At 40.3% G+C, this 66,250-nt stretch overlaps 4 protein-coding genes and 1 non-coding gene across 12 annotated transcripts; 2 read left to right on the top strand and 3 right to left on the bottom strand.

The window, feature by feature from the left end:
- Nucleotides 1-10,685: 10,685 nt before the first annotated feature.
- Nucleotides 10,686-11,326, bottom strand: LOC122640728 (pathogenesis-related genes transcriptional activator PTI5-like). Its single transcript, XM_043833972.1, has one exon. It carries the CDS (start codon nt 11,324-11,326, stop codon nt 10,703-10,705), a length of 624 nt encoding a protein of 207 aa, XP_043689907.1. The 3' UTR covers nt 10,686-10,702.
- An 8,555-nt stretch (nt 11,327-19,881) lies between these two features.
- On the top strand, nt 19,882-19,954 carry TRNAE-CUC. The gene has a single exon. It is a non-coding gene; the product is annotated as a tRNA-Glu (tRNA).
- Nucleotides 19,955-20,062: 108 nt separating this feature from the next.
- LOC122638557 (negative regulator of systemic acquired resistance SNI1) lies at nt 20,063-43,711 on the top strand. Of its 5 annotated transcripts, XR_006329479.1 has the most exons (16): nt 20,063-20,204; nt 20,303-20,369; nt 20,833-20,926; nt 21,018-21,101; nt 21,244-21,333; nt 22,384-22,455; nt 22,728-22,809; nt 22,934-22,983; nt 23,137-23,352; nt 23,439-23,509; nt 23,595-23,664; nt 25,894-25,959; nt 26,723-26,875; nt 38,433-38,560; nt 42,552-42,679; nt 43,670-43,711. XR_006329479.1 is itself a non-coding variant. In XM_043831402.1 (15 exons), the coding sequence occupies exons 1-15, from the start codon at nt 20,105-20,107 to the stop codon at nt 42,622-42,624; spliced, it is 1,416 nt and encodes a 471-aa protein (XP_043687337.1). In that variant the 5' UTR covers nt 20,063-20,104; the 3' UTR covers nt 42,625-42,839. The 5 variants fall into 5 exon arrangements, 4 of the variants coding, with proteins under 4 accessions (XP_043687337.1, XP_043687338.1, XP_043687339.1 ...); XM_043831402.1 differs by lacking the exon at nt 43,670-43,711 and having other exon boundaries at nt 42,552-42,839; XM_043831403.1 differs by lacking the exons at nt 26,723-26,875; nt 43,670-43,711 and having other exon boundaries at nt 42,552-42,839.
- A 2,259-nt stretch (nt 43,712-45,970) lies between these two features.
- Nucleotides 45,971-54,830, bottom strand: LOC122639355 (D-aminoacyl-tRNA deacylase). 4 transcript variants are annotated; one of them, XM_043832181.1, is made up of 9 exons: nt 54,824-54,830; nt 48,794-48,849; nt 48,581-48,684; nt 48,403-48,469; nt 48,011-48,041; nt 47,712-47,852; nt 46,415-46,440; nt 46,274-46,332; nt 45,971-46,156 (listed from the first exon to the last, which is right to left on the bottom strand). In XM_043832181.1, the coding sequence occupies exons 2-9, from the start codon at nt 48,833-48,835 to the stop codon at nt 46,129-46,131; spliced, it is 498 nt and encodes a 165-aa protein (XP_043688116.1). In that variant the 5' UTR covers nt 48,836-48,849; nt 54,824-54,830; the 3' UTR covers nt 45,971-46,128. The 4 variants fall into 4 exon arrangements, with proteins under 4 accessions (XP_043688116.1, XP_043688118.1, XP_043688117.1 ...); XM_043832183.1 differs by having other exon boundaries at nt 48,581-48,672; XM_043832182.1 differs by lacking the exon at nt 54,824-54,830 and having other exon boundaries at nt 48,581-48,672; nt 48,794-48,917.
- Nucleotides 54,831-57,345: 2,515 nt separating this feature from the next.
- On the bottom strand, nt 57,346-58,841 carry LOC122640611 (peroxidase 19). Its single transcript, XM_043833827.1, has 3 exons — nt 58,512-58,841; nt 58,007-58,207; nt 57,346-57,927 (listed from the first exon to the last, which is right to left on the bottom strand). Exons 1-3 carry the CDS (start codon nt 58,806-58,808, stop codon nt 57,349-57,351), a joined length of 1,077 nt encoding a protein of 358 aa, XP_043689762.1. The 5' UTR covers nt 58,809-58,841; the 3' UTR covers nt 57,346-57,348.
- Nucleotides 58,842-66,250: the final 7,409 nt, after the last annotated feature.

Here is a 66,250-nt window from a genome sequence, read left to right as displayed (position 1 = left end):
CTCCTGCTCCGCTTCCCACTGTTGCTCCCCTAGGGCCTTCTACTCTATCCCCCTCTAAGGGGAAGGGGGTGAGTTCTTCTTCGGTCGGCATGGGTATCAATCCGCCCGTCACTTCGTCGCTGGTGTTTTCCTTGGACCTTGAGGAGGTTGCGACACTGTCTGGGCAAGGCGTGCCCCGGGAGTGGTTGGATAAGGGGAGGCTCCCTGCTATGAGTTTAGCCCTACAGGGGCTTAGTGACACGTGTCTGGCACAGACCCTCTATCATGACATGGCCTCTGTGAGTTATTCTTCTCATTCTCTTTACGTCATTGCCTCTCTTGTACTTGGGGTGTTTACTGTCTGCTATGTTGGTGATAGGTCCAGCACCGTGTTACTGAGGCGGTGCTTCGACTGGAGGGTCATGCCTTTTGTGAGATCCAGATAAAACGTGCACTGCGGAACGTGGAGAGGGAGCTTCAGGGGCATACGGCTGCCCGCGAGAGGGCTAAGGCATGCCAGTAGAGTGTGTCGGAGGAGCTCGAGGTGGCGTCTGGGAAGCTTGTGGTGGTGTCCGAGGAGCTCCGAGTGGCAGCTGCTGCGGCAGTCGAGAGTTCGACTAGAGTCAGTGCCCTGGAGGAGGAGGTCCTTGTGTTGAGGGAGAGTCATGAGGTTGAGCTGTCAGTGGCTGGGGAGCGAGCTGTGGCTAGGTTCCGGGGGTCTCGGGCGATGATAGACTTGTTCCACGAGAGTACCCAGGACGTATATGAGGGGGGTGTCCATGATTTGGCGACTCGTGTTTTGAAGGAGACCCCTGGCTACGATTTCTCAAGATTCTCTGAGTTTGTCTCGGTGCTGTCTGTGATGACTCACACTCCCACTGGGGATGATGCTGCTGTGCCTAAAGCGAGTGCTGTCTTGCTTGAGGAGACTGTGGCCTTGCTTGAGGAGAGCGTGGCCGTGCCTGGGGAGAGTATGGCTTATCTTCCTGAGGACGACATGATGTCCCCCACAGGGTCCGACGTGACTCCTCCCGTCGACGCCCCATGATTTTATATGTATTTGTGAACAGTGAACCTTTGAGATTTTGAACTTGGCTGTACTTGTGATTCCCGTCGTTTGTAGTAGATTTGTTTTCCTTCTACTTGCCTTCTTGCTACGTAGGATCTTGATGGTCTTCGGTCCTACCGTACTGGTTGTCAGATCTTGGTGCTCGTTGGGCCTGGGTGGCCTTATGCCATGGTGGCCTACGGGCCTTGGTAGTCAGCGGTCTTGAGTGGCTTTATGCCTTGGTGGTCATCGGACCTTGGTGGCATTACATCTTTGTTGTCAGCGAACCTTAGTGGCATTACGCCTTGGTGGCCTACGGGCCTTAGTGGCATTACGCCTTGGTGGTCAACGGACCTTGGTGGCATTATGCCTTGGTGGCCTACGGGCCTTGGTGGCATTACGCCTTGGTGGTCAGCGGACCTTGGTGGCTTTACGCCTTGGTGGTCAGCGGACCCCGGTGGCACTATGCCTTGGTGGTCAGCGGACCTTGGTGGCATTATGCCTTGGTGGTCAGCGGACCTCGGTGGCATTACGCCTTGGTGGTCAACGGACCTCAGTGGCATTACGCCTTGGTGGTTAGCAAACCTTGGTGGCCTTACGCCTTGGTGGTCAGCGGACCTTGGTGGCCTACCGGCCTTAGTGGCATTACGCCTTGGTGGTCAGCGGACCTCGGTGGCATTACGCCTTGGTGGCCTACGGGCCTTAGCGATCATCGGACTTGGGTGGTCTTACACCTCGGTGGTCATCAGACCTTGATGGTAGTCGGCCAACAAGCAGGAGTAGACAAGTGTATCCCAATTTCCCAACATAAATTTCAAATAAAATTTTCAAATAACTCTTGAAAATCCAAATCTACTGTGTATCATGGCTGACTGCCAACTCTGCTACTGCTACTTGGTTGACTGGTGACTCTGCTACTCCTACTGCTGCTAGTGTTTCTCTTACTGGTAATACTTCTTTAGGTGTTCTGAGTTCCAAGTGCGCTCTACCTTCTTGCCCCCCTGAGTCTTCAAGCGGTAGGTCCCTGGACGTATCTGCTTGGAGACTATGTATGGTCCTTCCCAGTTGGCTGATAGCTTTCTTTCTTTCCTTGGCTAGGAAGCACTGGCCCTTCTTAGAACCAGGTCTCCCTGGTGGAACAACCTCTCTCTTACCCTGATGTTGTAGTATTTGGCGGTTCGTTGTTGGTAGGCTACATTCCTTAGGAGTGCTTTCTCTCGGACTTCATCGATGAAGTCTTAGGTGCGCTCGTTGAAGTGTAGGACTCAATGGGACATAGCGAGGACTTCGACTGGTGCCAATGCCTTTGTGCCATATGCCAAGTGGAATGGGCTCTCCCCTATGGGTATCCTGACTGTGGTCCAGTACGCCCCCAGTACACTTGGTAGTTCCTCGACCCACTTCCCCTTAGCGCCCTCTAGCCTCTTCTTGACCCCTTCTAGTAATGTTCTATTGGTCACCTCCACCTGACCATTGGCCTGTGGGTAAGGTACCGAGACAGGCCGATAGTCGATGTTGTAGCTCTGACAGAATACCCTAAACTTGGGGTTATCGAACTGTTTGCCATAGTCTAATAATAGGATTTGTGGCACGCCGAATCTATAGATGACTTCATCGCGGACGAATTTCTCCATTTCACTCTCCGTTATCTTGGCCAAGGGCTTAGCCTCAATCCACTTGATGAAGTAGTCAATGGCGACGACCAAGTACTTCCTATTTCCTGATGATGCCGTGAAGTCGCCTAGGATGTCCATCCCCCACATGGCAAAGGGTATGGGGTTGAGGATTGATGTCAGTTTGGTGGCGGGTAGATGGGGTACTGGGGTGAACAACTGATACTGCTCCCACTTCCTAACATACTGTATGGCCTCCTCTTGCATTCGTGGCCAATAGAGTCCCTGGCGGAGGACCTTGTAGGCTAGGGCTCGTCCTCCTATATGGCTGCTGCATATCCCCTCGTGGACTTCTGCCAGGGCGTACTCGGTTCCCTTGGGTCCCAGGCACCGGAGTAGTGGTGCTGTGATGCCCCGCTTGTATAGCACCTCATCTAGGACAGTGTAATTTGCAGCTCTCATCCTTATTTTCCTTGCCTCGATCTTGTCTTCTGGTAAGACATCGTTCTGCAAGTAGTTGAGTATAGGGTCCATCCAGCTGGGCCCTTCTTCGATGGCATTGACCTGCTTCTCTTGGTACGATGGTTCATGAAGTACTTCAATGTACACCGCCCCTGCCAGGTTCCGGAATTCATCATTGGCTAGCCTGGATAGAGCATCAGCAGCGGTGTTCTCGATCCTACGAACGCGAACCATCTCGAACTTCACGAACCCCTCGATCAATGACCGGGCATGTGCTAGGTATGCAGCCATTCGCTCATCCTTTGCCTCATATTCTCCATTCACCTGGTTCACTACGAGCTGGGAGTCACTCCAGATGGATAGGTGTGTTACTTGGATGGCCTTGGCCACCCGGAGCCCAGCCAGTGGTGCTTCGTACTCTACTTCATTGTTGGATGCCAGGAAGATGAATCGAAGTGCATACTGGATCCAGAATCCCTCGGGGCTGGTGACTATGAGGCCTGCCCCACTTCCTATTGCATTACTGGAACCATCCACGAACATCGTCTACGATCTGCGGTCCTGTTCCTCTGGTTCAATCTTAGATAGGGTGCACTTGGCCACGAAGTCTGCCAGAGCTTGACCTTTGATGGTTGTCCGGGGTTGGAACCTGATGTCGTGTTCACTCAGCTCTACTGCCCAGGCCACCAATCGCCCAAAGACGTCTGGCTTATGTAGCACCTTCTTCAGAGGTAAGTCGGTGAGGACCCTGATGGTATGGGCTTGGAAGTATGGTCGTAGCTTCTTGGCTGCTACCACTAGTGCGTAGGCTACCTTCTCGATCCTGGTGTACCTGGTCTCTGCGTCAATCAGAACATGGCTAACATAGTAGATAGGTCTTTGGACCTTGCCTTCCTCTTTCAGGAGTACGGTGCTTACGGCGACCGGGGTGGCGACTAGGTAGACCTGTAGGTCGTCATTGGGTTCTGGCCGCCCTAGCAGTGGTGGGCTCTCCAGGTACTCCTTCAGTTGTTCGAATGCCTTCTGGCACTCCTCTATCCACGTGAAGTCCTTTGGACTTCTGAGGTTCTTCAATGTCTTAAAGAATGGCAGGCACTTATCGCCCGACCATGACACGAACCTCGAAAGGGCTACGACCCTTCCGTTCAATCTTTGCACCTCTCTGACTGTCCAAGGGGGTGCCATCTCCTGGATGGCCTTGATCTTGGACGGGTTGGCTTCTATTCCTCGTACTGAGACCATGAACCCCAGGAATTTTTCTGACGTTACCCCAAAGGCGCACTTTGCGGGGTTCAGCTTCATCTGGTTCCTTCTCAATACTGTGAAGGCTTCCTCTAGGTCGATGAGGTGCTGGTGGGCTTGGACGCTTTTCACGAGCATGTCGTCCACATACACCTCCATGTTGCACCCAATTTGTTCCTCGAACATCTTGTTGACCATCCTTGGTAAGTGACCCCTGCATTCTTTAGCCCGAACGGCATGACACGGTAGCAATAGTTCTCCTGGTCCATCCAGAATGCCTTGTAGGGCTTATCGTCCTCATGCATAAGGATCTGGTTCTACCCTGAGTAGGCGTCCATGAAGCTCAACATCTCATTGCCGGCGGTAGCATCGATCAGCAAGTCGATCCTGGGCAGGGGGTTCTCATCCTTCGGACATGCTTTGTTTAGGTCGGTGTAGTCGACGCACATCCTCCACTTTCCATTAAGCTTAGGTACCATGACCACGTTCGGGAGCCAGGTGGGAAACTTCTCTTTTCGGATGAACCCCGATTGGCTCAGTTTCTCTACCTCTTCTTTGATGGTTGCCTGTCGGTCGAGGGTGAAGTTACGCCTCTTCTGCTGGACGAGCTTCCTGGTTTGATCGATGTGCAATCGGTGCTCTACTATGGAGCGTGGTATGCCTGGCATGTCAGAGGTCGACCATGCGAAGACATCCATGTTGGTTTGGAGGAGGTGCCCAAGGTCGTTCTTCTGCTCATCGCTCAATAGTGAGCCTATCTGCACAACCTTGGAGGGGTCGTCCTTACTGAGTAGCCATGGGACGAGGTCGTCCACCGGTCTACCTCTCCTCTCTGTCAGTTCATCTCTCTGGTCGCTGACCAGGTTCTCTAGGCAGAGTGTCATTCCTCGGGTGTTGCCATTGTTCTTCTTTATGAAGGTCGCATAGCACTCCCTTGCTTTCTTCTGATCTCATCAGACCTCACCTACCCCATTATCTGTGGGAAACTTCATCTTCAGGTGGAGTGGTGATACGACTCCTCTGAGGGCTATCAGGGATGGTCGCCCTAGGAGGCCGTTGAATGACACCACGGACTTGACAACCATGAAGTTCACCATGATCATCACTTACTGCGGGTGTACTCCAAAGGTGACTGGTAACTCTATGGTGCCTCTGATGGAGGCAGTCGCGCCCGAGAATCCATGGAGGTAGGTAGGTTCCGGCTTAAGCTGATCGTCTCCAAACCCAAACTGTCGATAGGCGTCCAAGGAGAGCACGTCTACAGATGCCCCTGTGTCTATCAGTACCTTGTGTACAGGTCGGTTGGCTTCCTCCACTTGTACCACCAGGGCATCCTCATGTGGGAAGCTTAGTCCTTCCAGGTCTTCATCCAAGAAGGAGATCACCGTCTCGGTCTTAGCTATCTTGCTTGGCTTCTCACAAATCGGGCATGGGCTTTGGCCTTCCTGGTGGACTCCTGCCCCGGCCCTCCTAGTATGGTGAGGATGGGGGCTCCCTTGGTGCCACTAGGCTCTGCTACATCTCTCCGCTCTTCTGGGCGGTCCCGATCTGTTCTCCTTTCTTCTCTTCTGGGTTCTTCTCTGTCTTGGTCACGAGCCCTATCACCCTGACCCGAACGGCCATCATGCCTTCCTCTAATGTACTTATTAAAACTCCCTGCTTTCACAAGGCCTTCTATCTCCCTCTTGAGTTGGTAGCAGTCCTCTGTATCATGCCCATTCTCCTTGTGGAAGAGACAGTACTTGTTAGGGTTACGCTTCTCTGGTCTGGCTAACATGGGTCGTGGTCAACGGAGTAGGTCACGGTCTTGGATCTGCATGAGTATCTGGGACCTGGTGGTGTTCAGTGGTGTGAACTCAAGGCTGGCTGCTCTTTCACTCTTCTCTGGTTGACGATCTGTCCGCCTAGATGGGCGATCATCCTTCTCTTAGCGGCGCTGGGTCCTGGACCTCTTACTTTCTTTACGGTCATCTGGTGCTGACCTTTTGCTGTCTTGCAGCTTGGCCTCGATCACCTTCTTCCTGGCCTGCAGCACCTCGGGCATGTTGGCAAATTTGTTACACCGCTCCAGGAGCTCCTTCATGGTCCTGGTCTCGCGACATGCCAGGTCCTTGATCAGGTCCAAGTCCCTGATGCCCCCTGCCTAGGCAGCATGCTGGGTCTGGTCGTCCAAGTCTTGAACTTCCAAGGACTCTTTGGTGAACTTGCTGACATATTCCCTGAGAGATTCCCCAGGGTTCTGTACCACGTTCAGTAGATTGACGATGGTCTTCTTTTGTTTGACACTGCTCTAGAAGTGGGTGACGAATTGTTCACACAACTCTGCGAACGAACCTATGGACCTCGGTCGTAGCCTGGAGAACCATGAGGTAGCTGTACCCTTGAGGGATGCAGGGAATGCTCGACAGGAGATGACGCCCGATCCCCCGTATAGGGTCCTCATCCCATTGAAGTAGTTGATATGGTCGTTAAGGTTGATGGTACCACTGTAGAGCTCAATGGTAGGCAACCTGAACCTGGAGGGGAATGTGGCGGACATGATCTCCGTTGAGAACGGATGCTGACCTGATATGGAATGTGTCTCGCCCTTGGTCTACTTCTTCAACCCTTCCAGCTTCTCGTCCAGGTCGCGCAGTCTTCGATCTAGCTCCTCATCTTGTGTCTATCTTTCATGCCTGGTAGGATGTTCACTGCGACCTTGTTCCCGTCCTCTCCTTGAAGTTCCCTCCCGCCTTGAGTGCTGGCGGGATGGTGAGTGGTCGCGCCGTGACGAACCCTGGCGCGAAGGTGCGGGGCTCTCCTCCTTGTAGGTCCGGCTACGTGGTGGTATGGGACTTCCTCCCAGTCGACCTTCGAACACGGACTTCTGGATGGATCTCTCCGGGCTTGGCACCCTTGTCCGGGGTGTTGGTGTCCTCCCACGCTCTGACCTTACTGGGAGGTCTGCCGTTCTTCTGGGATGTTGGGATGGATCCCCCTGCTGGTGTACAAGACTTGCTCGTCCTGCAACTCTCCCCGATCTGTCACCCCTGGGAGAAGACCTCCTAGGGTTTGATTCTTGTCATGGTACGAACCGGTGTGGATTCCCACAGACGGCGCCAATCTGTTGCATCAAGAAATCGTCGAGCGGTCTTGCGAGTGCCGTCACCTGCAAAAGGACCAAGGGGTCACCAGAGAGAACCGGTGTGGTTCCGGCCTAGGGCTCTCCGATGCCAAAGTGAGATCTCCTGAGCAAACAGATGAATAGAGATTATTCAAGATGGGTTGAGGGTGTGAGATACCTCTTCTTTTATAGCAGTGCATGGCGGAGTGGAGAGTCCCTAGTTGATATGGAGTCTTCTTCGTAGATGGAAGAGTGAACCACAGAGTGGATAGAGTCCCTGAGTAGCAGGGCTCCTCCCTGGTTGGTTGTCTTCCCGTGAGACTTAGTGTCCCAGTAGGGTTGTCCTTCTTGACGGATAGATCCTTCTACGTGGTAGATAGGGTCCCGGTGCTTGAATCCATCTAGGTTACGCAAGTGGTAGGTGAGGGCCTGGAGCTTTCGTGGTGGTGTGTATCTTGTTGGCGACGTGGTGGTCATGTAGTCTAGCTCGTACTTGCACCCTGTCGAGGTCCCACCTCTTCAGTGGATAAGGCCTGAGGGGGAAGGATGTACAAGTCAACATTGGCCCAAGGGGGATGACGCCCAAGTGTGGGTGATGCCCTAGTGGGTGGCGCCCAAGTGTGGGTGACTCCCTAGTGGGTGGCGCCCAAGTGTGGGTGACCCCCCAGTGGATCTCATGCTGTCGGTGTCCGGGTGATCTCCCGCTGTTCCAGGACACGTGGTATCTTCTGATAGATTGGGATGATTTGTGGTTTATCAAAGACGATGGGGGTTCAGGCACGTGACAATTAACCAACCTGAAGTTCTTTCTTTTTTTTTTGGGTGATAAAACAAGAAAATATGTAATAAGATAATGAGATATATACAACCTGAAGTTCTTCTTACTCAGTAGACATGTAGAACGGTAGAAGTGATCATCCAAGATGGTACGGATATGTTAGAAAAAACTGGTCCCATTGTACCTTTCGGGAAAATGAAACTGTGTTATATGTGAGCCAACTCATTTATTAGACAGAGCAAGTCCAATCCAATTGTTACAATGAAGGAGGTTATCAAAAAAAAACTGTTACTTCTACCAAAAAAAAAAAACCTGTTACAGTGAAGGTGATCAATCTCTCTTTCTCCAACTGATACAATGAAAGTGAACTTCTACCAAAAAAAAATAAATGAAAAGTGAACTTTCTATTGTCTCTCCACGTGGGATTACAAAGTCCAAATTCAAAAGGTAACTAATACTTTAAGAATAAGGTTTTAGTCTGAATTTCAAAATGCATGAATTCAACCATTGCTCCATGGTCAATTTAAGTTACCTATATAATAGGCCATGGGCCATTATCTTTTTTCTTTTCTATTCACATGTAGGCCCAAGTTTTACTAATAAATTAACTTGTCTAATATGCCCCATTAGATATTTTCTTGTATTAATAATAATAATAATAATAATTAATTATTATTATGAAACAACAAATAAGATTTACATTGTGTGGCATATTTTTTTTTTCACAAAGCAAAAGTTCTTCTTTCTTAATTATAAAATGGGCAAGAGATCTTTGCTTGGTCGAATGGTTTCTACACAAGTGTCTAGGTCAATGGGGGAGCATGCATAGGTACCCATGGGGGTAGAGGCATCATTTCACGATGTTCTATGATAAGGCGTAGGAAATACCACCAAGTAGAGATCTTTTTCCCTTATAAAATACTTTAATTTGTTGCCCCAAATCTCTCTCCTCCTCTCACCATGGTTTTAGGTACCAGTATAGGATCGGCCATTTCAGCCGATTTGCATTGATATCAACCATGACCTATACCAATACCTAATTGATACAATTACATTTCCAACCGATTTGGATCATCAAATTTGTATCATATTAGTATCAACAACGACCAATACTGATACCAATAGCATGCACTAAAACCCTACCCTTCACATACTCTCACACTCACTTCTATCCGCCCTCTCTCTCTCCTCTGCTTTGTCTGACTTTCCCATCTTGCCTTTGTTAATTTCTTTTCTAAGCATTTTTTCCTTTGAGGAAAGAATTTTCTGTCTGAGAGTGTGGCCCCTGCACCAGCACAAGAGCCAGTGGGAGCATGTGAGGAAGCATCAATATGGATGGGGTTTTTGCCTTTAATGGGGGTGGGGTGGTCTTTTCGCCCCACCATGTATCAGGGTAGAGGAGTTGCACTCCCAAACCCAATCCCTTTTTCTATTAGCAAAACATTTGACAAAAGTAATCTTACATAACTTTAAAAATCCAAAAAATACATCAAAATAAAAATATATAAAAAAAAATATTTTAAGGCTCCTCTACATGTTCTTTGGTCAGGAAGTGGGAAATTTGGTGTGTTTGTTATGCATTTTTGGAATACATTCTAGATACACAAATCAAAGTCATTCGAACAACAACAAAAAATTAGAATGAAAGAAACCTGTCAACTATTATGAAAATATCAGGTGCTCTAAATATATACCACAAACTAAAAAAAGTACTACTACTACTACATGTATGTTTCTCTTCATGCATGTGGGCTCTGTGACTGAGCAGATAAACAACACATACATGTAATTAGTCCTCTCAAAACGTATTCTTATACTAGACAAAATGATACAGTAGGAAGTACGGGGCTTAGATCTCGTTCTAGCGCTCACGAGTTACAACTCTTGAATCCTTAAGATAACAAAAACCCTAATTTCAACAAGGAAGAAGAGCAAACAAAACAATTAGGTTATAAACTTATGGGAAAGGAGTTCGAGATTCCATGCATCATTCATTCAATAGGGGGTGTAGGGGTTTTATGGTCAATTTGAATGAGCATAAATCCCCATCTAATAATAATTAATGCAGGACATGCATGTGCTCGACCGTACATAAAAACTTCTGCCTAAACTTTAAGATACTTTGTTTCGTTTAAAACAACCCTTATATAAAAAGGTCGGATTACAAAGGAAAAAGATAACCTAAATAAAGCACAAAACGAACTAATATATATAGGAAACGAAGATTTGACCCTGCAACTTTTGGTATAGTATTGGATAGCCTGTAGGGCATTAGTGCATATTTTCAAAAAGGTATTATGGCTCTCGTAATTGCACCCAAGCCAAAAGTTATGGTTCTCGAAAGTTATGCTGACAAATTAATCCTTTCAACCTGATCGGATACGTGGACTTTTGCCTATCCAACCGATCCAGAAAATTTTAAAAAAAGTTCTCTACATCACAAAACGCCCTGAGAAATACTAATCTCTTATTTTTCATTATGTTGCAACATTACATGAACTAGAAGAAGAGGAAGAGGAAGGATAATCCATCTGAGACAACAAATCCTCCAAGTAATCTGCCCCCAAATCCTGCAACTCCACAACTGGAGAGTTTTCTGATTCAGATTGGTCATCCACCTTTGTGATCCCACTAGAACAACCAATTGAGCTCAACCCCACCTCCTTATTCATTCTATGGATGATAGAGTTGGAGTTGGGCTTCACTCCATGCACTACAGAGTTAGCTTCAGCCACAAGCTCAGCTGGGAAATTCAATAGTGCCTTAGCACCTCTCATCCTAAACGCAGCCCTATCATAAGCCAAGGCAGCAGCTTCTGCAGTATCAAACGTTCCAAGCCATAGACGAGCACCGTGTCGCGACGAATCACGGATTTCAGCGGCGTATTTCCCCCACGGACGGCGTCTTACACCTCTATAATGCTTCTTTCCAATGCGCCCGCTCGGTTCTAAGACGCCGGCACGGTTATGAACTGTGAGATCTCTGGAAGTCAGCTGTGGAGTAGTATTACTGATAGCCATAGCTTCGTTTAGGACTTCATAGAGAACCATGTCTAGTGAATCATTCTCATTAAGAGGTAACTGAGGATCACTTCCAGTCATGAAGATGGGAGAGTTTGTGGGCGAGAGGCTCTATTTGTATGGATCATCGACTGTGGGATTGGAAATTTCGGGGCAGGCAAAGCCCTAAGGTGTGTGGGGCTCATAATTTTACTGAAGAAAAACGAATTAGGTGAGAGTGAGACGAACAACTAAGGGAAAGGAAAAGGCTAATTAACCTTTCTTTGTTTGGAGGGTTGTGTGGACTGATGTAATTGCAACTTGCAATATACACTTAATTTTAAAATAAATTACAATTGTACCGTTGGCTTTTAATTAGGTGATCGTGTGATTTTTATTTATTTAGTTTGTGTTGTAAAAATTAGGGTTGCAACAAGGTCGGGTTGGGCCGGGCCTTTTAAAACCCCAGCCTAAACCTTGAGTTCCATTAGTTGGGTTCAGGTCTGGCCTAGACTCAGAGTCAGAAAAATCCAACCCTGACCCGCCCTCAAGGTCGGGCTGGGCTGACCTAGATTGGCCCTGACCATGGGGGGAAGGGAGATGCATGAGCTGGCCCCGTTGGAAAGAAGAAGAATGAATGAATAAGAAGACATGGTTGGGTTGGACCGGGTCAGACTCAGCCCTAGGCCTCAACCCTGGCCCGGCCTGGCCTGGCCTGGCCTTGACTCAAGGCCAGAAATTTCCAACACTAACTTGCTCTCAGGGCCAGGATATCTGAACCCAAGCCCTGTTCGGGCTTAGGGTGGGCTCGAGTTGTCAGGGACAAACTTGCACCCCTAGTAATAGGTACGGGTGTGAATTGCAAACCAAAATCGTTTATTGAAATTGAATTGAACCGTGTTAATCAAATTTGATAAACTATTTATTAAATGATTTGGTTTTGATTTTGAGAATTGAAACCGTGTAACTGTCGATTTTGAATTGATTAAATCAAAATGTAACTGAACCCAAAAAAAAAATAAAAAAAACAGGGTAATCTTTACATTCTATATACACTCTCTAATGTTTTGTAAATGATTTAAACCATATAAATTACTTTAAGTGAGAGTGTTTCCTCCAAGGACAGTGTAAGGAGAGATCTGCATGCTACACTAATGAGGGTCCAAAAATGGTATCATCCATGTGAGGAACACATGGGACCCACATGGGTCTCACATGGTCAGAATAGGGGAGAGAGTGGGATTGGGCTCCTCTCCCGTGCGGCACGGTGTGCAGTGCACATCGTGTGGTTGGGGAGTCCTTGATCCACATGCCAGCACATCGGGATGTGTGTTGGCGTGTGCATTGGAGCTCCCTAGCTTCACAAGTGCACTGGAGGGGAGCCGGATCCGAGAGTGTGTGTGTGTGTGTCAATGTATGCCCTATTATTTATTATGTAAAATGGTATAAAGGAATCTGTAGAAGGGCACTGCATGTTTCCTTTTCTTTTATTTTAAATTGTATTTATTTCTTAAGTCACAATTTGAGTCTAGAAACATCAGATTTCTTTATTAGGCTTCGAAAATAGGTTAATTCCCAATTGGGCTCAAATTTGTTAACTTAAATCAATGAAAAAAATAGAAACCAATAAAAATCATTTAAAAGCTGTTTAGCCGAAACCGTATACTAATTGATTTCAATTTGGAGTATTGGAACCGTTTCATAAATGGTTCAGTTTTGGTTTCTAATCTTAACACTTTGAACTGAATCAATTAACCAAACTTGAATTAATTTACAACCTTCTGGATTAGGGCACTCAAAATGATTGCCCAAATCATTAACAAGTAATGTTTGATATTATGGAAAACTATTGGACTAAAGCTTTCATTACCCACGGTGAAGATAGAATCTGATGGGGATACTCAAAAAGGGTACTTGATTCATTAACAATAAGGGACGAGAGTTACTGATAAGATATAACATGATGTGTTACTAGCCTAGGAGTCTCATCTTAGTGTTAGAACACGTGAATGAAGAGATTCTTTTTCCACCCGGCCTAGGTGAAAGAAAACTTTGGCCATGCTTATTATTATTATTATTGGCTAATGGACGCTTGATTTTTTATTTTCTTTTTTGTTTTTGATAAATTAACAAGCAACTAAACTGTAGATTATGATGTGTCACTTTCTTCTAGAATAGAAGACTGCACGAGACCAAAGAAGGGGGAGGGAGAGAAAGAAACAAAATTTGGTGTTGAAGTTATCTCATAAAGTTCGCTTTGAATATTTGACATGTTTGTAAGGAAGTCTACAAAAGAGTTATTATCTTATTTTGCTTCTTCATCTTTCTTGTTGAAGAAGGTATCTTTTACTTTTGACCATCTAGGCGTGTATAAGAGAGAGAGAGAGAGAGGGGTAACTTCAAGGTGGCATTGTATAGTACTGAACATTTGACATGTTTGTAAGAAAATCTACAAAAGAGTATCCTATTTTCCTGTCATCATCCTTCTTGTTGAAGAAGGCAACTTCATTAAGGTTCTCTGTTATGTTTGTTTAGAGGATTGGGGGTGGACAAATGCTAATGTGGCATTTTAAAATCTCACCACTTATTTTATCTGAAGTCCCATTAAATTTGGGAGACTTTGATTACTATTCATGAAAAAATAACTTTACCTCAACATTCTCATTCGAATGAAATCCCACCAACATGTGGGTCCCATCTTCTCAACAATCCCATATCACCTTCTCCTCTAAACAAACGGGATCTATAATAGATATGCTATGTGTTATGGATGAGAGAGAGAGAGAGAGAGTGTGTGTGTGTATACATACTTCAAAATATCAAATAGTGAGTGGAGAATGGATTGGTAGGTTGGTTAATTATTTGTCTAAAATACTTTTTATATGACAAAAAATCTGAAAATATCAATGAACAAATTCTTTAACTAAACTTAAATGATACCATGAGTTGCATTCTTTTAGATGATAAAATGACAAAATATTACTTTGACAAAAAAAAAAAAGAGAGACAGAATTTTACATTTTCTCTCAATTTACTTTCTTTCTTTTATTAAATAATGAATTATCTTTGAAATTTTCTTCAGAGGAACAATGAGTTTTGGAGTATTATACCATAGTAAAAGTCCAAAAAATAAATAAATAAATAAAGAAAAAAAGTTCTTGATGAGGAAGTTGATTGCCCATGCTCAGATACGTGCATGTTCTCATTGACCCTCGTGTGCATTCAGAGACTATAGTCCCTCCATAGAGAATACCAACCTAGCAACCCTTAAACAAATTTGAAATTTTATTACTCAAATTTAAAGTCCCTTGAAAAATCAACCCAAGCAGCAGTAATACTATTTGAGGGGCAGTCTATAAGGTGGCCACCTTCTAGTTGGATTCATGCTTGAAATGCCCGAAATGAATGCCATGCCACTAACCAACGGTACCCGATTCCACATATCGTAGTGGGTCCCACACAACAATTCCACTCACCATCTTATTTTTCAAAGTTTTTTAAAGGTTTTTTTGGCAAATTTCTCATTTTGTTTCTAATAATATTTTTACTAATCAATCCCTTAATGATATTATAATCTTTTGAAATGTCTGACCACTTTTAGCCAAAAAAAAAAAAAAAAAAAAACAGAAATGTCTGGCCACCAAGACCATGAAGGAGAAGTCGTACTTTTCGGCTCGCCATTAAACATTCTCCCTTTTGTCTTAATGCTGTTTCTTCTTCATCATCAGGGGAAAAAAAAGGTTTTTCCAAAGCATTGGATTTGATTATTAGAAGAAGAATAGATATTAAGTGAATCAAGACTTTAATTGTCATAGTGCATTCACAAGTTAAAAAATGGTTAAGAATCGGTATCGTATCATATTGACGAATTCATATTGATATATTGATATTTGATTAATACCAGATCGATAATATCATACTGGCAAAGGGTAAAAAAGTAAAAATTTGACACCATAGTGGTACCTTTGAATGTAAAACATCTGATATGGATTGATATAGGCTGCAACAAGGTCGGGTTGGGTCGGACTTTATAGAACCCTAGCCCAACTCTAAATCTCCTTAGCTGGGCCCAAGCCCGACCCAACTGTCAAAAAATCCAATCTTGACCCACCCTCAGGGTTGGGTCGGGTTGACCCTAGCTGATTGGCCCTGATCATGGGGAGGGAGAAGGAAATACATGGGTTGGAATGGGCCGGGAAGAAAGTTATTAATTTTAAGTAAAATAACACTGTAATAAAATGTATTATATCACTTATTATCTTCATATATAATATATTATATAACAAAATATGGATGATGTTTAAAGTATATAATATGTATATTATATGAATATATATTTTATAGTATAACTTAAAATAGGGTCGGGCCGGGCCGGGCTGAGCTAGGTTTCGCCCGAGGCCTCAACCCTAGCCCGACCCTACCCTGACTCAAGGCTAGAAATTTTCAGCCTTGACCCACCTCGGGGCCAAATATCTCAGCCCAAACCCTATTCGGGCTCAAGACAGACTAGGGTGGGTCAGGGCGACAGAACCAAACTTGCATCCTAAGATTGATACATATTAGATATGGTATTGGTTTGGAGCTGATCGATACCCACTCTAGTACCATGGACTAAAACCCTAGAGGACCCTCCCCTCCCCCACCTGGTGTAATTAGGATTTCCCATGAAGGAAGAAAGGGAAGAAAAGATTATAAATTGCTTTCACCGGAAGTAGACCATCACACCCTATATTTTTGGCCATAAAATTGCAGAATTTATATTTGTATGTCCATGCATCTAGTTATAGTCTTTCATTTTTTCTTCAATATCTTGTTTGCCACTTCTAACAAAATTCAGACAAGATTGAAATTTGACAAGTGAACAGAGAACTTGGATCCACCTATATATAAATCTTCAATCTTATTTGAATTGTCATTTTTTTGACTCATGTTATTTTACTTCCAATTGAGAGCATGTCGAGAGCCCACTTCTCGAAAAATATAAAAATCTTAGGACTAAGTTTTCCTCCATCCACGGTGAATGAGGATCCCATTCACCGCGGGGTAGGAGAAAACGCGAAAGAGTGTCGGGAGAATATTTTGGGACACATGAAAACCCAATAAGATTTTACGAATCCTAGGATGATGGGTGAATCGTCCTTCATAGGTAGAGGAAAACACTTTTTTCAATATCTAAACTTTTATTTTGTTGATAAATTAAAACATGACTTCACGTGCTTTGAAACTTGGAGAAAGGTGATAAGAAAGTTTGAATGTAAAACCATGAGGTTGATGCTTCTTTCCTTTTGGTGTTTGACGGATGAAACCCATAAAAGCTTCTTTCTTCGGATTTTTTTTTTTTTTTTTTTTTGTGGGATTAGTTTGAGTAGATGATGGATCATGACTACATGGCAAAGGCACACATGACACATGTGAGGCTTATTATGTGATTGGTTCCCATAAGTTGAAATCTCTTAGGATCCATAAATCATATTGACCTTCTACCAACAAAAAAAAAAAAAAAAAAATCATATTGACCCAATGACACTAACACACACATGTGATGGCAATTCTTTTGATTTCATATAGCTTGGTAGGAGTCTCTGCTAAAGATGTCTTCCTAGCCTATTATCTTTTAATTTGGGAAGTAGTTTTTCTGTTCAGGATGTGACAAACATCAGTACTTCCATCTATCTATCTCTCTCCTCCTCAAAACAAGGAGGCATAGGTGTCTTTTCGTATGGAAAGGAGAGAGATAGACTCATGGGAGTGCTGGCATTGATCACACTCCCGAGTTCTTTTTTTCTATCTTTTTATGTCAACAGTAGAAGGATATAAACAGATTTTGCCTAGAAATATCACACCGTTTATTTGTGGGGATGATACGTACTTTTTTGTTTATCTTACTTCTAAAACATAGATTCTTACTCTTTAAGGCAATTCTTGATTTTTTGAGAAAAGTGAGGTTCTTTTTAGTAAAGGCATTTCTCAATTATTTAAGTTGTATGGTTGAACCAAAGTAGTGAGGTATTGACAGAGTATGGATCTGGCATCCAAGGTGATCACGGAATATGAGACCCAAACCGCCAAGCTTCTTCTTTTGTTGTAAAGCGGCATCACAGTTCATTTTGAGAAAACCCGAAGGTGGAGGTGACCATGAAGCTTATCAGGCAAATTAGGAGGAGTTGCGAAGTAGTATGAGGCTATCTTTACGTTTGCTTTGCTATACTCAAGATCGATAAACATCCCCCGCCACCATTATAACCTCCTGAGGATTCAAAGACTTTTTATTGAATGCCAAATCATTCATGGCTCGCCAAAGACAAAACATAGAAAGGAAGTAGGAGAGTGGCAATTGCGCACGACCTTCTTTCTTATCATGAACAAATGAAGAGTCCTAGCCATCCATCCAACTTAAAAAAAAAACAAAATAGAGTCTTGAAATGGTGGTGGAGAATGATAGAATACTCCCAAACCAAACATAAAATATGAACTGCTGATTCACACTATGTTCAACATTTGCTGAGGCCCCGCCATCTGCACAAACACGCCACAAAAATAGGAGGGTGAATGTTCACGTATGTGAGCGTATGTGAACGACTCACAGCTGTTTAGATGGAACATTCCCACAAAATAGATTCCATCTAAACGATTGTGAGTCATTCACGTATGCTCACGTACGTGAACATTCCCTGCACTCTTTGGAAGAATATCTATGGACCAAATCCTCTTCCAAACAAACTCAAGAATGCTATCCAGCAATGAGTATGAGAATTTGAAGCCCTTGATGCTGCAATAACTTGACTTTGATTGATGAGCATGATAACATGTATGATTAGTTTGCACATTTTTACAGAATTTTTGGATGCATGTGCTATTTTCTATTTGCATATTTCCATTTTTTTCCCTTTATGACCATTATCATTAGAAAATTAATAAAAATTAGTGACTGATGTCTAGAAATTTAATAAAAATACTTTATTCTCTCTGTAATACCCCCTTCATGTTAGGATGCATGCCCCCAGTAGGTGAAGGTAGTAGAGGTTTCTTTTTACCTTATTTTTCCCTTAAGGACATTTTAGTAAATTAACCTTTCTAATTCCTAAAAGCGCAGTACAAATCCCCAAAAATTTGCATAATGTTTTTGATACATTCAACAATATATATTGGAAAGTTTTTCATGTACATACATATTCATTCAAAGCTTTTCTCCATAGATTGTATTTCATTACTCTTCAAGGGCGATTTGGTATTTTTTAGGTTTAGGTTGAATTTAATCTTGAAACGTTGCATCTTTTGACATACCAAAGCAAAATGGTTTTTTTTTGCGCCACTACGAGCTAAGCTAAAAATAAGTGTTTTAGAATATGCATAAGTGTTTTCAAATATTTTTGGATGAAAAGAGTTATTTTGGCAGTATAATTGTAATATTTTTACCACTCAGTGGCATTTCAATCATTTGGCCACACTTTGTCATTGCATCTCGTGAAATCATTTTCACTCATGCTTAGTGACATAACAAGACTAAGTTTAGGCATTCAAACTCTTTCCCAAGCATTTAGGGCATCTTAGGGTCTTTTTTACTACTTTCACCCTCTAGAGGCATTTTGATAATTTCACGCGTGATTTTTATCAAACTTTTACAAACATTTTTCTGATGTTCCTTGCATGTTTTAGCAACTCCTCACATCCAAATGAGTTTTTATGCATTTTTCTTGCATGTCGGTTTCTGTAGTGCAATTCCATTATTTTGTAAATAACAACGCTCAATTCCATTATGAGGTAGATTTTGTTGCACTGTTCATCATGCTAAACCTAGATTAGGTGTTGGACCGACTTCTCTTGATTGCATTATTGGGGCAAATATGGCCCCTAAATTTGTTGGTAGTTGTAGCTTCTCCCCTTTCCCCTCCCCACTCCCTAGTAATGGTAGATTTCTTGTAGTTCGTAGCTAAAGTCCCATTGGATAGATAGGTAGGATAGTCCAAAAAAAAACCTAGATTAGGTGTTTAATCTTTAAAGTTGACCTTAGGATTTTGAGCTTAGAGTTAAGGTAAAAATGCATTAACGATATCAACTAGAATTCATAATGTGCTTAAGTAACTAATCTAGGGTTAGTAAGTAGGATTAAGCCATTAATTCAAATTGGTTTAATCAAATTCATAAACCTTTACTAAGACAAGTTAAACAATCCAAATTAAATTAATTAGATGCATAACATATATAGGTGTAGGATGACAGGTTTCGATCGGGCATTATGGGGGTGCCTAAAGCCTAATACCTCTCCAAATGTAACTTGACACTTCTTAGTGATTTGGCCAAATCATAACCTTCCATTGGAGTGTATTTTCATTATCTAAGTATAATCATGGTTTTAGGTATTGGTATTGGTCTTGACCGAGATCGATACCTGGTCGATATTGCATCAATGGTGTTGGACCAGGGAAGGTAAACGGTAAAAAAAAAAAATTAAGCATCGATCTCTTGAGGGGGAAAATGGTCCAAATTCAACTTGAAATGGACGATTTGTATGCCGATAAATGTACCGAAACTATAAAGTAAATCCTTGAGTGCAGTAGAAGAGGTGAAAGAGAGATTTAAGAGTTGGGAAAAGCTTCTAGAATTTGGGTGCCTTAAATTTTAAATATTTACCTAAAAATTACTTATCTATCCGTAAATCCGTTGTAGTCTAGTTGGTTAGGATACTCGGCTCTCACCCGAGAGACCCGGGTTCAAGTCCCGGCAACGGAATTTTTTTATTATTTTTTTCCGCTACTGCCAAACTTTTGGAAAAATAAAAAAGGAAAATCTGGGAGATTGGCGGGAGAAAGCCCTTCTGTGAGTGCATGCGCAAACTCCCTGCAAAATTGTTTCGTCTTTGGGGTTGGAGAAAAGCTGAAAATGGAGAAACGTGGACCGACCAACAGAATAGTCGAAGACAACATCTTGGCGATCCTCGACGCTTCTGGATTGACCGACGCTCGAGATTATGACGACGACAGTACTGTTCACTCTCGTCTTATTCTTACTAGTTTTTTTTTTTTGGTACTGATCCTCATTGTTATTCTTATGCTTCACTTTACCCTAATGAGAACGCAGGATTAACTTTCCTTGAAGCACTCCGTGCTTCGTCAATCGTTGCAGAAAATATAACTGCTCCCTCCTGGTATTCAGTCTACCTTCTCTTTCTCTGCTCAAAAAATGGGGGCGGGGGGGGGGGGGGGAGTGAAGTTCTAATTTTTATTATTGATCTTGATTCTCTGGTTGTGGGGTTGTTTAAAAATTTAATTGCTGTTTCTTTTGATAGAAATTAGCTTTCTTAGATCAATCCATCGAAGCCTGCTGGCAATTATATTGTTGTTATTGAGTTCATTCCTTTTTTTGTTTGGAGGGGAATGATATTATTCGCTTCCATGTACCAAAAATGATCAACCGAGGATTTTTCTTTCTCCCCACCCCACAACCTACCTAAGTGTATTACTCCGTCTTCCTTTGCTTTTTTTACTGATTTACTTGTTCATAATTCATTTTTTTTCTCTTCTTTTCATTACTTTATGATACCTAATTCGATGATGACTGCTTTCTATACTCATTTACTGATAATGTTTTAACCAAATCTGGTGAAATAGCAAAATGTTTGAGGCAGTTTTTCAGATCTTGAGGGATCGAAGGTCCCTCGAACTGGCTGTGGCTAGTTACCAGCTCTTGTGTGAGTTAGACAAGGTAATTAATTGCCCACAATCTTATTTGACAGCATCTGAAGCTAACAAGATCAGATGTGTCTAACAGTCATTTCCTCTTTTTGTTGATGAAGCGCTTTCCTCGGGTCTACTTGTCCCATGTGGATAAATCTGAGTCATCCGATAGTGCACCATTGGAACTTTTTGAAGTTAAAGAGGTATCACTCCTGTTGTTTTCTTTATCCTGACTTTGTTCTGGCATTTCTGCTAGTAAATTATTCCTTAGCTTTCCAAGGATAATTTTGCATATTTTTCTTACTTAAATGTGACTTGTTATACTTCCACTTTGTTGCATGCTAGGCTTGGTCACCATTCGTTCTTGGTCTGGAAAGTTCCTACAGTGGGAGGGAAGTGACTGACAAGAACCTGGATGAACCAATGGATTCCTATGTGAGTTGAATTTTACTATTCTCTGTCTTTTGCAGTAGTTACGACTTATGAGCTGTCATTTTTTCCCCTTGGATAACTAAAACAAACTGATGAACATGATTAATTAAGAACTTGGCGTGCGTTGGTCTGAGGGGTTCTTTGGAAAGGATTTTGTCTAAGGCTGTCAAAGCATGAACCTGATGTCCAGTTGTTTGGGCCTCCTTGGTCAAATTATGGACATGCCTAGATGATTACTAGCTGACGTCGAAAAGATATTTGCATTCTCTTTAATTAGGGGTTGGTATCAAATGTTGACAGTGATGGGTCCACACTCTTTTTGTCACTTGTAGTACATTTCCTCTTTATGTATGTGTGTTCAACACATGCCCAAAGGCTTGAAGCTGTTTTAAAGTTGGAAATGGAATTTAAGGAAGAAGCAGAATAAGCCATCTTCCTTTTGATAAAAACGGGCCTTTTCAGATAGCTTGAATAGCCATGTGACCTTGTCCATTTAGTTGGAACAGAGCTAGTGAGTTGAGTTCTGTGAGTGAAGTAGACATCCAGAGCCCCATATTAGCTGTTTTTTTTCCCAAAAATTCAATTTAAAAAATCTTCAAAGGAAAATTAGAATGAACTAATGAAGTAGGTAAAACCGAAAGCTAGTCAACTATACTTATCTATAGGTACTGCCAACCTTTCACCCAAGTGTGTGACTTGTATTGTCTGCAATGAGCATTCAGAGACTGTTAAATCATGCGACAGAAATGTAAATTTGACTGATGTATGAATATTACTTTTTCAATGCCTCATCCTATGCTCATGTTTCATGTTGATAAACATAACCATGCAATTAATTCATTTATTATGGGCTGGAATTGTGTCATTCTGAGAATTAGTAGTAAATAAATTACCCGCTCGAGATCATGTTGCCTTTCCTTTCCCCCTGACCCCCTGTAGATTTCATTGATGTATATATGTACTTATTTCATTTCTCTGGGGGTTAATCTTTGTAGCTTTAAATATTGTAACTTTAACCTGTAATTTCATTAAAATTTAGACTGTCATTTTCAGCGGTTTCTTGTTCTGGTACAAGGCATTAAACAACTGGCTGATGGGATGAGTTTTCAAGTGTCAGACCCGAAGGTTAGATTTCGTTACAAATTTTGTTATCAGAAATTTATTAGATGTACTTGATGGCCTTGATAAAACTATATTTTCCGAGAAATTTTTATATGGCTTGTATTTTTTATGTGTGAAGGGGGGGCGGGGAGATGATGATGGTCTTTGTTTGTGTGTGTGTGACGGGGGACCCTTCATGGTCCTAATGGAAAAGAGCATTATCTCTAAGGATTTTGTGCTATCTTGGTTTACTAAATCAATCTCTTTGGCATGCTTTTTTCATCTTCTTCTTGCAGCCCATGGGCAATGTGTTGTTGTTCCAATATCTGGTCAGTGTTCTTGAAGGGGATTTCTTACCTCGTAATACTGTATATAAAGGTGCGATGGTTCAGATTTAATTATATTGTCCCTTATCCCCCTATCCCTGGAAAAAAAAATGAAAAAAAATACTTACGGGTAAATGATTAGCTAGACTAAAGCAGTTTTCTTTGGTGAATCACAGAAACCATGAACTGGGTCCTTCTCAGGGAGTCCTTGCTCAACATGCTTCTGGTATAATGATAAGCCTCATTTTTGTTTTATCATCGAGAGTTCCACTTAAGTACTGTGATGTGTCAACCATCCATCTATTGACTGCAATTTAGTTGTTTCTGTTCCCAGCTTTTTTTGGATCATAATTTTGTATGGCCATGATGGTGTTTGCAGGGTTCAAGAAGGATAAGCTACAAAAATTTAATAAAGGATTGCTTGTCTATCATATCTAAAGGATTCCACTCGCACGCTAAATGTAGCACTCATGAACTGGAACATACTGAAAAGTCTCCGACAACAATTGCTAACGAACATAATACTTCTCTGGCATTTGCTTTGGTTGAACTAGAAAAAGGAACTTGTATTGCTCTGCAGAAATTTTTGGTGCTGGTAAAGTTTATTGAGGGTCCTTCTTCTTTAAGGAATCTATGGAACTCTTTCCACTAGAATGACAACTTTATTTTGCACCTTTCTAGATTATGGAGCTTGATATGTCAAAGAAACAAGCAGATGTGCGTGGTGATACTTCCAGAGCTGATGGTGTGAGGTACATTAATCTTTTAAAAATGCATTTACTCATATTGTAATCAACTAATTAGTTAAGTATCACTTCTTTTTTGAGGGCCATGCAGAACCCCACTTGTAGAAATAATTCTGGACGAACTTACTTATGATGAAGATTTACTCTTGCAATTTTTCTCGGTAATTATCTGTTGCCCTCCTTTAATTGAAGTAATATCTGAACCTTTGGTGTACATCATATTATTTTTCCTCCTTTTCAATGTTCAGCTAATTTTTTATGGTTTCCTCTTCAAATTTAATTTTGCTCTGTGTACATCATGCTATCCAAGGCAAATTGAAGTATTTTGCTACTTTTTAATCTGAAATCTGTGTATACAGATATAACTATTTGCAATTGCATTCCCATAGTTATACGTGCACAAGGGTTATTTTCACCTTCGTTTCTGTCAGGTGAATAGTTCTAGAAATGGTCCTCATGTTACATTACATGTCTGGTTGGGTATAGTTTTGTAATCCTATTTAGCTTATATTAATTTTATTTACACATGAAACTATTGAAGTTAGGTTTGTTAGTTCTGTTAAAGATTAGCAATTCTTTAACTTTGGTGGCATCAATGATTGGGAGTAGATTGGGACGTTATGTTTGATTGAACAAAACCAATCCAGTTCTGAGAAGATTCAACATCTATGTCAGAGTTACAATTTCAATCTCCTAGAGATTCACACCATTACGTTCCACTCCTATTTCAAAATGGCAACCTTAAGGGCATAATAGTTTTGACTTGAGGACTTGATATCTTTATTCTCTACAGACCAATATATTGCTTGCAACTTCTACTCAAGTTGTGGTATTTTATGTTGTAAATGATGATATCAGTTGTTTAGCTCCATTATGGCCTTTCTTATAGAATATACAGATGTCATGGGATGGGATCGGAATGGTTTACAGTTTATTAATTAAAATTTTAGGGTGAATGTATTTTAGCCATATTATGGTTGGTTTGTCATTTTTTTTTCCTGAAGTTGAAATAATCCATATCTGATATCATATAACTTCTTTTAGTGCTATAACTTTCTATACTATGATAGTATGATTATCCTGCCTATTGCATTCAATTCTTCATTTTAATATCTAGAGGTTATCTCTTAGTTGTAAGAGACAGTTGCAGATAAATAAATTAGTCTTAGTTGACTTGTTTGAAGACTGCTTGTGATAACTTACATGATCATGTGATCTAAACTAGTTAAACTTTGTTAGGCATGCCACATGGTCTGATGCAAATCCGAGAGGGTAAGCAAGCCAAGATCGAATCTGGAAGAGAATAGGTAGGTATGAAAATAGATAGCTAGATTGTAGAGCTGGAGTCCCACCTGGGTAGCTGAGTCTCACAGCTCTTGTTTCTCACAAGGTTTCTCACAAGAAGACTTTTTGTTTTCAAAATTATGGGTTGCCTTTGAGAGCAGCCAGGACTTGCATTATATAGAGATGAAAATCTTGAGTACTACACAATAACATTAAGAGACTCTTAGAATTCCAAGACCCCTTTGGAATTCCCCATACATAGAGAACAATTCCTAGACATTGAAACTATCCCCAAGACCTAGAAAGCTGTTCCCAAGACATAGGAACTACAAACAAGATATAGTAACTACTAAGCTAGGAAAACTAAAAGACTAATTAATACTACCTAGAAAAGTAAAACCCACTACATTAATTAACCTAGGAACATGAAAAGACAAACCAAGAATACAAAAAGTCTTCTCCAGCAGCTGTTCCAAAATAATGGACCCAAGTGGACCCAAAAAGAACTATATAAAATAAACTCAGCAGGGCCAGGTTGGGACAGCAAGGACCTGCCTGCAGCTTGGGCTGGTGCTGGCCTTTGGACCAGCATTTGGCCCAGGTTCTGGAAAAGAACCTTGTGAGCTAATTTCTCCCTGCAACATGACCCTTTAAATATTTCAAAATGGAAAACTATTGCTGTAATAAAGAACTAGAAATTCTAAAAGAGAAAATGAAGATAATAAAAAAGCATTTGGATAAGGGTAGAATAAATTTTACTTTAGTTTCTTTGTCATTTCAGCCATCATGTAAAACATTTTTGAGGGATATTGCTAACCTCAGAGGCTTACACAATCTAATCATAATTGTGGCTCAATCCTACACAGATTATGTTAAAGTTGAGGGTTCTTTATCATTACTATGGTTAAAGTCCAATCTCTACCATTTCTATAATGTTAAGGACCCAAGTGACGGTTTGAGTTGATCTCAGCTTTTAACTTGAATGAAATATCTTTACTATTCTTTAACTTTCTTTGTGAATGTGAGCGTTCGCATCCTTTTTGAATATGTGGTTCTTTACTCCAAACTTCTTCTTATATCAGCTTTGAGGATTCTTTGTTTTGTAGGTATTTTCTGATCCTAAATGGAAAATGGAAATAATTTTGCAGTATTTCCGGAAGTATATTACAAAGGTTGGTCAACTTTATAATTATATAAATGAGTCATACCGTTCTATTATCATAGGGAAGTATTTCCATTTAGACACTCCGACAGTTCCATGTCTTTAAAAAAAAAAATTTGAGACAAAACTACTGTAATTGAACTTGACCAAAATTTCTATATATCTAATATTTAAAAATTGTCTTAAATCAAATTAAATGTGAAAAAACTCAAAATTTAAAAGAATCTCTTATCTTTGGTCTCCAATATTCTACTCAAAAGGGCCAGCTAAGTGGGCCAAACTCATCCAAGCCTAGCCAAAGTAGTTGTTTGGCTTGAAGACTTGCCTTTTAGGTGGCCCTTGGACCTATATTTTCAGCCCTAATATCCTTGAGTTAGGAAAGGATTATAAAAAGAAAAAAGGACCATAATCCGGTGGAAGTACCACTTTTGCAAGGGCTGGGAGGGTGGACTTGGGTTGGTCATAACCTTCAGCATTTTTTGCACAAAGTGACTATCCACAGTCTCTAAGATAGATGGATGGGAAAAAGATCGATTGAATAGATGAAATAACTGGATCTATAAAAAAAAAGTGGATTATCCTCAATCAGGTGGTTTGGGACTCCACCAACAAAGCAACAAACAGGGTCGAGCTTGCTTATTGTACCTTTATTGATATTGAATAAACCCAAGATTAGTTCCTATTTCTTCCTTATTTATTCCCAAGTCTTCATGCTAGACCTATGTTGTTGCAGTGCATCTTCATTTATTCTTTCCTTATCTTCTATCCAGCAGCCTGCTACTCGCACTCGGAGGTCAAATGTTTCCTCAGATGATGATACATTTCATGGTATCTTGAGATGCTTTTCAAATGGCAAAAGCACAAAGAGCATTATCAAGAAGATCAGCCTGGATGAATGCCAACTGCTTCTAGCGCATGGTTTTCAGGTGATTTGCATTGATTGTGAGATGGTCAGTGACATTTTTTTTAATAGAAAGCCTGAATGAAATGCATTTAGTTGTTTTGTGGTCTTAAAATCAGTAACGATGTGGATCTAGAACAATGAAATTTAATTGGTTTATCTGGATAATTAGGCCTGTGAATGTCCTAGTTTTAGGGTGAATAAGATATTCTATATCTGAGGTATAGCTAAGGTAGAAAGCTGCTGTGCGTTCCTTGCTTTATTGACACTTTGTAATTACCTTTCCCCTAAGACATTATGGGTAGAAGTTGATTGATGCTCTCGTTGTTTTCTTGGCATGACTCCTCAACTTTCCTTATGGAGCAACTTCGTCAAGTTCTTGTCTGAATTGGTAAAATGTTACTCAAGTACAAGATCTCAAGAGGGGCATCTTCCCTTTCCAAGTTTGTATATTGTTTGGGCTGGGCACAACATATGCTGAATTTTGATTATGCTCATCCCAAGCCGGGGAAAATGTGATTGAAATTCTTGCTTGAGCTCATGGGCCAGAAAGCTGAAAAAAATAGGAAAAACCCTAGTTCTTGATTAATTAACTAACACAGTCCTCGGAAACGTGGACACCAACTATCATACTCTTCCAAGAATGACAGAGGGCGGGTGTGCTCATTTCAACTTGAGCTGTATGGCCGCCTCTACGCTTGGGTGCCATGGCAGTTCTCCAGCCAGCTCTGATACCAAATAACATAGCCTTATTGGGAGCTACGGATCGGAAGAGTCGAGAACACACTCTACCAGGTGTGTAATCGAGTAACATGAACACAAGAGAGAAAGGAAATGCAAAGGAGAAAAGCTACAATTCTTCTAGACTTTAGTGAAACTCTATGTGATTTCAAAAATTCAATTGAGTCTAACTTCAACATTCAATCTACTCCATCTTTTTATTGGAAGCATTACTGATGCAGATAAGTCACATAATGGGCTTATTTTATTGGAAATAAGCCTTTGGTGGGGTTATGTATGCATTGGGCCTTTGATTCTATGTGTTTTCTTTGTAATGAGCTACTGTAATGGGCCCTAAATGTGGGTACAAAGAAGGCATACGGGATTAGGCTTAGTAGTGCTTAGTTTCATATTTCCTAGGTTTATTTAAGAGTCTTTTCATATATCTAGGTAGTTAAGTACTTAAGTGTCTTTTTATATTCCTAGGCAGATTTGTTGTTTTCTTGTTTCTAGTTCCTAGGTTCTTGTTTCTTGTTCCTAGATGCATGGGGGGATATTTTCTGTGTAATAGGTTGGGAATACCAACAGTCCATTAATTGCTTACATGTATCTAAGGGGTTTTTGGAACTTCTTCCTCCCCTATAAATTCAAATCATGGAAGGCTACTTTGGCATTCCAAAATTATTCAAAAAAAGACTTAGCCTCCTCTCTTATGAGAACTGTGCTTGTGAGTTTATCAAGTAGCCTAGGTAGGACTCCTATGGTGAGACACTAGTGGGACTCTAGTTGTCTATTTTATCTTTTCTTATTTATCATCTTCATCCTCAAGCATCCATCAGCCATTACAGCAGACCATATGCAAGTAAGTCATTCAAGCTATCCTTTTCTATCCAGAAAACCTTCATCCTTAGCCCTCTTTCTGTTAGAAGTTATGTTATAAGGGTAGTTTAGGAACTAGTCTTATGTCTAGTTGCCTTATTATGTATTTTCCCTTTCTTTATCCTTTTTTACTTTTTACCGCCCTAGGGAGGTGGATTTAATACTTTCCTTAATATTATTGAAGTAATATAGATGTGTGGAGGTCTCTCTCCAACACAAGTCACTCAACCAAAATTATTCTCTTCTCTTCTCTCTTGTCTCATTCTTCCTCCTTTCTCATCTTCTTCCTCCTCTCCTACTTACTTTCTTAACCTAGAATCCAACTTGGTATCAAAGCTTTAGGGTTTGAGAGTCGAATCCAGCTTCTTATCCCCATTTTTTCTTCTCTTTGAAATCCTAGGGCATAAAGGATTTCAAGGAGAAGCTTCCTATGTAAAGAATCTGTTGAAAGAACTATGAAATAGGTTTGAAAAAACCTATTCTAGTGTTTGCTACTGCTGTTTGAGCTTGGATGAAGCTCTATTGATGATTTGAAGGTCTTCTAGCCACTGCTAGAGTTACCGCCAGCTCTACAGTGCAGTCCCTTTATCTCTCTCTCTCTCGGCATGGGCTTGCGGATTGGAATGGGTCACTAGAATCGCCCAAGGGTGTTGTTTAAGGGCCATGTGCTCCCTCTTGCTGCTTGAGGGCTCAATCTGAGCACAACTCTTTTTCATGGAATCCTATTTTCTGCCCAGGTAAAGCCGAGAATGTCTGATTACCTTTTTTATTGCATTTGGACTGCAATATGCTGCCTCCTTTGTTGAGTAATGCTTGTGCACTGCTTTTGTGAAGCTTTTGAACTTGTTTAAGGTTGATGTTACCCCTTGGAGAGTATTAGAGTGAAGTATTCCCAAGGCTGTTTCTGTTCTTTTCTTGTATTTGGTTCCTTTTTGGGTTGAGTGTGTACTCCCCACTTGGATTGGTATTCTAGTATATGGTCAAGTGCTATTTTCCCTACAAGATGGTTGATTCAGAGACTTCTGGGCTTGGTTCGACTGATTCACAGCCCACTCCAACAGCCCCTCAATTTGTTTATGAGAACTCTCATCCTCAGATCTCCATTGTGAAGCTTGATAACACCAATTTCTTGGACTGGTCACATTCTATGAAATTATCTCTTAGGAGTAAAGGGAAACTTGGACATATTACTGGCGCTATTAAAGCCCCAGAGGCTGGTTCTCCTACTTATGAGAAATGAGAGACAGAAAATTCCACAGTTATGACATGGTTAATCTTTTCCATGAAGCCTGAGATTGGGAGAAGGTTTATGAGAAAAGAAACTGCCAAGGCAATTTGGGACAGTGTCTCCTAGATATTTGACAGGGTAGGTGACTCCGCCAAGGTCTATCAGCTCCACCAAAAAATTAATTCAATGAAGCAAGGTGACAGGACCATTTCTGAGTACTACAATGCTTATATCAATCTCTTAGAGGAGTATGATCAGTACAAAGATCTTCAATTGAGAAATCCAGAGGATGAAGTAAAGGTGTATCGTACTCTTGAAAAGGAGCGTGTCTTCACTTTACTTGGTGGTTTGAACCCTGATTATGAACCAATCAGGCTCTAGATTTTAGGCCGGTCCCCTCTTCCATCTCTTGATGAGGTTTGTAGTTACTTACAGAGTGAGGAGACTCGGCGTGTTGCTATGGAATCAGCTCCAGCATCTTCTCTTGAGAAGTCATCCCTCAATTCTAGTTCTTTCCGGGACACCTGTGGAGGTAATAGAGGCCAGGGACCTAACCTTGGGGAAGACAGAGCAGTTGAGATCAGTAGTACTAGTGGAGGTAGCAGAGACAGGTTTAAATGTGATCATTGTGGGAGATCTGGACATACCAAGGATAGGTATTAGACTCTTCATGGCCGTCCTCCTGGTACACGAAGTAGTGCTCGTGGTGGCCGTAGAGGGGGAGCTCGAGGAACGCACTTTGTTATGACTGAGGCAGATGTTACCTAGGATGACTCCACTCTGGCAGATGCAATGTTTCGTAGGGTCATGTCACAGTTGAGCACATCCTCTACACCCTCAGTGGCTAGTTCTTCTTCATCATCAGCTTTGCAGGTCTCCACCTCAGCTTCTACTGCAGCCCAGTCTTGGGTCATTGACTCTGGTGCCACTGACCACATGACTGGTACGTCCCATTATTATGATTTCTATACCATTTGTTTTGGTAAGGATAAGGTTCGGGTGGCTGATGTCTCCCTTTCCTCCATCTCTGGTAAGGGCAGTATCCCTGTTACATCATCTATCTCTCTTACTTCAGTTCTTCATATCCCTAACCTTACCCTTAATCTTCTTTCTGTGAGACATTTGACTAAATCTCTGAATTGTTATGTCACTTTTTTTTCCTTCTCATTTTTTGTTTCAGGATTTGGTGACGAAGAGGATTATTGGCAGTGGTCGTGAGGAGTAAGGCCTTTATCTTTTTGAACCTTTTTTGCCCACAGCTCGGTCCTATTTGTGTGGACGTAATGATAGTAGTTCTGTGGATTCTATTATGTTATGGCATCGTCGTCTTGGCCATCCATCTTTTGTTGTAATGAGGAAACAATTAGCTCACTTAGTTTCTTTTATTGCCTCTTCTCATGTTTTTCAACGTGAACCATGTATGTTTGCCAAACACTGTAGTTCACCGTATCCATATCATGGTAATAGATCCACTTCTCCTTTTCACATTGTGCATACAGATGTTTGGGGTCCTTCCCCTACTACCTCTTTATTTGGTTATCGTTACTTTGTTTCATTTGTTGATGATTTTTCTTGTGCTACTTGGACATATCGAGTTTTTTTCAAGCAGGGGGAGAATTGATGTAGTTAAGTCACATAATGGGCTTATTTTATTGGAATAAGCCTTTAGTGGGGTTATGTATGCATTGGGCCTTTGATTCTTTGTGTTTTCTTTGTAATGGGCAACTTTAATGGGCCTAAAATGTGGGTACAAAGAAGGCATACGGGATTAGGCTTAGTAGTGCTTATTTTCATATTTCCTAGGTTTATTTAAGAGTCTTTCATATATCTAGGTAGTTAAGTACTTAAGTGTCTTTTTATATTCCTAGGCAGATTTATTGTTTTCTTATTTCTAGTTCCTTTGTTCTTGTTTATTGTTCCTAGATGCATGGGGGGAATGTTTTCTATGTAATAGGTTGGGAATACCAACAGTCCATTAATTGCTTACATGTATCTAAGGGGTTTTTGGAACTTCTTCCTCCCCTATAAATTCAAATCATGGAAGGCTACTTTGGCATTCCAGAATTATTCACAAAAGACTTAGTCTCCTCTCTTATGAGAACTTTGCTAGTGAGTTTATCAAGTAGCCTAGGTGGGACTCCTATGGTGGGACACTAGTGGGACTCTAGTTGTCTATTTTATCTTTTCTTATTTATCATCTTCATCCTCAAGCATCCATCAGCCATTACAGTAGACCATTTTCAAGTAAGTCATTCAAGCTATCCCTAATCTGCCCCTGCATCCCTCATTTCATTTGCAGCCCCTTTTCTGTCCAGAAAACCTTCATCCTTAGCCCTTTTTCTTTAACCTCAAAAGCAGAATCGATCTTGGCTTGTAGTCCTTTTTTAGGTCTGCTCCAATTACATTTAAATAGAAAAGCAAAATCCTAATCTCAAGCCCTAATTGCTATTACCCTACGGCTGAGATTAAACTTTAAAAACGTAAATGAGAATTTATGAAGAAAATAAACTTAAACAAGGTAACCTTTACTAAGGTAGGTTCCTTGGTACAAAAGACATACTAAACATAAAAACCAAATTAAAGGGGGAAGGGAGATTCCATAATTCGGCTTGGCTAGATGCTCCCTTGATTGCAATCTCCAACTAGTCAAAATCCTTCCAAAAATAGTGCTTTGGAAGCTGATAATTGGTGTTCAGGTCGATGGGGATAAGTGAATTTATATAGTTGTCCAGGTCGAAACTTGTGTAATTACCGAAATAGTGTCAAAACCCTTCGAAACTGATCGAAACCTGGTTGAATATATATTCGACCCTTATCTCATCTCGGTAGGTTGCGAAACCAAGACAACTCGGTCGAAACCTGTAGTTTTGACCGAGTTCTTCTTCCATGGCAGCCATTATACAACCTTTTAGTAAATTTTCATTTTTCAATTATTTTTCTTAAATTTTATGGATTTATTTATTTATTTTCTCTTAAATATGAATATTTAAAAATTGAATTTTTTGGGCAGAAAATAAAAGTGACTCCATAAAGTCGTAGACTGGCCAATGGTGTTTAACATATAAAAAATTAAGCCCCAACCAATTTAATTAACCCTATTTTTTGTTTTCAAAATTTTTTTTCAAGAAAATCAATATTTTTAACCAGAAAATTTCAAAAATAATTTAAAAACAGAAAATTAATTCCGATTCTGTGAAGTCATATATCTGCCTAAGCTGTCTAACATGTAAAAAATTGAAGGTCAACCACTAAATATTTATCCTATCCTTTTGCAAAACTTAATTTCAAGGAAAAGGGTATACCTCCATATTGGACTCTTGCACAAATCTGGCAAATCGTCAATGTAGAAGCGTTGTTGTAGTCTTCAACACCCTGTTCCAATGAGAAATTTAGGTGACTTGGCAAAATCACAGAATTTGTGGTTCTCTGGCCTTTTTTTTTTTTTTTTTTCTCCCCCATATGGTCGAAACACACAAAATAAATGAAATAGGTCGAAATTTCGACCCATGTCAGTCGACTTTTTGATTTATAAGATTGGTTTGTATTGTTTCGGCCGTATTGTGTAACAATACCGAAATTTTGATTGAAAATTTTATTTCTATTGAGCCGACTGGGATTTCGTTTTGAGACTTCCCGAAAACTTTTTTTTCTCTCCCTCGTGAAATTTCGGTCATTTCTACCAAAATCTTGAACCTTGGAATTAAGTGCCCAAGAAGATGTTTTGTGTAGGATTTATTTGCTAATTTGCGTCATTTTGAGCGTGTCTTTTAAAGCTCTAGGTGTGTCCTCTCCTTTTGCTTTGTTTGACTATGCACCTTTTCTAGATGTGTGAGTATCTTTTATTGCACTAGATGTCCTTTCTCTTCTACTCTTTTTGTTTATTCCTAATATCTACTTTTATATATTTTCATATTGTGGTGCGTCAGGTAGGCAGCCGGCACTGTACTCTATTCAGCCAATCACCTTTTGCATGGATCCTGCTGTTTTCTGATCTCTTTTTCTTGTTATTATGTCTTTTCGTCCTTTTTGACTAGGGCGTCCCTCGCATGCGACGCGCTGTGTCGACGTCCGGATGCAATGATAATTTCGCAAGGGCAAGTGAGAGGACATTTGCCAGCCCAAAAACGTAAGATAAGATTAGCTTCTTGGAACATTGGATCCTTAATTGGTAAGAGCCTGGAGTTGGTAGATGTTATGAGGAGATGGATTAATATTGCTTGTATCCAAGAGACTAGATGGAAGGGTAATAAAGCTAAGGTGTTGGATGACTTCAAACTTTGGGATTCTGAAATCAAAGTAATAGGAACGGAGTGGGTATAATAGTGGATAAAGATCTAAAGAAGGATGTAGAGGAGGTCAAAAGAATGGGAGATAGGATTATATCCATCAAATTGATGTTGGAGAAAGAGATTGTCAATATCGTTTGCGCTTATGCTCCCCAAATTGGATTGGATGAAAGTAGTAAACGTCAATTTTGGGAGCTCATGGATGATTTAATGCAGAGTTTTGGCCAAGATGAATCGATTATTATTGGAGCTAACATGAACAAACATGTTGGGAGCGATCGTAGAGGTTATGAAGGTGTCCATGGCGGTTTCGGGGTTGGGGAGAGGAACGACGAGGGGACCTCAATCCTAGACTTTGTGGTAGCTTATGATCTTCCCATTATGAACACTTTCTTTGAAAAAAGAAAGGAGTACTTAGTTACCGATAAAAGTGGGAATCATCGCAGCCAAATAGATTTCTTCCTAACTAGAAAGACAGATAGAGTGATGTGTAAAGACTGTAAGGTTATCCCTGGGGAGTGCCTCACCACCCAACATAGACTGATAGTCTTGGATTTGTGCCTCAGTACACAAAAGTGTAGGAGGAGGGAACCTTTGCACCCTAAGATAAGGTGGTGGAGATTAAAAGGGGAGTCCCGTCAGACAATTACTGATAATGGAGTAAAACAAGGAAAGTGGGACTTGGAGGGAGACACAAATGTGATGTGGAACAAGATGATGACTTGTATTAAGAGGGTGGCCAAAGATGTGCTAGGGGAAGCAAAAGGTAATCATCAGGCCCCTAGGGAGAAGTGGTGGTGGAATGATGAGGTCCAAGTAGCCATTAAAACCAGGAAAGATTGTTTTAAGACATGGTAAAGGACTAAAGAAATGGAGGATAAAAAGAGGTATTTTGATGCCAGAAACGTAACTAGGAAGATTGTGGGAATGGCTAGGGCGAAGAAATTTGAGGATCTCTATATCAGCCTAAATACAAAAGAAGGGGAAAAAGCTATATATAAGATAGCTAAGATGAGAAAGAGTAGAGATTTCGATCAGGTGAGGTATATCAAGGGTGAGGATGGAAGAGTGTTGGTAAGGGATGAGGACATTGTGAAGAGATGGGGCGAGTATATTTGTAACCTACTTAATGGAGATGGGCCAAGTAGAAATGACCCGGATGAGTACTCTATTCAACATGATACCACACATCATAGTTATGTAAGAAAAGTTAGTGTGGTGGAAGTTAAGGAAGCATTAAGAAAGATGAAAGTTGGCAAGACTCCAGGCTTAGATGAGATTCCAATAGAAGTGTGGAAAACCCTTGGAGGTTATGGGGTTTATTAGCTAACCAAGTTGTTTGCAGGATTATGAACACAAAGAGGCCAGATGAATGGAGAAGAAGCATTGTAGTTCCAAATTCTAATTTACAAAAATAAAGGTGATATCCAGAACTGTAATAACTATAAAAGCATAAAGCTAATGAGTCACACTATGAAACTTTGGGAGAAGGTTATTGAAGCACGTTTGAGAAGAGAGACTCACATCTCGGTGAACCAGTTTGGCTTCATGCCAAGTAGATCCACAACAGAAGCTATCTACTTATTGAGGAGGCTCATGGAAAGGTATAGAGATAGCAAGAAGGATCTCCATATGGTCTTCATTGACTTGGAAAAAGCCTATGACCGAGTCCATAGAGATCTAATCCAGCATACTCTGGTGAAGAGAGGAGTGTCGAGTAAATATGTGTAGGTAATTAAAGATATGTATGAGGGCATAGTGACTAGTGTAAGATCTGTGGGAGGTCAGGGCAAGGAATTCCAAATTACGATTGGGTTGCATCAGGGATCCGCCTTAAGCCTTTATCTATTTGCGCTTATCATGGATGAACTAACCAAGACCATTCAAGATGAGGTCCCGTGGTGTATGCTCTTCGTCGATGATATTGTTTTGGTGGATGAGACAAAAGAAGGGATTAATGCTAAGTTAGAGCTATGGAGAGCAACCTTGGAAACAAGAGACCTTAAGATTAGTAGAACGAAGACGGAGTATATAATGTGTAATTTTAGTCACAATATGATGGATACTGATATGGTGCGAATTGAGGAAAGAGAGATACCGCAAAGTGACTATTTTAGATATTTTGGGTCTATCATAAATAAAGAAGGTGACAGAGGATGGTGTTTCACAGAGAATTAAAGTGGGATGGTTGAAGTGGAGAGGTGCGTCCAGAGTGCTATGTGACCGACATATTTCACTAAAGCTTAAAGGAAAGTTCTATGGGATTGTTGTTCGACCGGCCATGATGTATGGGGCAGAATGTTGGGAAGTTAAGAAGTGCCATATTGATAAGCTTTGTGTAGCAGAAATGAGGATGTTAAGATGGAGATGTGGAAAAACAAGGACGGACAAAGTATGGAATGAACATATTAGATTGGACTTGGGGGTAGCCCCGATCAATGACAAACTACGAGAGAGGCGTTTAAGGTGGTATGGTCATATTCAATGGAGGCCTAGGGACGCCCCAGTAAGGAGGAGTGATATGATTCCGATTGAAGGAGCTAAAAAGCTAGGGGCAGACCTAAAATGACCATAGGTGAAGTGGTGAGGAAGGGCATGGATAGGCTAGGGCTTGTTCCAAGTATGACCTCGGACAGAGCCTATTGGAGGGCAAGGATCCATGCCGCAGACCCCATTTAGCTGAGATTCTCCTGACGGGCTGGGCAATGCCTCTTTGCTCTTACTATCTTTCATCTTTCAACGTTCATTTTTTTATTTATTTCCCATCTTTCATTTGTCCTTTTCCTTTTTCATGTCTCATCTCTTTCCCCATCTCTCTTTTCCCATTTTTTTTCTTTCCCTTTTTAGTTAGAACTCTGTTTTTCCTACTTTGTTTTGTTTGGATCCATGTAGCCGACCCCATTAAGTTGGGATAAGGCCGAGTTTGTTGTTGTTGTATTTGCTAATCTACATCGTAAAGATTTTTTTATTCTATTCTTCTAGTACAGATACCTCTTCCTCTAGTATGGATCATCAGATTTCATCTTATTTATATTTTTCTTTCCAAAGAGATGGCTACCTTAGGGCTTTAGGGACATGAACGTTAGCCGGACAGGCTCAACGAAGAAACAACCTGGTCTTCCTAGGTTCTTGTTTCTTTTATTAGGTCTTTTGTGCTTTTTGCATTTCCTATGAAAGAATGTTGGTGTTGTTTATGATTAGAAGATGCCTACATCAATAATGGAACATGGAAATGATGTTTTTATGGACATCTGATACCCTTTATTCTTTAAAAACAATCTGTCTGTTTCCTAAATGGCAGTTGAAAAAAAAATGTCCTCATTTTTTATTTTTATAAAATTTTCTTCTCATGAATGCACTAACCATGTTATGACTTGAAAACAAGTGGTACAAATTCCAAATAATGGGAAACACCTATTGTTATTTATTTTTCAGTATCTTTTTATAGGGCAATCATACAATCGGCTATGATGTATGGTGCAGAATGTCGGGTAGTTCAGAAGCATCATATAGATAAACTTAGTGTAGCGGAGATGAGTATGTTGAGATGGATGAATGGCAAAACTAGAAAGGATAAAGTAAGAATGATCATATTAGAGCTGATTTGGGAGTAGCTCTAATACATAAGCTACAAGAAAGTCGTTTGAGGTAGCATGGCCATGGTCAACGGAGGCCTTTGGATGCCCTAGTACGGAGGAGTGATTTGATTCAGATTGAAGGAACTAAAAGACACAGGGGCAGACCTGATGACCTTAGGAGAAGTGGTGAGGAAAGACATTGTAACAATTTCTGAGCAAGAGAACCGTAGGGTACAGAGCTGATTGGAGGGCAAGGATCCATGCATAGTTGTCATGGCGTCGCGTCCTGGCGCTGGAGAAGGTTGCATGGTGACCTACGCCATGGCGTCCCTCTTTGATTTCTTCTTCCTGTCTTCGATTTCTTCTTCCCTCTTCGATTTCTTCTTTCCCTCTTCGATTTCTGAATTTTTTTCTTAAAACTTGAGAAACAATAGAGAAAAAATAAAACATGGCTTGAGTATACAACTATTAAAACATTAAAAATAGAGAAAATAAAAAATAAAACATGGTCGACATGCTCGCCATGGCAACGCCATGGCGGGCGACATGTCGATATATCGACGTGACACCCCTCCACCGACTTGGATCGCCGTGACGCCGTGACAACTATGGATCCATGTATCCGACCCCATTTAGTTGGAATACGGCTGAGTTGTTGTTGTATCTTGTTTAGTGATGATTGATATGGTGTTAATCATTTTATATCTTACCTCTTTTCTTTTAATTACATATTGTTCAATGCTTTTCTTGTTATTTTTACCTCTTAGGCCTACTTATCTTTCGAACATAATACCGAAGAAAGTGCTGCTTCTGGTGGAGGCATTAGGGATGTTACTTCTATTCTCCTATTCACAAATTGCCCAACATATTTCTTGCTATTTTACCTTTTAGGCTTACTTGGCCCTACAACATCATGTCAAAGAAAATGCTGCTTCTGGTGGAGACATTGGAAGTGTCTCTCTGGTGCAGATATGCAAAGATGTGATTTCTGCTTTTCATAATATTCGAACAACTAATGGGTAAGTTGTGGGGTTGTTTCAAGATATGATTTGTTCTTTACTTTTGTATATTTGCTTTGGATGGTTTCTTCTACCTTGCTTTCTCTGTATGGCAAATTGTTATGACAAATTATACGTTTTCAGTGTCTCAATTCTATAGAACTGTCTATGTATTTGTATTCATGTAACTGAAACATGGGACCATGTTTTATCTTTACTATTGAAAAAGCGCAGCAAGAGGTGTTCTGTACTTCTACCTTGCCTTGGAAGTAATTTCAGACATGCTATTGATCAGAGTAGGAAGCATATAATCTTTTATCGTAATACGTAACACCAATAGATAATTTTTTATGCTAAAATGAGTCCTCCATTTCCTGTTTACTTTTCATGAATATGATGATTGCCAAAATTTCAAAAACTTCATATTGTTATTTTATGAACTTATCTGCATGACAAATTTGAGTTTTTTGAAGTTATTTCCTTTTTCCCTTGTGGAAAGGCTACATAACAGATTGTGTACAACATCATGTCATTGGGCTTTGCATGTTGAATTGAACTAGTAGTACTAAGTTTGCCTGAAGTAGACATGAAATAAAGATACATAAGACTAAATATGAAAGTTGTACCGGACATCTATGATCTACTCTTCATTTTTATTCCAACTTGCAAACATCTCAATTCCCTTTGGTGATAGCACATGTGCATGGGCACATGGTTTTTATTATGGAGTTGTCTCGACTCCATGCAAGGTATTTACCTAAGCCTTTAAGGACTCCTGCTTGTCGTCACCAGCTTAAATCTTGATAGCTAGCAATAACCAGGAAGATATTGCAATGAATGAGACAGACTGACCCCAGCCGAATCTCTATGGTCCATCATTTCCGGTTTACAACCTTGTTAACTCCTAATGTAACCTCATGAATGTTAGGACATTAAGAATTCACACCTATAGGATAGGGATGATGTCACAGTAAATTTGCTTGGCTACAAGGATGATGAAACATGCACAACCATTCCAGTTGTGAGATTTGTCTGATCTCAAGTAAAAAAGTAGGAGAACTTGGCAACAGAAAAATCATAGATTATGGAAAATGCAGTTGCACTAATATGCTTCACTGTTGTTTGAAAGTTAGGACCTTCCAAAATTTTCAGAAGAAGTCTATATTCTATCATTGATTTAATCTGCAAATCTTATCACAATTATGGATGACAATGTTTTTTTGTTTTCCATTTTTTTCTTTATTAATATTTTGTATTTGAAGTCAATTACCACATGCTGAGACATACTAGAAGTCTAGAACTGCGCCACAGATAAAGATGACAATTTTTTGCTTTCCAAGGCATAATGCAACTTCACCTTCGACATGGTATCTACATCCCATCTTCAAACTTTCATATATTGGTCCTAATTAGATACTGCATTAACTCATCCTAAGATCTATTTGTCACACCAAAACATAAGATGGCAATACAAATCGGATTGATATCCTAACCCACTTATATCAAGCTTAAAATTGCTCGAGGCCTTTGGAACTCATACCATCTTCAGTCTCTCTTTTCTGTTCATATATGACTTCGAAGAAAGCATGGTCTTGCCCACTCTAGTATATAATGGCTCACAAATCTTCATGTTGACATGCTTCATAATTGTAAGAAACATATTTAGATTATGGCAAGTTAACATCTGATGTTTCATCTCTTGTCGATTCCCCAAGGAACAGGCATATTGTTGTCTCCTGGGGTTTACCTGTATCTCTTTTTCAGTCTCCTGCCCCTTCCTCCTAGGGCTTGAGGTTTTGTATAGCACCCCCCCCTTCCCCTTTTTTCCCCCTCCGTTCCGGGGTTTTGGTAATGAATTATTTATTCACCCAAAAAAAATAAAATCTGATGTTTCATATCTGGAAGAATTTTCACTCCTAAACAAGAGAAGCCGTACTCACGTCCTCTTGTATAGAAGTTTATGTTAAGTAATTGATGGGTTTCTAGAAGCCTAAGGTGTTAGGTTTAGAAATTCAGTTGAAAACCAGAACTGCAGTGAAGAGAAAAGACCCGGCTTAAAAGAAATCCAGTAACTATCAACAACTCAGGTGGGAATGCAATTCTGGTCAAGGGTAACTTTATTCATCTAGAATAATCTTCCAAATCTGATGGTCAGATCTGGAATTATGGATTAATCTTTTTGGAAATAGGATTCGATAGTTTATGGTTTCACCACAATTGTGACAGAAACTTAAAGGTCCAATTTGATAGTCAGCAAAAGAGCAGAACAATGAGCAGATGTCAGAATTAATAAGTGACTATAAATCTGAAATAGAGAATAGAATCTGATCTCCAAAACAACTAGAACTAAGAATCCAACTTAAAGTAGGGCTCTTAAGAAATCAACAAAGAAAAGCAGATTTTGAAACCGTGGGTGTGTTTAGAATACTAACTGGTTACCAAATCTGAAGTTCGATTTGAAATCTCGGATGGAAACAATGTAGAAATTGAAATTCCAGCAAGTAGGGTATGCACAAGAACAGAATTGAAACCAGAAAATACTAACCTGATTTGATGATGAACAAGATGAAGAATGGAAGAAAAGTAGATGATATGGACAACGCTTCTCCCCTGGAACTAGATTGGAATCCCACCAATCCTACCTAAGCATCTCACTAAGGGATCCTGTTACATCTCAAAGAAGTTATTCTGAATCGCACAGAACATAGAGGCAAAAGCCAACTTTTATAAATCAAATTTTTTGCCTTAATTTCTGGTTACATTAATATATATAGACTAAAAATTTCACTCCTAACATGACTAGAAATAGCCTAAACCAACTAGTAATCAAAGTGGTTACTTAATTAACCTATAAAAGACTTAAAAATGAGGTTATATTTATGGTTTGATGAAAGAAAATTAATAAAATGGATGGGGGTGAAAGATTTTGAGTCTATCTGAAAAGAGTAAAATTTCAAGGAGAGAGGTTATATTTATGGTCTGATGAAAGAAAAACAACAAAGAAAAGTAAAGAAATCTCTGATATAAACATGTCCCAAAAAAGGGGTTTCTCAACTACAAACAACGACAACCATAACCTTATCCCAACTAAATGGGGTCGGCTACATGGATCCTAAGAGGTTGTGACAGTAATAAAAAGAGTAAAAGGAAGTGAAAAGATAAAATAAAGTTACTAACGGAAAAAGTCTGAGCAGTAGTCAAAGCAGCATCCCAGGAACATCCCCCTATAAGGGGTCGGCTACACGGGTCCTTGTCCTCCAAACAACTCTATCTGCAGTCATACTAGGGTCGAGCCCTGCTAACTGCATATCCTTTCTTACCACTTCTCCAATAGTCATTTTAGGCCTGCCCCCTACCTCTTTTGGCTCCATCAAACTGAATCTGGTCACTCCTCCTTACTGGTGCCTCCATGGATCTTTGTTGGACATGACCATGCCACCTCAAGCGGCTCTCACGGAGCTTGTCTTGGATTGGTGCAACTCCCAATTCGGTTCTAATATAATCATTCCTTACTTTACCCCTCCTGGTCTTGCCACACATCCTCCTCAACATCCTCATCTCCGCTACACTCATCTTATCTATATTACTCTTCTTAGTGGCCCAACATTCCGCCCCATATATCATCGCTGGTCTTATTACTGTCCTGTAGAATTTCCCCTTAAGCTTAATAGGCACGTGTTTGCCACATAAAACTCCTGATGCACCTCTCCACTTCATCCATTCTACTTTAAGAAAAAAAAAAAGAAAGAGAATTCGTCCTTGTTAGTAACTTTTTCAGGATACTGTCAAAATATCGATTAATTCTAAGCTATAATTATAAATTTTTGTACTCTGCTTAGTGGTTAAGTCTGCTTTGTTTTGTTTTTTCGTGATTACTTGAGAAGCATCTTTATGAATGTATAACGAATGGGAAAGCGAACATCAGAAGCAAAACCTTGTGTTAGTCAGCTCATACTGGTACAGATCAATGTTTTTCTTTATCTCGTTTTTATTTTATCCATCTTCTGTGCAGGGACATTGAGATTTTGCCTTTTGGAAAAGAAGCACTGTTCACTGCCGCAACAATCCTTGCATTAAAAACGTAGGGTTTGAAAATAATTATTGTTTATGCCTTTTCCTCCCGGAGAGACAATCCTAAAGGTAAATTTATTAATTTCCCACCGCACTTCTATGATTTCCAAGATGGAATAACATGTATTATGGCATTGGAGTCGGCTTTAACTGAGGATGAGCATGAGAGCAGAGACATGATATGAGGAATTATATAAGATTCCTGTGGCCCAAGTACCTCTGGATAAACCTAGACCTTACACACACACACACACATGCATAGTTTACAGCTAGAATTACAATCTATGGATAGGCTATTTTTATTAACTGTGCTTCTAAACTATAAATTATTGGGCTTTGAAAATTTTATTAGTAAATGGAGGGGTGAGGCTTTGTAAATAACACCTGTGTACCATTCTGGCAATCCTCTTTTAAGAGTCATAACCAATGCTCTTAGATGACAGAAGATGTTGTTTGTCAGTTGAAGTAATTAAGAAGAAAATGACAATATTACAAAATATGAGGTCTTCTATAGTTTAGAAAAGGTCTAACGATATCTATGGCAATAGTCAGTTGAAGTTTTGAAGGGTTTGGTGGGTCACACATTCTGTATTGCCCTCCCCAACCCCAAGGGAGGGGGGAGGGTGGGGGGAGAAGCATTTCCTTTATAGTTACTGCAACTCTATATGTCTGCTGATTGTTATAATGACTGTTTATTCCTTCAAACTTAATCTTTTATCTGGCCATTTCGTACCTATATGTTGTCTAGAGTTATCTATTCTTAAGTTCCCTGTTGAGGGGAATCTGAATTGTCAGTGTTTATTGCTATTATGCTTTTTTAATAAATTTTGCATAAGCTTTACTGCCACAGTTCAACGAAACTGAAGCATTTTGGCATTTGGTTTCTAGACATTTGTGTTCCTATTCCGAAATAAATGTCTCTACTCACAGTATTTCCATTTGAACCCCCCTGTGGCACCACACACACGCACAAACAAAAAAAGGTCACACTACTGAGCAATTTTTTCTTTTCCTTCGAAGTAATTAGATTTTGACTATATTTTTGGAATCACTTCACAGTCCTTTGAGTTCATTTTGGTGGAAGCTAAGGCAATAACTACCGGCTGGGGATGATGTATTTTTTTTGTTTTTTAAATGTATCAGGAGAACAAAGGCTTAGAAATAATTTGTGCTTCAGGTGATCAAGGCAATGAAGGTCGGTGCTTTGCTTTAAAGCATGGAATACAGCTGAAGTTTATTAGAGGATGCTGGGGAGCTCATTTTGTTTTGAACATAGCAGGTCTTTAAGAAACCGCTACCCATTTCAGGCTTTCAGCATAGTCAAGAGGATGACCAAAACTAGAAAAATAGACCAGTAGCTATCATGCTACATTTGCTTTTCCCCTCTCCCTTTTTGCAAAGATGAGTTTTTAACAAATTTGGGAATTATTTGGTGGTTGACTCGATCAGATATTCGAGAGTTTTGGCCTGGAGACTGGCAGTGGGGACTGAGAACATGCAGAGAGAGAATTTGTGTTGGCGTTGCTGGCAGGAATGGGCTCTCATTGCTATTATCAAACAAGAACCAGTCAATGATGAGATCTCATATATATGATGTTTAGATTTATATAGTCACTGTATGACTGATGGTTCATTTGTTACATAACATGGATTTTACGGACTCACTGTATTATACTTCCAAGACAGATGCACTAAATCTGTAATCTCTTACGGAGCTAAATTAAAGGTGTTAGCAATTCACCAATGGTGAAGATTTTCCAAGATATCTCACTGCACACTATTCATTTATGGCCAAATGTTCTCTGTGCCGGGGGCACAGGCTGCGCCCAGACACATGGGGGTGGGCAAAATGACCACCCTGCCCCCCTGAATGGCAGGCCCATGTGTCTGGGTGCAGGCTGCACTGCAGGCCTGTGGCACAGAGAACATCAGCCCTTTATTTATTTATATACTTATTCTGTTTGGTAGATATCAGGGTGCAATCCTATCTCTCCTCAATTGAATGGAAGATAACTCACTGGTTTACAGAGGCTAACCCAATAGCTGACTACTTGGCAAGATCAGCGGCCAGATTGTTGGATTCCTCTACAGGAGTTTTGCTCCCAACATCAAAGCAAAATGAGCTCGTGGTTGATGTCCAATGCAGGCCAAGACTTCGAATTTCCTAATGTAATTTGCTTGGTTGAGAACTAGTTTCCTCTACTGATGACAATGATGTAGATAGCAGGATCTAGTCTGGCATGGTTGTTGGGTTGCATAGGTTTTTTAGCCTGTCTTTGTAATTCTGTTTTTTTTTATACTCTTTAATACAAATGACCTTTTAGCTAGAACCACCAATATTTGCTCTAATTGTTTTAACTCTGATGTAGTTTCTTTTCTTTTAATTTAATGCATTGTTATTTCAAAAAAAACAAAACAACTGATCGAATTCGAATCTAATCCCCATCAAATTAGCTTTCCAAAAGATTTGGATGGTTCTAATCAAAATTTAAAATATGGATTCTCCTAAACGGATACTATCAAGAATCAAATATGAATTTTTAAATATCTATTTATATCCCTAGATTGAAGAGTGGAGCTGTGAATCTAGAAAGATCGGTGATGCAGTCTCACTGTTTGTGGTGAGCTGCGGAAAACTGAAGAAAAAAATTCATGAAAATAAGGTGAATGGCTGAATACACTTCCCCACCAGGATTGATGTTGAAGTGTCATATCTTCAATTATACAAGTGTCCTTGTGATTTTTTTTTTTCATTTACTTTTTTGTCATATACTGTTAATTTATAGGATATTTTAGTATATTATTTAATCATATTTTTGTGGTAAGACCTTACCGAATCAGATAATATCCAATCTGAAATTGAAATACCCGTATCCATATTTGTTTAGCTTTCAAACGAATTTGGATAATTTTCAAAAACCGATTTTTCGAATTTAAATTCCCCAATACAGATATGAACACGAATCCTATATGGATTTTTGACTTTCCATTTACATTACTTCTAAAATGTCAGTAATAGGTCATATTGCATATTGGATAAGTTCAAATAGGTTGACATCCGAAGAGAACTTATTTAACTTTTTACTTTGACCATATCTAAGTTCTGATCAATTGCTCTATAAAGCATAAAATGCACAGATGATTCCCTTTGAATTCGAAATGTATATATACCATTTTGTGAATTATTTCCTTCCCTCTCTCCCTCTCTCCAGGGGAAACCCACTGCTTGCTGTTAAATTTTGATGACTTTGGAGAATGCAGAAATTAATAAAAGGCAACTCTGGGATACCACGACACATTTCAAGTATATCAAGAAGACCCTGTATCTAAATACATGTTATAATCATCAAAGGAGATTTCTAGGAAACAAACAGTTTCATGTGGACAGAGTTGATAGAGAGAACGACACCAATCAATCTTATATCTGAACAGAACATTATAAACCAATGCTGCAGTTTTCCCAAAGAAATACAGACCATAGGTCTAAATTTCAATCTCTTTCATGATGATCAATTAGATTATGGTTCCACTGCATCACTTGTGTTCCTGAAATGGTTCGAACATGTTACACAGCGGATTACATGCTTATAATAAATAATCGAAACCCAATAGAAAATTATAAAGATTAAGATTCAGTCTCAATCATTTTTGGTAGATACTCACTTGGATGTTTGTGAAGAATCAAGCTGCATTGTAACAGGCCCATCATTGACCAAGTTCACCTTTCAATAATTGCGAGTAGGGTTAGGATATTATTCTACAATGAGAAGAATTTCTGTCAATTTCCAGGAGAGTTAAGTTTACCTTCATCATCGCCCCAAAAACACCATCTGTGAGAGACATAGTAATGGAAAGATAAGAAATAATAAGTTAAGAGCCAAAGTGTAGAAGGTTGTCTAATTATCATGTGGTATATATGACCAATGAAAATTATGACAGACTGATGAAGAAAATGAGTTCAAGAAATTCAAACATATAGAAAAGCCATCTACTGGAAGAGAGATGAATCCAACTAAAGAAAACTACAATTATTTTAACTACATGAGATGGCCACATGCTGTCCAAGAACTGTCTGCTACTACACAATAGTACCCATATTTACAGTACTTAACAGACATGATTTAGTTAGGTGCATCTCAATTTAATAGCACAGAGGGAAAAACAAAGAAAAGTCCAGTTCCCCCCCCCCCCCCCCACCCCAAGGCCTCCCCAGGATAAAAGTAATAAAAGAAAAGATGAATAATGAACACTGTCTTAGATGCGCGGTTGACAAACATATGCAGTGCCTTTATTTGGTACAAGCTCCTCGAGGACTCTGAATGATCCCAGATTATCCAAAAGAGAGGAAAAAATGAAAAAAGGATTGGGGGGGGGGGGGGGGGGGTTGGCTTGTCAGTGTATGAATCAATTGAACTTCATGGAAGCCTTGGTCTTCAAGATTTTTCAGAGGGGTAAATAAACAAGATTGAGGCTAAGCAGAAGTATAAAATCTTTATAGAGGGTTGCGAGATCAGTGACATGTTTCAGTCCTTCAAAACAACTTTTAGGTAATTGGCACTTCCTGTATCATTACAAAGCCTTTTAACATAGAATCAGGTATTAAGTAGTGGAGCGCATAACATTCACAGAAGTAGGAACATGACACCTGTATCAAGAGACTACTACTATCTCACATGCTTCAGAGATTCATTATAGTAGAGTAGTTGAAAGAAATATCAGTCTGAAGGTCTATAACCCTAAATGTATGAAACAAAGAAACAAAGTAGCATCAAGATTTGGTTTTGATTTCTGAATTTGCACCAAATATAAAAGTTAGTTTGCCAACAAAAGAGAGACAGCACTTTGTGGCCGTATGCAAACTATGCATGGTTGTTGTTGCAAGGGTGAAAGGTAAAATTAGAAGAGAAAACAGTTCCTCACAGAGAAATCAAAAATCAAGTAAGACCATCATTAGGTTTCAGAATTCCATACCATCCAACTCCATACATGTAGTTACCATGAAAGCACATCATGAATTCAAATATGAGCAAACCCAAATCTCCAAAAGAGACCTCTTAGTAAAATTAAAAGGGCTTCACACAACAAGAGTGCACATATGTACCTTTTATTGCATCAGCATTGTAGGATTTGCAAAACTTCTCAACCAGAGAAGCATAGAAAGGCTTCGCTCTTTCAGGTGACATGGCCACATGGAAATCCGGCTTGTTGCCTTTCAGAATTCCATACAATGTAAACTGACTCACTGAAACAACCAAACAACAATGTTAACGGTATCCATCCATCACCCAATTCCATTCAAGATCCATATATTGCTTTCTTGACAGAAGAAAACCATAACAATAATAATAAATAATAAGTAAACTTTCCTCATGACTAAGGCAAGGTCTTCATAAAAAATACCCAGTAGAACTCCGTAATTCTTCTGCATAACCTGGAAATTGCATGAAATTTAATAAATATTCAGCTCTAGCTGAACTGCATTTTAGAAGCTTATTGTCTTTTTCTCACGCATTAGGTCAAACACATGAGCTGCAATTATAGTATGGCAACTGTAACGACCGCAAAGATAACTGCCCATATCTATGTAATGTCTATAGAATCTTATCTATCCGAAAAAAAAAAAAACCCCCACAAAATATTTGCATTCTGCTTTTGTGTTGATGATATTAATCATATAAGCTTTCCAAGATCTATTTACCAACGAATAAATTATCAAGTTTTGGGGAAAAGACAGTTATGATGGCCGTTATTACAGTTAGAACAGTGTTTAAAGGATTGAGTGGGATGCTTACGTTTTGATCCCATTGTTTCCCAGTCTTCTCATTTGGAAATAATCGCATGTTCAATACCTTCCGACATCTGCAACACTCGCATTTTCAATTCGTTTTTGTCAGAAATTAAGAAAACAATAAACGAACTAAGAAAACATATAATTAAGAAACCAAATTAATTGGGTATTTGGATAACTACATGTAGTCTGCATCGGATTCGACATCGGAGTCATGAATGCCGACGAGGACGAGAAGGCCTGGGCCTATCTCTGATATCCTGCGCCCTTCCACCTGCACAATTTGCTAGCTTTGGCCATTGGTTGAAAAAGAAAGAAAGACATAACAATGGGAGGGAAAACGAAAGAGGATTTCAATTTCCAGTTCTACTGAGTAGTAAGCAGTAAGCACCGACCTCCACGCTTGCAGAGGCGACTCGTTGAACTACGGCCCTCATGCTTCCTTCTTTCCCTTTCTCTCCAAATCCACGTGCGCTTTGTGCGTATCGTAGCAGCAAGCCTAGTTAGTAAGTTAGGCTGAGGGTAGGGGTGTCAATCGGTTGGGCCGGTCCAGTTTCGGTCGGGTCTAATCGATTTTCTCCACTTAAGAGGCTCGCACCGTGACTGGTCCATTTTAATCGGTCCTCATAGGTTAGGCATGGTCCCATTTACAAATGGTAAGTCGGGTAATGGCCTTTAATTGGGCTACCAGTAATCGAGCTAAAGAGGCCTTAGACGGGCTTTAAACATGTCGAGATGAGTAAATGGCCTTTAAACAAGTTCTAAGCAGGCTCTAAATTGGCAATAAACATGTTGGGCTGAGTCGGGCTAGTAATCAACTAATCAATCGGTCTTGATCAGGTGCCCATCGGGTAGCACCCTTGCACCCGAGCAACCGGATGTTAGTTAGGCGGGGCTTGAGCCCGAAATGTTTAATAAACGGGCTAGGTAGGTTTCAGGTCGAGCTCAGTCAGGCCTGCCGGTGCGGACCTAGGATTGACACCCCTAGGGAAGGGTGGGATCAGGGATGGAACCAAATCCAATGTTAGGAGGAGGTGGTACACTGTAATAGGGAACCCAATCTGGTTGACTAACTTACCTTGTCTTTTAAATTATTTTTTTTCTAGGAAAAGGCTTCATACATTTTTCACATTCTCTTTTCTTCTGACACAATCTCTCTTTCTTGACGTGTGGGCATGTGAGTCTTTTTCCATGTGTGCTCCCAATTATTGACGTCCATGTGTATATCCCCTTTTTTTTTTTGTGGGAGGGGGGGGGGGGGCGAATAAGGGATAGCCCCAAGGTGGTTGGAACTCATGATCTTTTATTTGAGGAGTTGGTCTTTTCCCGATTGAGGTGACTCCTTGGTATCCCCTCATTATTATTATTATTCAACTTCACGCTAACTATCCACCATTATTATTAGGGAAAATATCATCCCCCTCCCCTTTAAGTTTGCCTAATATCAATCCAGTATCCAAGTTTTGAAAAATATCTTTCCCCTCCCCTACTTTATAAAGTTACTATCAACCATACCCTAAGTATGTAACGTTGTTAAAAAAACATGTGTAAAGACAAAATTACCCTTTTTAATATCTATTGAAAACATATGTCTTTCTCTCTTGCTTATGAAAAGACTATATTACCCTTTTATGTAGAGTTAAAAAGCAAAAAAGCCTTTCTTCTCCCTTGCAACAGCCAAATCGAGAGATAGAAGAAACAGACCGGTCGGACGAACCAAAACGGACCTTGACCGACTCGATTTACAGTAAAACAAAAGCCATCGTCCTCTTCTCTGTCTGAAACCCTGGATTCTTCTTCCTCTTCTGAATCCTTTCAAACCGAAACCTTCCTTCTTCCTCCTATGAATCCTTTGTGAAGAAATAAGCTCTCTTCTTTGTTAGCCCAAACCGAGCTTCTTCCTCCTCTGGCGAAGGTTGGAACAAAAACCCAGATCCAGATCTGGGAAAGATTTGAAACAGGGGAGCTCACAAACTGATCAACTTCTAAAAATTACAAAGAATGAATAACCAAACAGCCATTCGAGAAAAGAAACCCATGAAACAAGACAGATAATGTAAACATTCCCGATTGAATCCTGGATGGGATTGGAAAGCAAAGGGAAAACAATAAATCTCGATGAAAACCCAGATATGTAGAAACAGAGAGAGACCAAAATTGAAAAGACAAAAAAGAAAAAAAAAAAACTCCAAAAAAGTATTACCAATTCCTTCCCAAGTTCTATAGCAGCATCTTGGTAGCTACTCTTTCTTTCCTTGACTGCTACTTCCATCAAACACACAAATCTTTTTAAATTTGCTTCAATTCATTCTCCCTCTCCATTCTTTATCTATTTTATGTTACTTTGTCGTTGAGAACTCTTTTTTTTTTACAAGAAATGTGTGTTTTTTGTTGGTGTGTTCATTGATGTAAGATTACTTCTCTAATCATAAGTCCATGGCAGCACATGAACAAAAAAAAAAAAAACTGTAATGCCTGCAAGTGAAATATGTAAGCATCCAAACAGGGTCTTTATGAATTATGAGTTGCCTCATCTTGCTTTCAATATTTCAGTCGGCTGCCTGGTCTTGCATCCAATTTTTTTTAAAGAATTGTTAGTTGCAGGTGCAGACAGGCAGCCCCGCTTGGCAGTCTGCCAGATCCAGAACGGTGCGGTTGATGTAAACACATCGGAATGAGGGAACCAATGGCATGCATTGATTTGTCCTTCAAGATTAGTTCATGGAGAGAAGAAGACGAGAGGAAGAAGACATTGGATGGATGGTTCAGTGTTTGAGAGCAAGAAGACGATGGACGCAGAACCAGTTTCTCAATCGTGTAAGTGTGAAAAGATGGCTTGAGAAAATAGGGTTTTGTTTTACCTTTTAGATCTGATTTGGTCCAAGTGAAATGGCCCGTTAGCAGCTTGTTTACGGTTTTATCTCATCAAACCGATCTTCAACTCAGCTTTTGTAAAGTCTTAAAAATGTCCGTTAGATATCCCTTACACCACGTGTCATTTCGATGCAAAAAAGGGGATTTTGGGATTGGAGGGGTAAAAATGAAATTAAAATAAATTAAGGGTAATTTGGGGTTTTAAATAAAGTGGACCTGTCCACGTTATCAATTAATGGTAGTTTTTAACGGTTACGGTACGGTTGATAATAACTTTATAAAGTAAGGGAAGGGGAAGATATTTTTCAAAACTTGGGTTCTGGATTGATATAAGGCAACCTTAGAGGGGGAGGGGGATGATATTTTCCCTTATTATTATTCAACTTCAAGCTAACCATCCATTATTATTATTATTATTCAACTTCAAGTTAACCATCCATTACCAATGGGTGAACCCTGTTAATGTTAGGTGGATCCCACTAACACCTTGGTCTTCTTGGATAAGGATATAAACGGATCGAATTTAAATCGAATATATAACAACAATAATTCAGCTTCAATTACATTGGATCGGAAAAATAGATCCACGGAAAGAAAAAGTTAACAACAATAGTAGAAGAACAATAGCAACATAACATAATAATAACCACCTAGTTGATGCCCTCCAAACAATTCTATGTAAGGTCATAAATGAGACCAGGCCCAATCTATGCATGTCTATCTTCACTAGTCACTAGTACTCAAATATAATATTACTATTTGTATCTGCATTCGATTAATTTTTGAACATATTCAAATAGTTTATGAGAATATATTTTTTAAATACGAAGTCCCCTAAACAATATGAAAACAAATTGAATTCGGATTTTCGTCTATCCATTTGCTTCCATAGTGGAGATTGGAGAGTGGAGTTTTGAGTCTAGAGAAAGTGGCGTTTTGGTCTCACTACTTGTGTTGAGCGGTGGAGAACGTGTTACACCCGCACCCCGGATCATAATTAATTATTATTTCTTCCCCGTGACGTGTGGTTATCACTGCCACGTATGCTGGTGAGCTGTTCTCACTGGTGGTCAAACCCAGCTACAAAATTATTGACCACAGTGCGGGTTTACCTGTGGAGGAAACTATTCGGGGTCACGGGGGACAAACCATGACAAGAAAATAGTAAGTTCTAGCCCTTAAGGTTATTTATTTACCCTTTCTCTTGATGCCCTCGAAGTACGGGTCAAGATTTGGACAGCCCGGGCTATTTTAGTTGAGTTGGGAATATTCCATTTGTGGGTCCCACTTATTTAAGGGAGCGTGTGATGGGCTTATAATCCCATGGTGGATGGACCCATCCCCAAGTGGGTTCTTTTCTATTTGAAACCTGTGGGCAGGCCCATTTAGTTAAGATGCCCATTTGACTCTATTTGACCCATCTAACTTAGAGCACCCATTTAACTTGGGTGACCCATTTAACTTAAACTACCCATTTAGCCTAATGACCCATTTATCTTGGATCCACCCATTTAATCCTTGACCCATTTAACTTAAACTATCCATTTAGCTATTTGACCCATTTAACTTAGAGGATCCAAGGTCCATTTTCTTTAAATAAGACAAAGGGGGGGGAGAAGGATTCATTTTCATTTCTTCTCCCATCTAGCCTAAATCGTGGAAGAGAGAAAGAGGAGAGAAAGGAGAAAGAAGAAAGAAGAAAGAAGGAAAGAAGAAAGAAGGAAGGAGAAAAGGAGGAAGAAGGGTGGAGAATCTTGGTTGGAGGTTTGAAGATCACTTCTTGGAGCCTCAACATGGAGCCTTCTACCTTGGGGTGGGTAAGCCATTCAATCCCATCTCTTTTCTTCTATTTTGGGTTTTGGGGTTTGGGAAATGGGAGAAATTCGACCTAGGGTTCTCTTGGAACCTAAGGAATCGATGGAACCTCTAAACCTAGACTATGGTGGAGTTATTTCACTCCATTACAAGCCCTAAGCCTAAGTAATCTCTTTCCATTTAAGAAATTTAAGGTTTCTACCATATTATGTCCTAATTTAGGTTCTCTTTGTTTTCTCTTAAATCCATGGGATTACATGGACTTAATGAGGTCTTAGAACCCTAATGGACCTAGGAGGAAGCTTTCTTGAAGCCTCCCTACCTTTAAACCCCTTGGAAAATGAATCCCTAGTGAGAAACCCTTCAATTTTCGGTTACTGCAGTATGTGGTTTTACACTCGGATTCGATTTTCAAACCACACCGCAACCGACCTTGACTAAAACTATCCTAAGCCCCTGGTTAGCTAGGATTTACATGTGGTTTTAGACCTGCAAGAAACCACCAAATTACCTTCCCGAGAAGGCCCCTGTGAAGGTCGGATTTACCCTCGGTTTCGATTTTACGAAACCACATCTCGCATCCGACCTTGACTAAAATTGTCCTGAGCCCCGTGAAGGTCGGATTTACACTCGGTTTCGATTTTAAACCACATCTCGCAACCGACCTTGATAAACTGTCTCCGAGCCCCTGGTTTCCTAGGATTTACATGTGGTTGCAGAATTTGGGCATGAAACCACTCCTGCAACCACTCTACTTCTGAAACCTTATACTTAAATGATTTATGGGAGACCTTTTGGGGATCCGTCCCTTTACTTAATTAACCATATTTTCACTCTTTATTTAGGTTTAAAGTTTTCATCTTGTGACGTGTTACTTGATTTCGGCGACAACTCATAACATCGGGGCATAACACATATAGTGAGTGGGTTTGGTTGTTTGGGCTTGATATTAGTATTGCATTGTATATTATGTCATCATTATAAATTATTAAGCATGCTTGCGCATATTGCATATTTTTATATATATGAATGTTATGATGTTGATTGGTAATGTTGTACCTTGATGGGTCTCGGTGTTGGGTGGAGTGCGTGTCTAACCCCAACACTATATACATTTATGAAGAAATTATGTTGAATGTCATGTTGAATCGATGCGCCGTGTCCGTCTTGGTAACCGGGCACTAAACCGGATGAAAAGTTGATGCGCCGGATTACCTCTCGGGACGATAGGACTTGCATGTAGTCTGTGGCTAGGATTTTACACCCTTATGCTACGACCCTTACCAACAGGGGTTTAGGTGTTGGGTAATCAGTACACCGGATTCTGTGGAGGTGGGAGAGGCCAGTCATGGTAGTATTGGTTATCAGGGGTCTGCCACTGAGTGGTCTTGGAGGCTTCGATCGGCGTAGGTCCCAGGTGACAATTGAGGTTTCATTGTGGCGATAAGTTAAGTGACCCACAGTGTCTCCCGAGTTGTCACGATGGCATATGCCATTGACTTAGTTGTGATGTTAGGTGGAAAATTTACTTAACATATGCATGCATCATTGGACTATGTGAATTGTGTGTTTGTGCATCCCCATCCCCTCACTGGCTCAGTGGAGAGCTAACCCCCTCGTGTACACAATTTTTAGATTATGATGCAGGTACGGAGGAGCCTAAGGCGTGTTAGAGGAATATGGCAACGGGTGTCCTTGTGACAATTGTGCCTACGGGCCGTGAGAATTCTAGGGACTTGTTCCCCTTTTGTTTATTTTAGGGCGTAGGCCCATGTATAAACATTTACTGTTATACCCTTGTTGATCATTATTAGATGGTAATGAAAAATGGATTAACTACAGTATTTATCATCTAGGCTTTGATCATCTTGTAACTATTGATTTTATACGCTTCCGCAAAACTACTGATCATTTAGAATGTAATATTTTCCTTTCCGCACTCTGATATTATATTGTTTTAATATTAGTTATGACTGTGCGTTGGGACACTGTGTCAGTGATCCTGGCAGCTTAGTAGGATGACAAGCGTTGTCCTAGTCACCCCTTATAATGTATTTTATCCCTTGTTGGGATGGGGGCGTGACAGAACGGGATAAGATGAAAATTTGAGAAGACGAGAAGCTAAAAGGCTGAATCTAAAAGGCTGAATCTACTACCCCACTAGGGTTGATGATGAAGTGACATATTTGAAAATACTTAGATGTCCTCACGAATCTTTATTTATTTATTTAATCTTTACTTAGTTACTTGTAATATACTATAAATTAGTAAGTGTAATTTAGTGTTATAAAATATTATTTTAAAACTATTATTAAATAGGAAAGAGAATGCTACTTGGTTGCGTGCAGTGTACGGCCTCTGCACCCAGACACAGGGTTGCATGAAATGACTGCCATGCCCCTAGTGATTTTTGCCTTTCATTGGGGGTGTGACGGTCATTTCGTGAGGCCTGTGTATGGGGCATGTGGGTGCAGGGGCTTCGCGCAATACATGACTAGGTAACGTTCTTTCTCCCTATTTAATAATATATATTTTTTAATAATTGGACCTAAATGGATCGGATTATATTCGGTATGAAATTGAATCAATCTATCTCCGCATCTGATTAGTTTTCAAATGGATTTGAATAGTTTTTGAAAATCGATTTTTTGAACACGGATTCTCTTAAATTGATACGAATATGAATCAAATACACAACCATCCCTGCTCTTAGAGCATTGGACCACTGGGTGGGTTGCTTGGTTTAGTTTGCACTTATTTGAATAGCTTTTGAAAATCGTTCTGCATGCACTCACTTCTTAGTGTCCAAAACTTTGTGTATGTGAGTTTATGTTGCCACCATCATCTTTTAATCATGGATTAATTCTTATTCAAAAATAGTCTTTACCAAGGCTATGCCCACAGCACAGCCAGATCCCGATGAAGTGTTTTGGGGCCTGAGGGAGTGGGGCTTACATATGAAATTCCTAGTTCCTCCATTCAAGACCATTCTCTTTAAGTGCCTCCTGGTATTTTTATCTGTTCCATTTCTTTCCGGTTCTATTTCCCCAAGTTCCTCTAATAGAGGGGGGTAGACCCCACCCGGGCAGTGTGTTCGGGCAGGGGTAGGGTTTTCCGCCTTGTTTATTAGAGGAACTTGAGGAAATAGAACTGCCCAGAAAATGGAGTAGATAAAGATCCTCTGTGCCGGACTGAGGTAGGTTAAGCTAGACTTACTCTTGCCCACAGTTAGCTGGAAGCTCCGGTTGAGGAAACAGCCCAGCCCATTATGTTTTTTTTTTTATCTTCTTGGGGGGGGGGGGGGAGGACTCTGTCCGTTGGCTCCTACGGCCAGACATATGATGTGGCAAAATGATTGGCATGCCCCCATGAAAGGCAAAAACTCCATCCTTGTTGATGCTTGAACATGCACTTCCATTGGCCCATGTTGGCGCAAGGCTACGCTCTCAGAGGGAACTCTTCCTCCTTTTTTTTTTAATCAACCTTTTACTACTCTTTGTACATACACAAAAGATCTTACCCGAAAAAAACAGTTAGTTCATGCACAAAAGACTCATTAAATTTTTGGAAGAGAGTTTCCTATAAGGACAGTGTAAAAAGGAATCTATACACTTTGAGGGGTTGGCAAATAGTATCATCCATAAGGGTTTACATGGGATCCACATGATCATAATAAAAGTACCAATGTCAATGTAGGTCCCACTGTTATTATGTGAAGAAGATATGCATGAATCTGTATAAAGGCAATGTAGCAATCTTTTTCCCTTATCATTCATTCACTCACAATATGATTATATATTTATAAGGAGAAAGTTCTCTGTCCGGGAGTGTGGCCTATGCCAGCACTCCCATGAATCTATCTCTCTCCTCCTTATTTGAAAAAACACCTCTACCCCTTTGTTTCAAGGAGAAGAGAGATAGACACATGGGAGTGCTGACGTAGGCCACACTGCCGGACCAAAAATTGCTTCCCATATTTATATCACTAAGAAAAAAATATTGGAATATAAATAAGAGAAAATGGTTTCTGTGGGGAAACATGACCACTATGCCCAAACACATGGGGGTGAAATGACTACCCCACCCCCATAAAATGTGAAATGACTACCCCGCTTGATGCTTCTACACGCATTTCCATTGGCCCCGCATGTATAGCAGTGACGCTCCCCACAAGAACACTTTCCCCATAAATAAAAAGAAAATAATGGCATACATTGCGGATTGTACACATCCTCTAATCCTCACACTCACTCAAGAACCATCACACATTTTGAGCACAATTTCTCCTAATCTCCACATTCTTCCCTCCCCTTTTCACTCCTATTGAACCCATCTTCTCCATAGCATCTGCAAATGCCTGAAAGAACTTTTTCTTATCTTTCCCAAGAGACACAACAACGGGTCGGGTCCTTGGATCCAAGAACAATGCTTGATCCGTAGCCAACAGCCCCATCTTAACCTGCAAATTCATGTAATACACATGGTCGAACACAAACGGTGTCGTAACGTCAAACGGCGCCACCACATCGGTGTTGCCACCGGAAGCCGGACACGTCATACGTAAAGCCTTCAAAAGTCTCGGGTCAATGTATGGGTCGGGTTTCTTTGTACCCTTATAGTGATATAATCGATCCACAAAATGTTCACAATGGGCAAACCCAATGGTATGGGCACCCGAAAGCACCACCAGGTCTTCTAAAGTCAGACCCTTGGAGGCAAAAAGCTTGAGAAGGTCATCCACCGTGGAATTCGCACGTGGGATATTAGAGCTCACACTTGATGCCATTGAGACCCGGCCGTCCCACCTTCCTTTCTTCACTTGGTAATAAGGACCCCCAGCCTGAAACCAAAAAAATTTATGGAATAATTAACATTTAACAACACGGCGCACGTTAGAAAGAAGCTATCGTTTATATTACCAGGTGAACGAAATCTCTTGCTGCGATGGCGAGAATATCAGCACAGGAGACAATGCCGGGGCATTTGGTTTCGATTAAGGACTTGGCTTTCTCTATGCTATCGTACGCCTCCCCTGCGATATCCTTGTTATCGTGCGCATCCTTCTCGGCCAATGCTGAACTTCCCGGTTTTGATGATATCAGAATCGAAGCATCGCAGCCCTGAAATCCCCAATTCAATCCATGCAGTACAAAACCCAGTTAGAAAAAAGAGGGAAAAAAGAAGAAATCTAGGGTTTCTAAAAAGGAAGGGATAATGGTCTCTGCTAAAATGCACCAGGGGTTGAAACTTGCAGCCTACCGGAGACGACGACGGACATGAAGAAGCATCGTTCGCTTATCAAGCGAAGAATTGGGGTTGGAGAAGGATCCCCTGGTACATGTTAGCTGCAGTTTCTAGTATATGCTAAAATGCGCTTTGTTTCTTCGTAGTAGTTCAGAGATGAAGGGAGGAGGGTTTAATTACTTCGACAAAGCAATCATGGAAGAAAAGACGAATGGTTGCAGGCCCAGATATGGGCGATTCATGAAATTGTTGAAAGGTCACTGATGCGACGAGCTGTTCGAGTTGTGGGCAGGTCTTGCTGTAGTATTCCACCGAGAGCTGCTGTTGAAGAGGGCTAGTTGTGTTATTGTTTGTAATGTTTCCTGAATTTGCAGGTTCTGAAGAATCTGAGGTGGGTAACATCATTATCACTACAAGGAAGAATAAACCAGCGTATAGGAACAGGAAAGAAGAAGAAGAAGAAGCAGAAGCAGGCATGGTTGTACAAAGTAGAAATTTGGAAGAGAGAGAGAGGGATGAGACCCGTGAAACCCAGAAATAAATGTGGAAGTGGAACCCAGGTGTACGGTTTGAAGCGTGACAGAGAAACACAGATAGCCATTAAGAGGAGTGGGGGGGGGGGTGAAGAATCAAAACCCGTGAAGCCCAGAAAAAGCTATGAGTGAACTGTGAAAGTGAAAGAGAGAGAACACAGATAAAGTTGTAAAATATGAATTCTTCATTTTGAGCTTTATTAGAGCAATGAATGAACTCGTGATTTAAGAAGTTGGAGAGGGAGGGGGGAGATGAGAAGGAAATGGAAATAGAAAGTTGATTTCTGAGGGATATAATTCACAGATCAAAATGGGTCCAAAAAGTGAAAAGGTTTTATGGAATCTAATTATCTAAAAGATATAAGGAAGGCCATGTGGAAGGAAGAATGGCATGGCTCATTAAAGTTTTGTATCTTTCTGTTCTGCATGCGTACTTTAGTGGGTAGCAGCATGCCTCCTTAAAAGGGGAGCGGGCGCAGTTGCAGTTTGATAGTTTTAATTCTATCTCAGCTTTTTGTTTGGGGCTAAAAATAAGGGTCCAAGTGTCCAACCTCTTTATAAAGTGAGGCCTACTTGCCCTCAATTTACATTTTTGAACTTTAGCCCTTAAATGCTTAGCATGCATGGATTATTGGTATAATTTCAGTTTAAAATGAGCCATTCTAAGGGTGCCAATTGGTGCGGTTTTGATTATTTGGTTCAGTTTTGATGTGGTTTACATTTTGATTAGGTGAAATCAAAATCGAGCTAGATAGAAATCAGTCAAAATCAGAATCGTTTTATATACGGTTCGATTTTATTGGTTTATATTCGGTTTTAGTTATTCCATTCACAACTAGTTCACATGTAGTTTGTGTAGTACTGTTGATTTTGAAAAACAGTAATGAGACAACCTCGATTTTCAAGAGCATTATATTCATGTGTTTCCCCATTCTCTCTTGGTCTCCCTCATGCATCATATTTTTCTTGCTGATGTTTTTTCATCTTTCTTTTCTTTTCTTATTCTTTGTTTTTCCATTTTTTTCTTCTCCATTTTCATATGATAAACAAACTATTTCTTCTGTTAGAAAGTATGGTTTTGTTAATCAATTTTAACATCATCCATCATTTTCAATTCATACTTGAACAAATATAATATGGGAAGCAGTTTTCTGTCCAGGAGTGTGGCCTATGCCAGCACTTCCATATGTCTATCTCTCTCCTCCTTAAAACAAGGCGGTAGAGGTGTCTTTTCACATGGGGAGGAAAGAGATAGACTCATGGGAATGCTGGCATAGGCCACACTCCCGGACAGAGATCTTTTTCCCATATAATATGTAGTTAACCCAAGATATTTTACTTATTTTATGTTTCAAGTATGATGCAATAATTGTTGTTTATTGAATTAATTATTATGTTATTAATTAATCCAATTGATGTATGGGCTAGTATTCGATTAAGGGGTATCAATTTCTATTCGATTTTTCCGATTCAATTTGATCGTAAACAATTAGTTCCGATTCCATTTTGACACCCTTAAAATGAGGGCAACAAATTGTTGTTTGGTGATGTAGTGCCTGCACCAGTGTGGGGTCAATGATCCGAGGCTTGAATATAGATGTTATTTTTTAGGGGAACCGTTCTCTGCATGGGAGTGCAAGGGCCACACGTGCGTGCGACAACCAATGAGAGCTGACACATTGGGGATGAAAATTCCACCATTCATGGGGGAGGGGCGGTCATTTCTGCCTCCCCACCTGCCAATGTGTCTAGGCGTGGCCCCTGTGTCCCATACATTGAACTTTTCTTCTATTTTTTACCTCATGGGGTAGGGCAGCAGCTCTCAACCGGCCTCTCTAGCTTTTTTAAGAACTTTTGTTGCTGGTTATATCAGATGCTATGATATGATAATAGATACATGGATTATTGGGTGATGCCCTACTACTGAAAGTTATTGAGAGGCAGGGACAGAAGAATAGTGTGCAACCTTTTGGTTTTGGCAGAACAACTGAAAGCCTAGAGTTTTTTTTATGTTTTTCCTTTTTCAGCTAATTTGCTTTCCTTTTATTCCATAGAATTATTCTAGCAATGAGGGAACATGGTTGAAGACAAGTAATGGAAGAATAATCATTTATTATTTACTCCCTTTCCTTACTCAAAGGTACAAAGAAATATTAAATTGTTTGAGTATCTATAGACAGATGTCTAATAATATTTTTATCGCATATGAAATATTTGCTTTTCTTCGGTGTTATAGGGGAAAAGGTGGGTTGATAGCCTTGAAATTAGATATGTCCAATTGGAATGGAGTTTCTTAGGTCAATTTTTGAGTTTTTAGAGTTTACTCTAAAGAAGAAGAAGACTGCTCACAATTGTGGAAGGCTTTCTCAAAATGAAAAGTAGTGTATTAGTCAGCACTGGAGACAACACCGGGGCATTTGGTTTTGATTAAGGACTTGGCTTTCGCTACGCTATCGTACCCCTCCCCTACGATATCCTTGTTATCGTGCGCATCTTTCTCGACTAATGCTGAACTTCTGGGTTTTGATGATATCCTTGTTAAGTTTAGTTGTTTAATTTGCTGAATAATTCCCGAATTCGATTCTTTTTTCTTTTCTTTTCTTTTTTGGTTTACCAAAAAAGCAGGGTTTCTGAGTTTTTTTTATATATTTTTTTATAATGACCGAATAATTTGGATAAAATTCGGATTCGATGAATTATTCGTGAATAATTCGGTAAGTCTCTATATAGCGCGATATTTTCAGAATTTTTGAGTCCAATTTGGGTTCGGAGCAATAATTCGTAAAATTCGAATTCACCAAATTATTCGGCGAATTAAACAACTAGGGGGTGCACTCCACTCGGGCAATGTGTTCGGGCAGGGGTAGGGTGGTCATTTCAGCCCTCCCCTCTATTAGAGGAACTTGGGGAAATGGACCTGCCCAGGAAATGGAGCAAATAAAGGTCCACAAAGAAGCAACTTGCTTCCAAGGTTTGTGAATGCTTGTGATTGGAGACATTAGGTCCACCGTTAGAACTTTTAGATGGTTGATATTAGAATGGAACTCTATAGGGACGAAATGTTTGTTGACTGGCCAATGTGCTCTCTTTCGATATCTTATTAGACATAAAGGCTTTGTTGTATAAGTTTGTTGTATTATGTGTTGTAGGAGCAACAGGGAGGTTCAGTCCCGTGTGGTGCATGGACTTTAAATAAAAAAACTTGTAAGTAGAGGAAGCTCAAAATGAATAAATACAATATCTTATTTGATTCTCTATAGTAAATAGGGAAAGGAGTAGATCTTTGGGGAGGGGGGTCTAAACAAAATTTGAGAGTAATTGTGAAAACCACAGTAAATTTAAACTTAGAACTTGTGTGATTTCAGGTTCCAGTTCTGTGTCTATGGTTGCTTCAATGCTATGGCCTGCAACTGTCGAGGACGTAGATCAATCCCTCGATACACCTATAGAGGATTCTAGGGAATCTTCCCAACTTGCTCTCCTGGAGTCAGAGGACCTTGATGGAACCCCACACCAAAGCTACCTGTGTCGGATCTGCTGGCTGGACAGCATGCAGAACCTTTCCATCAATTAAACCTATTGTAAGTACGAGTTGCTTGTATTTTATAACGTATTGTACTGACCAATTAGAGTTTATAGGGGCAATTTAGTAATTTATATCTGTGGGACCCATATCCCCAGTGGAGAATCCTATTTCCAGTAGTTACCCGTGCTTGGATTACCCCTGATGTCATATGACATCATGATACGTTTAAAAGAACCTAATTAGGTACGAAATTCTAACTAAAATCAGATTTTAGAAGTACTTTAGAAAAAACAGATTTTTGGTTTAATTAAACAAATTGCCCCTTAACTTAACCACTATATATATGTATATACCAATCTATCTTTACTATTCACAAATTCTAAAGACTTAGAAATCAGAATCTATCCAGCCTTGGAGAGCTTAGAGAAGAGATAGAAGAGAAGGAGAAAAGAGAAGAAGAAGAGGGAAAAAGGGAGTCTTACCTTGGGGCTTTGACTCCTTACTCAGAATTGGAGCTTGGGAGTGCAAATTGGAGTTCTGCTGCACAACCTGAGGCTGCCTTCATCCCTTTTCATTGCTGAATTCAGGTAGGTCATTAAAATTCTGCTAATTCTATCCTCTTCTCCTAATTTCTCCATCCCTAATTGAGTTTATGAAAAATTCAGCCATTAAACCTTAGCATTTATAGGTTTAATTGGCCAAGACCCATCTTTGACCTCTAAATTGGACCTAATGATGGTTCATACCTGAATTTAGGCTGGAAACTTTATGTTGTTCATCAAATTACAGCTGAACCCTTTTAAATTATTAAACCCTAAAATGGAAATTGGGGTTAATGTCTTAAAACCCTGTGCAGAAGAGACTCCCACAGAAGCACCAGAAACAGCAATATCATCTGAAAAATAAGGTTAACCACAGGGGTAAGCTCTACCGAGCCCAGTAAGGAAATGCATGCAAACATAACACAACAATCCATGATGAATGTCCTAAGCAAACATACTCTTAACATGGATATTAAGTCACATGAGGTATAAGTACTACTGTAATAGAATACTAGCCTCGGTCCTGGAAACACATAACCAAACGTCGGTCACCCGAGCGAAAGCATTCTACTACAGTGAAGACCCGGCAGCTCAGGCATCATACATTTGACGCTAACAGACCCCCAGTGACTAACCCTACTGTTTGTTCCCACAGCGGAATACACACGCTAACATGGGATAGTGAATGACATTTCGGAATTTACCCTTTGGACCTGCCACGGGTTATCCAACACCTCTTCCCCTGTTGGTAAGGGATGTAGTACTAGGTAATGAAATATCCTAACCCAATGCAACCTATCATGATGGCACATGTATGTACAGATCAATTGTAAAGTAAACAGTGCACCATTATCAACAATTGTACAATATCAAGTATCAATGCAATGCAGTATGCTAATGCATCCTAATTCACATGTAGTCTAGTGCAAAGAAGCTAATAAACTACATAATCAAAGTAGTAATTATGATGCGTGACATGGTATACTGAACAAGAAGTAATTAAAACAATAAACACTCTAGAAATTAAGTCAAATTCCCTTACATGGTATTGCAGACTAGCCTAAGCCAATAACCCTCCAATGATCCAAGCATGACAGATAAGAAACAGGGTATACAACCCTGAGTATCAAAAAATAACCAAGATCAGGTTTTGAATGTGTCCTAGGTCAAGCCCTAAGGTTCCAGTTCAACAAGCACACCAAAATGGGCAATCGGATTCAGACTGTTAGAGGGCCGGATGACCGACCCTAGGCCTGCAACTCCATCCGGCTGCCAAGTCAGAATTGGGGTTTTTGGCCTAGATGCATGGATCTTCACATGCATGGTGCATGATGCTTTGTGCTCGTGCGACGACTATGCATTTTCCTAAGTGACTGCTAGACCAGGCTTCTTCCACCCTTTTTGTTAAACACTTTTGTATAGTTTACTGTAGATAAGTCTTTGTTTTACATTACTACTTTGGAACAAATCTTGTAACTTGGTTCTCCTTTATAGGGTGTAAGAAGTCATGTAATAGAGGTAGTTTAGGAACTAGTTATATTACTGGAGGTAGATGTAATTCTCTATTAGTTACGATTGAATGAATATAGGGTGTATGGAGAAGTCTCTCCAACACAATCGATTACAACCAAAACCTGTTCTATTCTTCTCTTCCCTCTTCTCTTGTCTTCCTCTTCTTCCTCTAACTTCTCTCCTCTTCTACTTACTTCCTTAACCTAAATCTAACTTGGTATCAGAGCCTTACCGTTTGAGAGTCGAATCTAGCTTCTTGTTTCCATTTTTTTCCTTCTCTTTGAAATCCTAAGGCATAAAGGGTTTCAAGGAGAAGCCTCCTATATAAAGAATCTGTGAGTGCACTATGGAATAGGTTTAGAATGATCTATTCTAGTTATTACTGCTGCTGTTTGAGTCTTGATGCAGCCCATTTGATGATTTGAAGCTTTGCTAGCCTGTGCTAGGATTATCGCCAGCCTTCCATTGCAGTCTCTGTATCTTCTTCTTCTAGCATGGGTTTGAGGATTGGAATAGCTCACTAGAATCGCCCAAGAGTGTTATTTAAGTGACTTGTGCTTCCTCTTGCTGCTTGAAGACCCAATCTGAGCACATCCCCTTTTCGCAGGATCAAGTTTCTACCCAGATTTCCGCTGTTGCAGGTTGCAGACCTTGGTTCCTCCTTATTTGGGGATGGACTTGGTGGTTGGAGTAGCCCATTAGGATCATAAAAGGATCCTCACTCTGCCTCTGGTGTCCTTTATTGATGGATGAATCTCCTTATTGAGCACAACTCAGTTTTGTGATGTTCTTCTTCTGCCCAGGTAAACCCGATAATGTTGTTCTTGCATTTAGGGTACTTTGGATTTCTTGTTTGGTTGAGAGATGATTATGCATATCTGTATTTGCAATCTTGAAGCTTGTGTAAGCTATTTTACTCCGGAGAGAGTGTTGGGGTGAAGCTTCATCCTAGCTGGAATTTCTGTTTTTTGTATTGGGAATCCCTATTTGGGTTGAGTTTATACTCCCCACTTGCTGTTTTTTATCTGGTTTATGGTCAAGTACCATTTTCCTTACATGATGACTGGTACAGTCTTCTGAGCTTGGTTCGGCTAATTCATAGCTTCCTTCAATAGCTCCTCAGTTGGTTTATGAGAATACTCACCAACAGATTTCCTTTGTGAAACTCGATGGTACCAATTACTTGGATTGGTTACACTCTGTGAGACTTTCCCTTAGGAGTAGGGGAAAACTTGGATATATCACAGGCACTATCAAGGCTCCAGAGGCTAGTTCTCCCACTTTTAATAAATGGGAGACTGAAAATTCCGCCGTTATGACATGGATGATCTTCTCCATGAAGCCTGAGATTGGGAGAAGGTTTATAAGGAAGAAAATTGCCAAAGCTATCTGGGATAGTGTCTCTGTAGCCTTTGACATAGTAGGTGACATTGCCAAAGTCTATCAGCTCCATCAAAAAATTCACTCATTGAAGCAAGGTGACAACACTATTTCTGAGTACTACAGTGTGTTCCTTAGTCTTGTAGAGGAGTATGATCACTACAGAGACCTTCATTTGACTAACCCAGAGGATGAGGCTAAGGTGTATCAGACTCTTGAAAATGAGCGTGTCTTCTCTTTACTTGGTGGTCTGAATCCTGACAATGAGCCAGTTAGACTCCAACTGTTAGGCCGGTCTCCTCTCCCTTCTCTTAGTGAGGTTTGCAGTTACCTACAGAGTGAGGAGACTCGGCGGCTTACTATGGCACCAGCACCTGCATCATCTCATGAGAGGTCTGCCCTCAATTCTAGTTCTGTTCGAGACAC

Source organism: Telopea speciosissima, chromosome 9, assembly GCF_018873765.1.
Source record: "Telopea speciosissima isolate NSW1024214 ecotype Mountain lineage chromosome 9, Tspe_v1, whole genome shotgun sequence".
NCBI lineage: Eukaryota > Viridiplantae > Streptophyta > Magnoliopsida > Proteales > Proteaceae > Telopea > Telopea speciosissima.
The sequence above is the reverse complement of the archived record's forward strand: the minus strand, read 5'-3'. Positions and strand labels throughout refer to the sequence as shown.

Excerpts from the sequence above, each read along its gene's own strand:
- LOC122640728 (XM_043833972.1), bottom strand. The coding sequence starts at position 11,326 with ATGACTGGAAGTGATCCTCAGTTACCTCTTAATGAGAATGATTCACTA.
- LOC122638557 (XM_043831402.1), top strand. The coding sequence starts at position 20,105 with ATGGAGAAACGTGGACCGACCAACAGAATAGTCGAAGACAACATCTTG. Across the intron at positions 20,927-21,017 it reads TCTTGTGTGAGTTAGACAAG|CGCTTTCCTCGGGTCTACTT; the intron begins GTAATTAATTGC and ends TTGTTGATGAAG. Across the intron at positions 22,456-22,727 it reads TTCAAGTGTCAGACCCGAAG|CCCATGGGCAATGTGTTGTT; the intron begins GTTAGATTTCGT and ends TTCTTCTTGCAG.
- LOC122639355 (XM_043832181.1), bottom strand. The coding sequence starts at position 48,835 with ATGAGGGCCGTAGTTCAACGAGTCGCCTCTGCAAGCGTGGAG. Across the intron at positions 48,685-48,793 it reads TCGCCTCTGCAAGCGTGGAG|CAAATTGTGCAGGTGGAAGG; the intron begins GTCGGTGCTTAC and ends GGCCAAAGCTAG. Across the intron at positions 46,441-47,711 it reads CAATGCTGATGCAATAAAAG|ATGGTGTTTTTGGGGCGATG; the intron begins GTACATATGTGC and ends TGTCTCTCACAG.
- LOC122640611 (XM_043833827.1), bottom strand. The coding sequence starts at position 58,808 with ATGCCTGCTTCTGCTTCTTCTTCTTCTTCTTTCCTGTTCCTATACGCT. Across the intron at positions 58,208-58,511 it reads TCCATGATTGCTTTGTCGAA|GGCTGCGATGCTTCGATTCT; the intron begins GTAATTAAACCC and ends TGGGGATTTCAG. Across the intron at positions 57,928-58,006 it reads CAAGAGATTTCGTTCACCTG|GCTGGGGGTCCTTATTACCA; the intron begins GTAATATAAACG and ends TTTTGGTTTCAG.